The sequence below is a fragment of the Panthera onca genome (genome assembly GCF_046562875.1).
Source record: "Panthera onca isolate mPanOnc1 chromosome E1 unlocalized genomic scaffold, mPanOnc1 haplotype 2 h2.Chr16_ul_11, whole genome shotgun sequence".
In the NCBI taxonomy this organism is placed as follows: domain Eukaryota; kingdom Metazoa; phylum Chordata; class Mammalia; order Carnivora; family Felidae; genus Panthera; species Panthera onca.
In genome coordinates, this window is record NW_027675810.1 from 4,522 (window position 1) to 76,610 (window position 72,089).

The 72,089-nt window shown below is 43.0% G+C and overlaps 1 protein-coding gene and 1 pseudogene across 1 annotated transcript; one reads left to right on the top strand and one right to left on the bottom strand.

The window, feature by feature from the left end:
• Window positions 1-24,660: 24,660 nt before the first annotated feature.
• LOC144615327 (integrin beta-3-like) lies at window positions 24,661-48,461 on the bottom strand. The gene is made up of 10 exons (XM_081794732.1): window positions 48,303-48,461; window positions 48,154-48,249; window positions 47,639-47,728; window positions 46,796-46,935; window positions 44,905-45,329; window positions 38,746-38,968; window positions 37,481-37,581; window positions 34,943-35,062; window positions 29,107-29,273; window positions 24,661-27,773 (listed from the first exon to the last, which is right to left on the bottom strand). Exons 1-10 carry the CDS (start codon window positions 48,459-48,461, stop codon window positions 27,708-27,710), a joined length of 1,587 nt encoding a protein of 528 aa, XP_081650858.1. The 3' UTR covers window positions 24,661-27,707.
• Window positions 35,859-36,013, top strand: LOC144615338 (U2 spliceosomal RNA; annotated as a pseudogene).
• Window positions 48,462-72,089: the final 23,628 nt, after the last annotated feature.

A 72,089-nucleotide genomic window follows, 5' to 3' on the forward strand; every position in this document is an offset into this window, starting at 1 on the left:
TCTTCTGCAAGGGTGGAGGAATTTCAGCCTCCTCAGAGAAGTTTGGAAGTTGATCTGGTCCCCCTGGGAAACCCATAGGTAGGTTCTCCTCAGGATACAGGAGACCCATATTGGAATCAAATGACTGGTGATCTTCGGCCTGATCTAAACCTACAGTTTTAGTCTTACTTTTGAGATGAGGAGGCGGAGCTATGGTCTGATTCTGATCCCAACCTGGCACTGGAACCACCTCTGGGAGCCTTTGATGCTGGGTTAGCTGGTGATTCAGATCCTCATCTGGCCCTGGGGGTAGTTCTCCAAACGAATCCGTGTCCAGCAATGGAACCAAAGTCTCGGTCAACTCCTTAGGCGGGGCCAACATCTGGGCTGGAGCAGAGGACCCCAGGTAATTAAAGCCCCCCGGCTCAGCTGGGGGTGTAAGTGCCTGGGGCGATTCGGGCGGGGGATCAGAGGAGTGAGAAGACCAGGGCTCAGCCGCCTCCAGGGGGTCGGAAGTCAGCTGGGCAGGGTCCAGGGCCCACTCCGGAGGCTGAGCTGCCTGGACCAGCAGCCACAATGGTTGCCACATAAAGAGAAGCAGTGGGGCCAACAGGCGCAGCCGGGACATGACACGCGGAGGCTCCGGGGTGCAGCGACCCAGGCGAGTGGGGTACTGGCGCTGGGCCCTGAGCGGGAGCCAAACCATTATGGCAGCCCCATGATGCGCACGCGCAGTTAGCAACTGTGCGCCCTCCCCGCCCACGTCCCACCCTTTATTTATGATGTCTTTATTTACGCCACCTTTATTAGCTCCCTGGAGATGGGCTCCGCACCAGCAGAGCGGGCCCTTTTCCCAGAATCACTTGGGGCCCAGGCCTCCCTCCACCCTGCAAAGGCCACCACTCCCCCCCCACTCCCCCCCTCCCCCCTCCCCCCCCCCTCCCCGGCCCGGGGCTGCTCACAGCAAGGTAGTACTTGGACTCAGATCTGGGTGGCCCCGCACTCCCGCAGCTCTGAGGGGTGGAAGGGTGGGGGAGTGGAGCAGAGCTTCCAAGGAAGCCACAGGACCTGGCATCCTGGGAAATTAAAAAATGCTAGTCCAGCTCTAGCAATTTGAACTCTTGCTCTTCAAAGCTTAAATCCGAGAGACGTTCTTCCTCCCCCTGGCCATACTGCTTCCAAGAAAAGTAGCTGACCTGCAAAATAAGCACCAGTTAGGGCGATGGGGAGGAGAACACACTTCACAGTCAGATATTCTAAAATGTTGCCATTTCCTCTAAATTCTCAGTACCCATGGCTGATTATTAATTCACCACGCTGTTAGATGGGGGCCTACCACTGAATCTGCGATGGCCCCTAAATGTCTGTAGGAGGAGTTTGGGGGGAGTGCTAAGCAATTCATTCTGGGAAAGAGGGCCGGAAACCAATTCTAGCCCTTTATTTACACTGGGTGGGAAAACTTCCCCCATCTCATCTTGACTGGACATAGCCATTGATCTAGAAAAAGTAACAAGGCCACTTTTCAGAGGTCCACTCTGTGCGCCCACATGGAGAAGGCACTTAGGATGTTATAGTCAGCGTGTTAAACAATTTTCTTGAAATACTGCAACTAGCACTCAGTTTACTTCCTTCACAGCCCCTTTTCTAATGTATTTTTAGTCCTTGCTTATGGTCTGGCACAACCTCTAGCATGTAAAATGCAAGAGAGAGGGGATTTTTATCTTAATCCCAATGTCTAGCACACAGGAATAGTTTTTATATGGAACTGATTCCAAGACTGGCCTCATGCAGGAATGGATCTGTTGCTATAATCAGGTTTCTGAAATCTTTAGCATCAATGCTGAATCTTTTTCTCATCTTTTCACCTTTTTCAGGAAGCTAGACTTTTTTTTTTTAATTTTTTTTTTCCTGAGAGAGAGAAAGCGTGAGCGGAGGAGAGGGACAGAGGGAGAGACAGAGAGAATCCCAAGTAGGCTCCACGCTCAGCACAGAGCCCGACGTGGGGCTGACCCCACAAACTCTGGGATCGTGACCTGAGCCAAAATCAAGAGTCGGATGCTCAACCTATGGAGCCACCCAGGCACCCCAGGAAGCGAGACTTCTCAAAGCCTAAACTTGGAAACGTCTGAAGTTTCCTCGACTGGTTTGATTTAGATTCAATTAACATTATTATTTTGCACGAAAAATCTTCCAGTGCTTTTTCAGAAAGTAACCATCTTCTCTTTCTCCACTCTCTTCCCTTCAAAACAAACTTTGCAACTGTGGGGTGAGTGAAATATTCAGAAATCGAGGGGCGGCTGGGTGGCTCAGCTGGCTGAGTGCCTGATTTCGGCTCAGGTCATGATCTCGCAGTCTGTGAGTTCGAGCCCCGCGCCGGGCTCTGTGCTGACAGCTCCGAGCCTGGAGCCTGCTTCAGATTCTGCGTCTCCCTCTCTCTCTGCCCCTCCCCAGCTCACGCTCTTTCTCACTCTCAAAAATAAATAAACATTAAAAAAAAAAATCTAAAAAAAAAATTCACAAATCTAGCCCCAAATTAAGCTCTCAATGAGCTGAAACACATTTTTGCTTTTTTTTTTTTTTTTTTAACATTCTGTATGTGGCACATTACTATTTTCTTTTAGAAATTATTTTGGCGGGGCGCCTGGGTGGCTCAGTCGGTTGGGCGGCTGACTCCGGCTCAGGTCATGATCTCGTGGTCCGTGAGTTCGAGCCCCGCGTCGGGCTCTGTGCTGACAGCTCAGAGCCTGGAGCCTGTTTCAGATTCTGTGTCTCCCTCTCTCTCTGACCCTCCCCCGTTCATGCTCTGTCTCTCTCTGTCTCAAAAATAAATAAATGTAAAAAAAAAAATTTTTTTAGAAATTATTTCGGCAACTTAATCCCTAATTCAGGACATCCATGTGAGTGATTTACAGAAAAGTTCTTCAGCAAGATATTCACGCAAGATATATATGAGATGCCGACATCTGGGTGATACATCCTATTTGAATGGCATAATGGTTTCAAACGCTGTAGTATAATCACATTTAAGGCCATAGTTACTCTGTTCCCAAATCCTTGAGATTCTGTTTGAGGGGAGCTCTAAAAGGCTTGTGTCCTCTCCTATGTCCACAACTGTGGCAGTGCTCTGATGAAATTTGCTCTCCAAATTTCAAATAAGGGGTCAGAGCCAAGGGTCAGGACTTCAGGAAAAGCCCCAGAAATCCCCTGCAGTCAAAAGCAGTTTTTGAGTTTCACATTTCCCAAAGGATGATAGAGCTAATGCCAAAGTCTTCCAAATTCTGCTGGTTGCTTTACATTATGGCTACAGTGGCTATGTCACCCTTGAACTTTAATCTCCACATACTTGAATTAAATCCTGCAGCTCGTCTTCAGTACTGGCATCTGTGATCTCTTCACAGGGTCTGTATTCCACAGCTATTTTACCACTTTCTGAAATAAAGTGAATAAGGATTGGAAAAAAAAAAAAAAAAAAAAAAGAGGGCGCCTGGATGGCTCAGTCAGTTAAGCGTCTGACTTCAGCTTAGGTCATGATCTCATGGTTCATGAGTTCAAGCCCCATACTGGGGTCTCTGCTGTAAGCACTAGAGCCCACTTCAGATCCTCTGTCCCCCTCTCTCCGCCTCTCCCCTGCTTACTCTCTCAAAAATCAACATTTAAAAAATAAAGTTAACAAGATCAATTCAGAATTTTCCTTGTTCTAAAACTAGCTGTATACAATGATAGCACCCAATAACTAGACATTCTTTTTATTTATAAAAGCAGAAAATAAAAGCATTTCCCTAGAAGTTTTCTCATCTCACACTTCAGTTTTTAATCATAACTATGTGTGAAAAAATACACATGAAGTTAACAACTGTGTAGTTCAAAAACGCTATCATCTTAAGAGATAGGAACTAAGGAATAATGACACAGGAAGTTAAAACTATGGAAACAACAATGTTCAAAATCAGATGACTAGACAGTAAGGCATTAGGTAGAGGTCAGTGTGAGTTCTGGAATACAGACCATGGACTATAGCTGATACTTCATGTTAGAAACAAGGCAAGTGTCTACTCCCCGGAAACAAAATCCCACCAGATACGATGAACAATGCTTTGGAGGGAGAGGGAGGGGGAGGGGGAGGGGGAGGGGGAGGGGGAGGGAGAGAATGCGCTTGGACAGTTTATTGGCAGAAATGGCCCATGTCCCTTATAGACAATACAATTCCCCTTAAGGCAAAGTACAGCTACAACATTTTGATCGTGTACAAGGGATACCATAGCATGTTAGGGAGAGGTCAGCAACCCAAAGGTTTAGTTTGGTTCTTAAAGGTTGTTACTCAGAATTGACAGCTAATGGAGATTCTACCTGATGACCAGGGAAGTCAACTTTCACTGCAAGAGCTGTCCAGGCTGGAAGCCTGAGACCAATCCAGGGTCAACTCTTATGGGCAAATAAGGCCTCTGAAACTTAGCTAGGATTTCTCAGTCTCTAAGCCTGCAAGACTGTGAAGCGGCGAGGGCGGGGTGGGGGCGGCAATTGTTTGGGGACTCGTTACTAATTATAAAATTCCCTTGGAGCACAGCCTGTAACATTCACACCATCGTAGAACTCAATAGAGAACACAATCGATGCTATTCAATAGCCTGACCACTTTCAAGGTTCACAAAAATATAGCTGACCCTAATATAAGAATCATATTCATGGCACAAAAACAGACACATAGACCAATGGAATAGAATAGAAACCCCAGAACTAGACCCACAAACGTATGGCCAACTCATCTTTGACAAAGCAGGAAAGAACATCCAATGGAAAAAAGACAGTCTCTTTAACAAATGGTGCTGGGAGAACTGGACAGCAACATGCAGAAGGTTGAAACTAGACCACTTTCTCACACCATTCACAAAAATAAACTCAAAATGGATAAAGGACCTGAATGTGAGACAGGAAACCACCAAAACCCTAGAGGAGAAAGCAGGAAAAGACCTCTCTGACCTCAGCCGTAGCAATCTCTTACTCGACACATCCCCAAAGGCAAGGGAATTAAAAGCAAAAGCGAACTACTGGGGCCTTATGAAGATAAAAAGCTTCTGCACAGCAAAGGAAACAACCAACAAAACTAAAAGGCAACCAACGGAATGGGAAAAGATATGTGCAAATGACATATCGGACAAAGGGCTAGTATCCAAAATCTATAAAGAGCTCACCAAACTCCACACCCGAAAAACAAGTAACCCAGTGAAGAAATGGGCAGAAAACATGAATAGACACTTCTCTAAAGAAGACATCCGGATGGCCAACAGGCACATGAAAAGATGTTCAACGTCGCTCCTTATCAGGGAAATACAAATCAAAACCACACTCGGATATCACCTCATGCCAGTCAGAGTGGCCAAAATGAACAAATCAGGAGACTATAGATGCTGGAGAGGATGTGGAGAAACGGGAACCCTCTTGCACTGTTGGTGGGAATGCAAATTGGTGCAGCCGCTCTGGAAAGCAGTGTGGAGGTTCCTCAGAAAATTAAAAATAGACCTACCCTATGACCCAGCACTAGCACTGCTAGGAATTTACCCAAGGGATACAGGAGTACTGATGCATAGGGGCACTTGTACCCCAATGTTGATAGCAGCACTCTCAACAATAGCCAAATTATGGAAAGAGCCTAAATGTCCATCAACTGATGAATGGAGAAAGAAATTGTGGTTTATATACACAATGGAATACTACGTGGCAATGAGAAAGAATGAAATATGGCCCTTTGTAGCAACGTGGATGGAACTGGAGAGTGTGATGCTAAGTGAAATAAGCCATACAGAGAAAGACAGATACCATATGGTTTCACTCTTATGTGGATCCTGAGAGACTTAACAGAAACCCATCGGGGAGGGGAAGGAAAAAAAAAAAAAAAGAGGTTAGAGTGGGAGAGAGCCAAAGCATAAGAGACTGTTAAAAACTGAGAACAAACTGAGGGTTGATGGGGGGTGGGAGGGAGGGTAGGGTGGGTGATGGGTATTGAGGAGGGCACCTTTTGGGATGAGCACTGGGTGTTGTATGGAAACCAATTTGACAATAAATTTCATATTAATTTTTTTTTTAATTTTTAAAGTTGTATTTATTTATTTTTAAGATTTTAAGTTGATTTATTTATTTTGAGAGAGAGAGAGAATGAATGGAGGAAGGGCAGAGAGAGAGGGGGACAGAGGATCCAAAGTGGGCTCTGTGCTGACAGCAGAGAGTCTGATGTGGGGCTCGAACTCACAAACTGTGAGATCATGACCTTAGTTGAAGTCAGATGCCGTATGAACTGAGCCATCCAGGTGCCCCTTAATTTTTAAAAAAACTTTATTTAAATCCAAGTTAGTTAACATATAATGTAATAATGGTTTCAGGAGTGGAATTTAGTGATTCATCACTTACATATTACTCTCAGTGCTCATCCCAACAAGTGCCCTCCTTAATGCCCATCACCCATTTAGCCCATCCCCTGCCCACCTCCCTCCATCAACCCTCATTTTGTTTTCTGCCATTAAGAGTCTTTTATGCTTTGCTTCCCGCTCTCTTAAGAATCTTTTATGGGGGCACCTGGGTGGTGGTTAAGTGTCTGACTTCAGCTCAGGTCATGATCTCAAGGTCCATGGGTTCACCCATGTCCGGCTCTGTGCTGACAGCTCAGAGCCTGGAGTCTGCTTCAGATTCTGTGTCTCCCTCTCTTTCTGCCCCTCCCCTGCTCACATTCTGTCTTTCTCTCTCTCAAAAATAAATAAACAATAAAAACTTTTTTTTAAAAGAATCTTTTTATGATTTGCCTCCCTCTCTGTTTCTATCTTATTTTTTCCTTCCCTTCCCCTATGTTCACATGCTTTGTGTCTTAGATTCCACATATGAGTGAAATCCTATGATATTTATCTTTCTCTGACTTATTTTCCTTAGTATAATACACTGTATCTCCATCCACGTTGTTGCAAGTGGCAGAATATCATTCTTTTTGATTGCTGAATAGTATTCCATTGCATATATATTTTGCATTTTCTTTATCTATTCATCAGTCGCTGGACCTTTGGGCTCTTTCCATAATTTGGCTATTGTTGACAGTACTGCTAAAAACATTGGGGTGCACGTGCCCCTTTGAATCAGCATTTTTGTATCCTTTTGGTAAATACCTAGTAGTGCAGTTGTATCATAGGGTAGTTCTATTTTTAATTTTTTGAGCAAACTCTACACTGTTTTCCAAAGTGGCTGCACAAGTTTGCATTCCCACCGACAGCACAAAAGTGTTCCCCTTTCTCTGCAATGTCACTAACATCTGTTGTTTCCTGAATTGTTAATGTTAGCCATTCTGACAGGCGTGAGGTGGTATCTCAGTGTGATTTTGATTTGTATTTCTGTGATGATAAGTGATGTTGAGCATCTTTTCATGTGTCTGTTAGCCATCTTCATTGGAAGCCATGTCTTCATTGGGTAAGTATCTGTTCATGTCTTTTGCCCATTTCTTCACTGAGTTGATAAGTTGAGTTTGATAAGTTCTTTATAGATTTTTAGGAGCTGGTTCTTTTAAAAGATCAGCAAAATTGATAAACTAGCCAGACTCATCATCAAAAGAGAGAGAGAGAGAGAGAGAGAGAGAGAGAGAGAGAAAGGACTCAAACAAACAAAATCACCAGTGAAAGAAGAGAAATAACAAACACCACCACATAAATACAATTATAAGAGAATATTAGAAAAAACTATACACCGACAAATTAGACAACTGAAAAGAAATGGATAAATTCCTAGAAATATATAACCTACCAAAATGGAAGCAGGAGGAAATAGAAAATTTGAAGTGAATGATTACCAGCAAGGAGATTAAATCAGTAACTAAAAAACTCTCAACAAACAAGAGACCAGGATCAGATGGCTTCACAGGTGAATCTTATCAAACATTTAAAGAATAGTTAATGCCTATTCTACTCCAACTATTCCAAAAATAGAAGAAGGAAAAATTCCAAATTCATTTTATTAGGTGAGTATCACCTTGATACTAAAACCGGATAAAGACACCACTGCCAATATTTCTGATAAACATAGATGCAAAAATCTTGAACAAAATACTAGCAAACAGAACCCAACAATACTTTTAAAAAATCATTCACCATGATCAAGTGGGATTTATTCCTAGGATGTAAGGGTGGTTCAGTATTCGCAAATCAATCAACGTCATACATCACATCAACAAACGAAAGGATAAAAACCATATGATCATCTCACTAGATGCAGAAAAAGAATTTGATAAAGTACAACATCCATTCATGACACAAGCCCTCAACAAAGTAGTTTTAGAGGGAACACACCTCAACATAATAAAGGTCACATATGAAAAATCCATGGCTAACAAAGACAAGGATGTCCATTCTCACCACTTTTATTCAACATAGTACTGGAAGTCATAGCCACAGCAATTAGACAACATAAAGAAATAAAAGGCATCCAAATTGGTAAGGAAGAAGTAAAACTCACTATTTGCAAATGACATGATACTCTATATAGAAAACCCCGGAGCCTTGTAGTTTTTCATTGCTGAGGAGACCCCAGGAAAGACAGTGTGCAAGCTAATTTTGAGCTGCCTCTTTTTGTAGTCTTAAGAGAGCAGAGCACCTGTTGTCTGACTATTAGCCTCTATGTTTCTGTAGACAAGTCTTATCTATACTCCTCACCATGGCTCAGCTCCAGACACGCTTCTTCATGCTTGTCTGGATTTGTTCAAAATCTCCAGACACTCTTTTGAACAACTTTTTTTTTTTTTTTTTTTTTTTGGATGGGGGTGGCCAGGGTCTGCAGTCTTTCCATTACTAGCAGATATTGTTCTTGATTCAGAGATATCCACATAGCATTTGCCACAGGTGCTTATCTTTACTTCATCTGTTGATGTACAGAGATTCTTTTTTTTTTAAAGTTATTTATTTTGAGAGAGAGAAAGAGCAAGTGGGAAATGGGCAGAGAGAGAGGGAGAGAGAATCCCAGGCAGGCTCTGCACCATCAGCACGGAGCCTGAGATGGGGCTTGAACTCCTGAATCCTGAGATCATGACCTGAGCCAAAATCAAGGGTCAGACGCTTAGCCCGCTGAGCCAGCCAGGTGCCCAAGAGACTATGATACATAGTTACTTCTAAATTACAAGATTGTCATATAGTCTTCTTGTTGAAAAAGTCTTTGAACTAGAATAGGAATTATTCTTGTAATAAGAGCTTTGCAATACCAGTATATGGATGTTTGTTGTTACCCAAACAGTTGTATATTTTTCTAAATTTGTAGACTGAACATTGATTTCTTTTTGTATAAATCTAATAATTAAGTCATTGTTCTTAAGTTGAAGATGTAAGTGATTCAGATTTCAGATTTTTAAAAAGTAAAAATCCAAATAACTAGTGAGAGAATTCTTTCAGAAGTATTTTAGTTAATAAATGCAGGAAGAATGAAGAATTTTTACCATTTTGCAACTCCAAGTGAAATAATGGGTTTAAGTAGTGATTATCAATAGCTGCTAAAAACTATTAATTAGGTAAAAGGCTGACAGAGAATATTATGATGGATGGGATCAGAATGACATCATCAGAGTCCAGATGTAGATTTTCACATCATATAGAAAGAGATACAAAAAAAAAAAAAAAAAAAAAAAACAAAAAAACAAACAAAAACAAAAAACAAAAAAAAAAGAAAGAGATATAAGCTAATGCACTTCCTCATGTGATGCAATATGAAGCACATGATACTAGGTGTAAATATTCTTTCTGGGGAAAAAAAGCAAACCTGAAATCTAATCAAGTGTTTAGGTCTGCCTAGTGTACAGAATGTGTAGGTGGTAGAGGAACATTTAAAGAACTCCCTGGAGGGCTGCCTGTGTGGCTCAGTTGATTGAGTGTCTGACTTTGGATCAGGTCATGATCTCACAGTTCATGGGTTCAAGCCCCACATCAGGCTCTGTGCTCACAGCTTGGAGCCTGGAGCCTGGAGCCTGCTTCGGAGCCTGTGTCTCCCACTCTCTCTGCTCCTGCCCCACTTGTGCTGTCTCTCTCTCTCTCTCTCTCTCTCTCTCTCAACAATAAATAAAACACTTAAAAAAATTTGAGGAACACCCTGGAGATATAATCAATGAAATCTAGAATGTAAGAAATATTAGAACAGATGACCCAGTTTCTTTAATAAATGAATGGCAAGAAAAAAGGGAGGGGGAACTGTTAAAGTTTAAATAAAACATACTAATAAAAAAGAAAACCCTAAAGACTTCACCAAAAACTACTACAACTGATAAATGAATTCAGTAAAGTCACAGGATACAAATCAATATTCAGAAATCTGTTGTATTTCTATACACTAATGATTAAGTAGTAGAAAGAAAAATGAAGAAAACAATCCCATTTACAACTACACCAAAAATAACAAAATACCTAGGAATAAACCTAATCAAAGAGGTGAAAGACCTCTACTCTGAAAACTGTAAAACACTGATGAAAGAAATTGAAGAAAACACAAATGAATGAAAAGACATTCCATGCTCATGGATTGAGAGAACAAATATTCTTAAAATGTTTATACTACCCAAAGCAACCTGTACATTATTGTAATCCTTATCAAAATACCAACGCATTTTTTAACTAGAAAAAAACCCTAAAATTTATATGGAACCACAAGAGACCCCAAATAGCCAAAGCAATTTTGAAAAAGAAAAGCAAAGCTGGAGGTATCACAATTCTGGACTTCAGGTTATATTACAAAGCCGTAGTAATCAAAACAGTATGGTACTGGCACAAAAAGACACATAGATCAATGTAACAGAATAGAAAACCCAGAAATAGAAGGTTCCGGAAGATGGCGGCGTAGGAGGATGCTGGGCTCACCGCGCGTCCTGCTGATCACTTAGATTCCACCTACACCTGCCTAAAGAATCCAGAAAACCGCCAGAGGATTAGCAGAACGGAGTCTCCGGAGCCAAGCGCAGACGAGAGGCCCACGGAAGAGGGTAGGAAGGGCGGCAAGGCGGGGCGCGCTCCACGGACTGGCGGGAGGGAGCTGGGGTGGAGGGGCGGCTCGCCAGCCAAGCAGAGCCCCCGAGTCTGGCTGGCAAAAGCGGAGGGGCCGGACGGACTGTGTTCCGACAGCAAGCGCGACTTAGCGTCTGGGAGGTCAGAAGTTAACAGCTCTGCTCAGAAAGCGGGAAGGCTGGAGGACAAAGGGAGGGAGAGCTGCTGAGCCCCCGGACGGCAGAGCTCAGCTTGGCGGGGAACAAAGGCGCTCGCCAGCGCCATCTCCCCCGCCCATCCCCCAGCCAAAATCCCAAAGGGAACCAGTTCCTGCCAGGGAACTTGCTCGCGCAGCGCAAACACCCAACTCTGTGCTTCTGCGGAGCCAAACCTCCGGCAGCGGATCTGACTCCCTTCCGCTGCCACAGGGCCCCTCCTGAAGTGGATCACCTAAGGAGAAGCGAGCTAAGCCTGCCCCTCCAGCCCCCGTGCACCTTGCCTACCCACCCCAGCTAATATGCCAGATCCCCAGCAACACAAGCCTGGCAGTGTGCAAGTAGCCCAGATGGGCCACGCCACCCCACAGTGAATCACGCCCCTAGGAGAGGGGAAGAGAAGGCACACACCAGTCTGACTGTGGCCCCAGCGGTGGGCTGGGGGCAGACATCAGGGTGGACTGTGGCCCCGCCCACCAACTCCAGTTATACACCACAGCACAGGGGAAGTGCCCTGCAGGTCCTCACCACGCCAGGGACTCTCCAAAATGACCAAACGGAAGAATTCCCCTCAGAAGAATCTCCAGAAATAACAACAGCTAATGAACTGATCAAAAAGGATTTAAATAATATAACAGAAAGTGAATTTAGAATAACAGTCATAAAATTAATCGCTGGGCTTGAAAACAGTATACAGGACAGCAGAGAATCTCTTGCCACAGAGATCAAGGGACTAAGGAACAGTCACGAGGAGCTGAAAAACGCTTTAAACGAAATGCAAAACAAAATGGAAACCACGACGGCTCGGCTTGAAGAGGCAGAGGAGAGAATAGGTGAACTAGAAGATAAAGTTATGGAGAAAGAGGAAGCTGAAAGAAAGAGAGATAAAAAAATCCAGGAGTATGAGGGGAAAATTAGAGAACTAAGTGATACACTAAAAAGAAATAATATACGCATAATTGGTATCCCAGAGGAAGAAGAGAGAGGGAAAGGTGCTGAAGGGGTACTTGAACAAATTATAGCTGAGAACTTCCCTGAACTGGGGAAGGAAAAAGGCATTGAAATCCAAGAGGCACAGAGAACTCCCTTCAGACGTAACTTGAATCGATCTTCTGCACGACATATCATAGTGAAACTGGCAAAATACAAGGATAAAGAGAAAATTCTGAAAGCAGCAAGGGATAAACGTGCCCTCACATATAAAGGGAGACCTATAAGACTTGTGACTGATCTCTCCTTTGAAACTTGGCAGGCCAGAAAGGCTTGGCATGATATCTACAGTGTGCTAAACAGAAAAAATATGCAGCCGAGAATCCTTTATCCAGCAAGTCTGTCATTTAGAATAGAAGGAGAGATAAAGGTCTCCCAAACAAACAAAAACTGAAGGAATTTGTCACCACGAAACCAGCCCTACAAGAGATCCTAAGGGGGATCCTGTGAGACAAAGTACCAGAGACATCGCTACAAGCATAAAACATACAGACATCACAATGACTCTAAACCCGTATCTTTCTATAATAACACTGAATGTAAATGGATTAAATGCGCCAACTAAAAGACATAGGGTATCAGAATGGATAAAAAAACAAGACCCATCTATTTGCTGTCTACAAGAGACTCATTTTAGATCTGAGGACACCTTTAGATTGAGAGTGAGGGGATGGAGAACTATTTATCATGCTACTGGAAGCCAAAAGAAAGCTGGAGTAGCCATACTTATATCAGAAAAACTAGACTTTAAATTAAAGGCTGTAACAAGAGATGAAGAAGGGCATTATATAATAATCACAGGGTCTATCCATCAGGAAGAGCTAACTATTATAAATGTCTATGCGCCAAATACCGGAGCCCCCAGATATATAAAACAATGACTCATAAACATAAGCAACCTTATTGATAAGAATGTGGTCATTGCAGGGGACTTTAACACCCCACTTACAGAAATGGATAGATCATCTAGACACACGGTCAATAAAGAAACAAGGGCCCTGAATGATACATTGGATCCGATGGACTTGACAGATCTATTTAGAACTCTGCATCCCAAAGCAACAGAATATACTTTCTTCTCGAGTGCACATGGAACATTCTCCAAGATAGATCACACACTGAGTCACAAAACAGCCCTTCATAAGTATACAAGAATTGAAATCATACCATGCATACTTTCAGACCACAATGCTATGAAGCTTGAAATCAACCACAGGAAAAAGTCTGGAAAACCTCCAAAAGCATGGAGGTTAAAGAACACCCTACTAACGAATGAGTGGGTCAACCAGGCAATTAGAGAAGAAATTAAAAAATATATGGAAACAAACAAAAATGAAAATACAACAATCCAAACGCTTTGGGACGCAGCGAAGGCAGTCCTGAGAGGAAAATACATTGCAATCCAGACCTATCTCAAGAAACAAGAAAAATCCCAAATACAAAATCTAACAGCACACCTAAAGGAAATAGAAGCAGAACAGCAAAGGCAGCCTAAACCCAGCAGAAGAAGAGAAATCATAAAGATCAGAGCAGAAATAAACAATATAGAATCTAAAAAAACTGTAGAGCAGATCAACGAAACCAAGAGTTGGTTTTTTGAAAAAATAAACAAAATTGATAAACCTCTAGCCAGGCTTCTCAAAAAGAAAAGGGAGGTGACCCAAATAGATAAAATCATGAATGAAAATGGAATGATTACAACCAATCCCTCAGAGATACAAACAATTATCAGGGAATACTATGAAAAATTATATGCCAGCAAATTGGACAACCTGGAAGAAATGGACAAATTTCTAAACACCCACACTCTTCCAAAACTCAATCAGGAGGAAATAGAAAGCTTGAACAGACCCATAACCAGCGAAGAAATTGAATCGGTTATCAAAAATCTCCCAACAAATAAGAGTCCAGGACCAGATGGCTTCCCAGGGGAGTTCTACCAGACGTTTAAAGCAGAGATAATACCTATCCTTCTCAAGCTATTCCAAGAAATAGAAAGGGAAGGAAAACTTCCAGACTCATTCTATGAAGCCAGTATTACTTTGATTCCTAAACCAGACAGAGACCCAGTAAAAAAAGAGAACTACAGGCCAATATCCCTGATGAATATGGATGCAAAAATTCTTAATAAGATACTAGCAAATCGAATTCAACAGCATATAAAAAGAATTATTCACCATGATCAAGTGGGATTCATTCCTGGGATGCAGGGCTGGTTCAACATTCGCAAATCGATCAACGTGATACATCACATTAACAAAAAAAAGAGAAGAACCATATGATCCTGTCAATCGATGCAGAAAAGGCCTTTGACAAAATCCAGCACCCTTTCTTAATAAAAACCCTTGAGAAAATCGGGATAGAAGGAACATACTTAAAGATCATAAAGGCCATTTATGAAAAGCCCACAGCTAACATCATCCTCAACGGGGAAAAACTGAGAGCTTTTTCCCTGAGATCAGGAACACGACAGGGATGCCCACTGTCACCGCTCTTGTTTAACATAGTGCTGGAAGTTCTAGCATCAGCAATCAGACAACAAAAGGAAATCAAAGGCATCAAAATTGGCAAAGATGAAGTCAAGCTTTCGCTTTTTGCAGATGACATGATATTATACATGGAAAATCCGACAGACTCCACCAAAAGTCTGCTAGAACTGATACATGAATTCAGCAAAGTTGCAGGATACAAAATCAATGTGCAGAAATCAGTTGCATTCTTATACACTAACAATGAAGCAACAGAAAGACAAATGAAGAAACTGATCCCATTCACAATTGCACCAAGAAGCATAAAATACCTAGGAATAAATCTAACCAAAGATGTAAAAGATCTGTATGCTGAAAACTATAGAAAGCTTATGCAGGTAATTGAAGAAGATATAAAGAAATGGAAAGACATTCCCTGCTCATGGATTGGAAGAATAAATATTGTCAAAATGTCAATACTACCCAAAGCTATCTACACATTCAATGCAATCCCAATCAAAATTGCACCAGCATTCTTCTGGAAACTAGAACAAGCAATCCTAACATTCATATGGAACCACAAAAGGCCCCGAATAGCCAAAGTAATTTTGAAGAAGAAGACCAAAGCAGGAGGCATCACAATCCCAGACTTTAGCCTCTACTACAAAGCTGTCATCATCAAGTCAGCATGGTATTGGCATAAAAACAGACACATAGACCAATGGAATAGAATAGAAACCCCAGAACTAGACCCACAAACGTATGGCCAACTCATCTTTGACAAAGCAGGAAAGAACATCCAATGGAAAAAAGACAGTCTCTTTAACAAATGGTGCTGGGAGAACTGGACAGCAACATGCAGAAGGTTGAAACTAGACCACTTTCTCACACCATTCACAAAAATAAACTCAAAATGGATAAAGGACCTGAATGTGAGACAGGAAACCATCAAAACCTTAGAGGAGAAAGCAGGAAAAGACCTCTCTGACCTCAGCCGTAGCAATCTCTTACTCGGCACATCCCCAAAGGCAAGGGAATTAAAAGCAAAAGTGAATTACTGGGACCTTATGAAGATAAAAAGCTTCTGCACAGCAAAGGAAACAACCAACAAAACTAAAAGGCAACCAACGGAATGGGAAAAGATATTTGCAAATGACACAACGGACAAAGGGCTAGTATCCAAAATCTATAAAGAGCTCATCAAACTCCACACCCGAAAAACAAATAACCCAGTGAAGAAATGGGCAGAAAACATGAATAGACACTTCTCTAAAGAAGACATCCGGATGGCCAACAGGCACATGAAAAGATGTTCAACGTCGCTCCTTATCAGGGAAATACAAATCAAAACCACACTCAGATATCACCTCACGCCAGTCAGAGTGGCCAAAATGAAGAAATCAGGAGACTATAGATGCTGGAGAGGATGTGGAGAAACAGGAACCCTCTTGCACTGTTGGTGGGAATGCAAATTGGTGCAGCCGCTCTGGAAAGCAGTGTGGAGGTTCCTCAGAAAATTAAAAATAGACCTACCCTATGACCCAGCAATAGCACTGCTAGGCATTTATCCAAGGGATACAGGAGTACTGATGCATAGGGGCACCTGTACCCCAATGTTTATAGCGGCACTCTCAACAATAGCCAAATTATGGAAAGAGCCTAAATGTCCATCAACTGATGAATGGAGAAAGAAATTGTGGTTTATATACACAATGGAATACTACGTGGCAATGAGAAAAAATGAAATATGGCCTTTTGTAGCAACATGGATGGAACTGGAGAGTGTGATGCTAAGTGAAATAAGCCATACAGAGAAAGACAGATACCATATGGTTTCACTCTTCTGTGGATCCTGAGAAAGGTAACAGAAACCCATGGGGGAGGGGAAGGAAAAAAAAAAAAAAAAAAGAGGCTAGAGTGGGAGAGAGCCAAAGCATAAGAGACTGTTAAAAACTGAGAACAAACTGAGGGTTGATGGGGGGTGGGAGGGAGGGCAGGGTGGGTGATGGGTATTGAGGAGGGCACCTTTTGGGATGAGCACTGGGTGTTGTATGGAAACCAATTTGACTGTAAATTTCATATATTAAAAAAAAAAAAAAAAAAAAAAAAAACAAAAAACTATATGCACCCCTATGTTTACTGCAGCATTATCTACAATAGCCGAATTTTGGAAGCAGCTCAAGTGTTAGCAGCCCATCTATCCATTGATAGATGAATGGATAAAGAGGTGGTATACATATACACACACACACAAGCACACACACTGGAATATTACTCAGCCATAAAAAAGAATGAATAATCTTGCCATTTGCAACAGCACGGATGGAGCTAGACAGTATAATGCTAAGTGAAATGTGTCAGAAAAGACAAATACCACAAGATTTCACTCATATGTTATGAAACAAAGGGAAAAAAAGGGACAAACCAAGAAACACTCTTAACTATAGAAAATAAACTAATGGTTACAAGAGGGGAGGTGGGTGGAGAATGGGTCAAATAGCTGAAGGGATTAAGAGTACACTTATGATGAGCACTAAGTAATGTATACAATTGCTGAATATTGTACACCTAAAACTAACACTTTATGTTAACTATATTGAAATTTAAATAAACAAACTTTAAAAGCCGTAAATGAAGTCGGGGAGGAGTGCTTATTGTTACATGAAATCATAGAATCCACAACAGAGCTAGGATGATTTCAGAAATCTTTCTGGTCAGGGGTGCCTGAGTGGCTCAGTGGGTTAAGCTTCTGACTTCAGCTCAGCTCATGATCTTACGGGGCGGGGGGTTTCGAGCCCCACATCGGGCTCTGTGCTGACAATTCAGAGTCTGGGGGCTGCTGCAGATTCTGTGTCTTCCTCTCTCTCTGCCCCTGCCGCACTTGTACTCTCTCTCTCAAAAATAAACATTTAAAAAAAAAGAAATCTTTCTGGTCCAATACCTTAGTTATATATAAGGAAGCTGATACACAGAAAGATTGTGATTTGCTCACACAACGTACACAAAATAGTAGCAAAATTCAGGTCCCTGACTCCCAAATCCAGGGATACTTTCACTAAATTTACACTGCTGCTTAGTAAACCCAGAGGCACAGCTAGGCAGAAATATGGAGAATCTAACTTTATTTTGTTTTTAGCGCTCTGATGTTTGCACTGCGCTTTCACAACTGCACTTTCTCACTTGCTGAGTTACCACCACCTCCACATCTGCTTCCCTCCCATCACCCACCACTTCTGCAAAGTACTTTCTACTCTTTCCATTTGGGTTCCCTTCCAAACCGCCCCTCACTTCCTCCCTCACTTCCCTTGCAGCGATGACCGCAAACGTCCATTAACAGCAACTGCAGACACCTCTTCACCGCACCTGTTGCCCTTAACGTTCACACATGACCGGCACCACCCCCAACTACCACCTTTAACAATACTGACTGAACTTCCACTTCATGGAAGAACCTGTGCTGTGGAACATTCCAACAGGCCCTGCTCGTTTAGCCTTCTGGCGAAGAAAGTGAGTAGACCTGTGAACACGTTAAACCACTCACCAGATGAAAACAAGTGCTCTACTAGAGGTCTGAGGGTTTGCTCAAGAAGCAGGGAAGCGTCCCAGCCACCATGACCTCCACCCTTCTAGAACCACCACCATTTCCGAGGCACCACGGGATCCAGCCGCGTCTGCCCCTTTAGTGCCCGGCCCGCCCAGTCACATCGCTGCCCCTTCTGGAACCTTCGTCCATCTCCGTAATTGTTCTACTTTGTCCCTCGCACCGGGTGGCACGCTCCTCGGCAAGTCTTGCCTCTCCACCTGTGTCCCCCCGGGGGGGGGGGGGGGGTGTCCCACCGTGAACCCCCTCGGGCTCCCAAGGGTGTCCCCGTCCTCCCGCCTCACGGGCCGAGGCCCTAGCCCAACGGGATCCGAAGGTCCTAGCTGCAGGCCGCTCAGCCCCCCCGCGTGGCCCGGCGCTCTCGCTGCGCCGCCTTCCCGGGCTCCCACGCGACGAAGCCCCGCCCCCAGGTCACCTGACCGAGGCCGACGCTCCGCCCACTGAGAGGCCCGCGCTGGAAGAGCGCGGGACCCAGGGCACGGCCACCGCCACCGCCTCCGCCACCGCGCAGGGGCTCCGGGGCAGCCGGGAGCGGCTGAGCTCGCCGCCGCCTCCGCGCCGACTGGACGGCGCTGCGGCCCCGCGGCTCCACCCCACCTCACAAGGGCCTGTGACCTCACCCGGCCCCGCTCGGCGGCCCAGACGCGAGCTCCTCCCCGCGCGCTGTCCTCCCGGCACCTGGATTTCGCCGTCCATCCCGCACTCCCTACCCTTCCTGCAGCTGTCTTCGTTCCCTGGTGCAGTGTCCCGCCCCAGTCTGACATCTTTTCAGGATTATCCTGTATCCATCCTTTGAATACTTCCCGCCCTGCCTTCGAAAACATTCCATCCTTCTTGGTTTCTACCGCTCCGTACCGGACAACAGCGCAGAGCTCTTTGTCCCGACACTTTGCTGAAATCTGTTCCAGGCTGCCCTTCAGAGGACTAACGCTCTCTTTGGGAAGAGATGCTTTGTGTTTCTTCGAAGATCAATTTCTTGTGTGTGTGCGTGCTGCAGATGAAATGTTACTGGTAAAAGACAACAAAGCGATTTTTCACGGCTTGCCCCAAATATTATGTCGCTAAAACGTTGTACGAATCCAAGACAGTGAAATTAATCATTTTTAAGGTTTTTGCTACACTAGAGTCGTAATGTTCTGTCAAGCGGAGAGCGTTTTGCAAATATTTTCCCTCTAAAGCTCATGATTTGAGGTGTAAAGGTAAATTTTCAAAAAGGTAAAATTCACATTGATTGAGCCAACCTGAGCTCTCCGTTGTTAACATTGTGGTGAGCAGCGTGGGCTTTAGAGCTGGATCTATGCAAATTCAATTATTGAGTCAATTATCCTAATTATTTACTGTATGCAGTGGGGCAAACTAAGCTCTCTAAGCCTCAGTTTTCTCATTCGTTCAGAATTGTGATAATTCAAAAATGTTTATGCAGTGCTCAAAAAATGTTAAAACATTTAATTACTTCAGAGATACTTGTGCCCATTTATATCTCAAATCCTGTTGTGTAGGCATTCTTTAGTATTCTTTAGTATTTTTAGTATTCTTTAGTATTTTAACATGTATGTGTTTTATCTCCCTAAACAGTCTGTAAGTAATGAGTGCTGAGACCATGTCTTTTATTTTTGTAAACACCCCACCCTCCATTCCCTACTTCCCCACCTACCCACACACACTGTTTACAGTCCACCTCTATTAATGAGCTGAGCCCATTTTCCATCTATTCATAAGACATCAACTTCTAACGTGTAAGGATTATAATGGTTTCAGTCTGTCTGATCACCAGATTGTGGACGCTTCACAATCTTGAGCACTTGTAGTTTGTTAGTACTGAGTCTATTGATGAGTTAGTTACTGTATTAGTCAGTTTCAGAGACGCTCACCAAATAGCACCAAGAGTATAGTAGTTAGGATTAGATTCTTTCACCTAACAGAAAATCCCTAAATAACAGTGGCCTAAGCAAGATAGAATTTTATTTCTCACATTCAAGAGGTTCAGAGATGGTCACTCAAGGGTGAATATTGCTAACCATAGTTGCAAGGACACAGTCTTCTATTTTACTGCTCCGGTGGCATTTTTTCCAGTGGTGGCTTAAGGGAGATATCACAGGCAAAAGACTCTCAAAAGATTTTAAGGTTATGCTTCTTGGATCCTCTCATTCAAATAATATGGCTTCTAAGAAGCTTAAGGCTTTTGTCCTTCTGCAGAAGCCCGAGGTAGCAAAAGATTTAGCTCAAAGATATTTATGGGTAGGGCTTTTATTTTATGGGACTGAAACCCAATTAAGATTTGCAGGAGATTCATAATTTTTTTAAAAGAGTATTGTAATTGTCAGAAACACTGCCAGCTTGGGCTGAAGGAGTCAGAGCATGAAAAGGAAAGAGGTCTTTGGACCCTCAAGCTCTATAAGCAGGAAGCAGGCTGAGAAAACTATTTCCATGTAAATATATGCTACCTTTAATGGAATAAAGATGGCTTAAAGGGTAAAACCAAAAGCCTAGAAGATAGAATGAAAATCCATGGAGAATTATTCCCAGGCCTTTCATATGGAACTGCCAGCCTATACCCAAGTGACTTTCAGAACTGCTATGGACTGGGGGCTTCTGCAAACCTGTTTTCTGCCCCTTGAAACTGGAATGTCTATAACAGTTACCCTATCTGTCCTGCCATTTTAATTGGTTGTTGCAGGAAGAGAGCATTATAGCTTTTTCCTTTAGTTCACAGGACTTCAGATTAAGAGGCACTATACTCAAGTAGCCAAATGTAAGGAACTATATCCAAGAAGACTCCTCTGCCCCAGGACCTATTTAGAGGACAAGACTCTGGACTTTGAGTGAATGCTATAATGAGATAAGACCCGGGGTCCTTGGGAAGGGGGAGCACTTGTTGCAAGTGAGGGAACTAGGAATAAGGAGTGACCAGAGGGTGGACTGTGGCAGTTTTGAACTATGTCCACAAGTTCTTTGGTGTATTAGTTTCTTGTTACTGTAACAACTTACCACAAACTTCAACAACAATGTATTACATTTCTGGAGGTCAGAAGTCCAAAATTGGCCTTACAAAGGCTGCATTTCTGGAGGCTCTAAAGGAAAATCTACTCCTTCCCTTTTCCCGCTTCTAGAGGCTTCTGCATCCCTTGACTCGTGGCAACCTCACACTGACCTGTTTCCATCATTACATTTCCTATTCTCACTCTGACCCCCTTATGATTGTATTAAGGCTATCCACATAATCCATGAAATTTCCCTGTTTCTGCCCTTAATTACATCAGCAAAATTCTTCATTCCATGCCAGGTAACATATCCGCTGGTTCTGGGGATTAGAACATGGGTGCCTTTGGGAGAGGGGGATGGGCAGGGGCAACAATTTTATCTACCAGGGCGCTCATACCTTCAAGAAGTGGCATCTAGGTTCATGAGTTCTAGCCCCGCGTCAGGCTCTGTGCTGACAGCTCAGAGCCTGGAGCCTGCTTCAGATTCTGTGTCTCCCTCTCTCTCTTTCTGCCCCTTCCCCACTCATACTCTGTCTCTGTCTCTCTCTCTCTCAAAGCGTAAACATTTAAAACAATTTAAAAAAAAAAAGTGGCATCTGGTCCACGCTTCTTGCATGTGGACTAGTTGTAGCGGGCTGCTTAACAACGAATAGAGTATGGTGGAAATGCTGACGTGACACGTACAAAACTACGTCACAAGAGATATTGCAGCTTCCTCCTGGCTCTCTCTTGGCTTCCGCACTTTGGGAGAAGCCAGCTAACATGCCGCAAAAACTGCAAGATCGCGTTTGTGGTTTTAAGCTGCTAAATCGTGGGGTAATTTATTATGCAGCAATAGATAACTACCACAATCCCTCAGGTCCCATCCTGTTCCGTGAGGTCTGCTTAAGTTCTAGCTATTGTCTCTACAGTCGGCCTACCTGAAGAAGGAAGGGGAGAGGGGAGGCATGCTCCCTTCTTAAATGGCACGCGATGGAAGTGGTATGAACCTCTTCCATTCACATCTGTCTACAAGATGGACAGGGCAGCCTAGGAGAAGCTTGGAGACATAGTATCTATTCCAGGCAGCCATGTGTCCAACGGGAAATTAGGAGTTCTGACTATGTGAGAAGAGGAAAACACATATGGGGGCACAATTAGCAACCTCTGTCACAATGGGGGATTATAAGGGTCAGGAGAAGCAAAGTTGAGCATAGATCCATTAACATTTTTCCTAACCAATCTCTTCATTGGCCACCGAATGATATTTACACACCCAGCACTGTGATCTCTCCAAAGAAATCATGCCAATTGTATGAGTCACAGGAAAACCCAACTAATAGAAAAAAAAAAAAAAACCCACAATGAATTGCGAAATTTTTTTTTTCTTACAAAGCTCTTTTCAGGGACACTGATAAAGAATTTACTGTGGAGATTTTGCCTGAAGGCTGTTAAATCTCCTAAATGTTGCTTTCTAAATGCTTCTATTCTGTGAGCATTCTCCCGTGTATTGTCAGAAAATACACAGCTGATGGAAAATGTCTTCTCTGTGCAAAAGTTTAGAGAGACAGCACTATGGCAGCAATCGCAAGGAACACAATCATGTTAACTGACCTATAATTTTCTTTTCACATGCTAACTATTCTTGGATAGTCTCATTAAGTGGATTTTTAAAAAAATTTTTTAAGTTTATTTTTGTGAAAGAGACAGAGCAAGTGGGGGAGGGGCAGAGAGAGGGAGAGAGAGAGAATCCCAAGCAGGCTCTGCACCATCAGCACAGAGCCCAATGTGGGGCTCAAACTCACAAACTGTGAGATCATGACCTAAGCCAAAACCGAGTCGGACACTTAACCGACTGGGCCATCCAGGCGCCCCTTAAAATTTAACAATATAGATAACCCCAATCACAAGCATTTAAAACTGCCTGTGTGCTTTAGTCAAACTACAAACTATCAGAAATAGATATTTCAAGAAATATGTTACAAAACCAAATAGAAATTATTTTTCAACAAGCATTAAATGGTTTTCTTGCACAGCATATGTTACTGTTTCCTTACATCAGTGTGAAAAATGAAAATTATAGTTGCACTATAATTCCAAGGCAACTTGCTTGTAATTGATCCCGGTGGTCATTACATGGCTGTCACTATAGAGTTCAGACTACACAGGCCAAGAGTTAGGGGATTACAAATATGATTTGATATATAGCTTTTCATTTCATTTTCACATAAAGTCCTCCATTTTACCCAGATATGTAGTCATCAGTTACCATGAAGTAAATAAAACACAGTGTACCTACAAAATTTCACCATAAAAGGTCTCAGTGTGTGTTCACATAATCCTTTTATGACGTCATGCACCGTCATGTTTTTTAAAAATGCACGTTATTTAAGGAATGGAAGACCCAAAGGCAAAGATGATGAGTGTGCCATAAAGTACTTCAACCCCACACTGTCAATGCTCAATACATTTTAAATAGCAAAAAGTGAAGTTGCAAATTCTAGAGTCTTACCCTATAAAGTGATAATGCTAATAATTTCGATATTCATCCCATCTCCTGTGAATTAAAGGTTTTCTTAGATGCCTGCCAAGTATCCTGTTAGTTGGGTTTCTTTCCCTGTGATTTTGATCTAGTACTTCTTTTAGTTTTTCATGGGAATTTGTGGCTGTGAGGGAACCAGAAGCCTCTGATCACTTAATTTGGAAAATGGATCAAAAGTGCATTTTCATTTTGTGTGGGTAGATATTTGGTTCTCTTAATATACCCGCCAAGCTGTATTCATAATCTTTTAGTAACTGAGATGATTTAACTGCAAACTTAGTAAGCCAGAAGGACAGGTAAGTGACTTCTTAAGTCAGTGGTTCTCAAACTTGAGTAAGCAGCAGAATCACAGGGAGGGCTTTGCTGAAACAGAACACCGGGCCCGGCCCCATCTCAGATTTTCTGAGTTAGTAGCCCTGGGGCGTGGCCTGTGCATTTTTATTCCTAACAACTTCCCAGGTGATATGGAGGCTGCTGGTCCTCAAACCACATTTTGAGACCCAATTCCTTAAATAAAAGTTGGGCATTTTTCCCCCTAAAGCTGGGCATTTAAATGATCCTGTCAATAATCTGCCATCAAGCCTTTATTGTACTGATTTATGCCTCCTGCAAACAAAACCTAGGCCAAACTGACAGTCTGTTCTATTGAGATTGCACAAGTTCCTAAAAAATCCCCAATTAAAAGACAAAAAACTCCAACTCTTAGAACAGCAATAACCTACTCAGTTTGAAAACATTATGAAAGTCTAAAGAAACGCTCTGGGTTCTGGAGTAAACTTCAGTCCCCGTGGTGGTCATCATTTGGTTACATTTGGAAACAGGCTTGTTCTAAAATAATCATTTTTGAGGCGATGACATTTACTCTTTTCACCCAAAGAAAACAGAAATAACAACACAGGAAGAACTGGGCAGCCTTAGGTCAATTCTTTTTGGAAAGCACATTTAATTTACTGTTGCACAATTCAAACAGAGGGGGTGGTTAGGAAGTCAGGAAGGCACTTAAGTCATTTCAACCAGGAATACCTAACAAAGAGAGGGATCTTGAAATCATGGATGGTCTAGGAATATCTGAGAGAGAAAGAAGGGATTCGTTATGTGACAACTTGTCAGGAGCATCCCAAGCTTCCCATTACTATCCACACACCCTGAGACTGAACATACATTCTCTCCAGATGAGCTGAGCACAAATAAATAACTTCTTTGGGCTGTGCTGATACCAAAATACTATTTAGATGTTCACCCTACGTGATGCCCAAACTGACTGCCATTTGCTGTCTTGCGAACGCAGCTACAGGTTCTCCCCGCATACAAAGAGTATTGGTCTTTTTTTTTTTTTAATCTTTATTTATTTTTGAGAGAGCGTGAACAGAGAAGGAACAGAGAGAGAGGGAGACACAGAATCCGAAGCAGGCTCCAGGCTCTGAGCTGTCAGCACAGAGACTGATGTGGGGCTGGAACTCACGAAATGTGAGTTCATGACCTCAGCCAAAGTCAAACACCTAACTGAACCACCCGGCGCCTTTTTAAAGCCTAGGAGTCTCTTTCCAGAAGCTCAAAGAGTCCTACTGATTTTTTCATCCTTTAAATATATGTTCTTCCTCCTTTGATATAGTGTCTTCATATAAACCATCTTATCTAAAGAAAAGGTCCAACTACTGCTTTAATGGACTCTTGTCTCAGTAGCCAAAGGGTATAGTTAGGTTCTAAACTTCTGGGATTCATTATCGACCCTCCCCTCCCCCATTTACCCCTCTACTGTACTACCATCCCTTTCAGTAAAGAGTAATCCATGGGTGAGACAAGGCTCAGTCATTTGCCCTACTCCTAATTCCAAGGCTTATTCTCAGTGTTAACACACGAATACAGAATACACATTTCAGCTACTTCTTAATGGATTCCTCTCCCTTATATGTGGATGCAAACGTGTGCAAAGTGAGCTAAGGAATAATAAACTAAGTGGAGCTTAAGTGCTACATTAGGAAATGTGACTGCTAACAAACATTGGAGAAGGGGCTCTAAGAGAGGACAGAATGAGGCTTTTTCATTGAGAAAGGTGATGTGGAATGACATCTGCTCTTGCAAAAGCTGGTCTCTCAGATCTCCCAACTTAACAAAAAAAGTAGTATCAACATCTCATGGAATCTTGACTGTATGTCTGATGCCACAGTAAATCCCAGCATCTCAGATTATCAATATTGAAAGACACCTTCCAGACTGGCTGGTCCAAACTATCATTTTTCAAACTAGAAAACTGAGCCCCGAAGGGAAGGAAGAGAGGCTTGCCTTAATTAAGGGTAAAACTTCCTCAGCTGCAACAATGAGGCCAGGACTTACATTTTCTGATCGTCAGACCACTGTCTATAGCTCTTTCCTTTTTCTTGATGAATGGGGGGTGAGGGTGGTTGTTAATGTTTAGACCAATGTGAACACCAAGGAAGCAACTGCTAGGAGAAAAGAACCACTTGTACCCCTCCTGCTCAGAATGGCCCAGCATGCCCGTGGGGCCATCCCCACAGGCTCCCAGGATGAGAGAGCCCCTACAGATCCAGCAAATGGGCAGCAACTCCCTATGAATGATGCCAAGTGGGAGGGTCTGTATCCATCCCAAGTCTATGTGGGGTTGTTTGTTTGTTTTTAAATATGCTCCTTCCTCCTCAAATAAAACTACAAAATATAATGCAAATGTGTTTCTGTACATGTTCCTTTAGATTAAGCAAGCCTCATCATGGTTTCAGGTGACCCAATGAGAAAAATAAAATAAAATTGCACTTGTGGCCTCTCAGATTAAAGACTGAGTTAAAATGAGGTTGCCCAGCCCGTAGGAGAATAGGCCACACACGCTGATACAACTGGCCCATCATTCTAAATGTGGCACATATGCCCAGCAGACTCAGAGACCCATGGGAATGATTCCTTCACAAGACAGCCAAGAGGTAGATAAGTGCAATCAGCCCCATGGATGGATGTAGCACACAGAAGCACCAGATTGGGTGTAGGGGCGGGGGGGTGCCTTGGACAAGGGGCAGAGGGCCTGAAGGGTGGGGCCAGATCTCTGGCTCTCATCACAGCACTCTCCCTGGGAGGAAAAGCGTCCGGTCATGAAAGAAATTCCCAGTATGTAGCAAATGTCTACAGCAGTGAGAGTGTAGACGTAGCAGGTAAAGAGGTGATGCTGGTCTAAGGGTAACACGCGTCCTCCAATCGAACTTCTAGGGTGGGGTGCCAAGGAGACAAATGTGAAGGGTGATGATTATGAACTGGGGGACTCTGGCACATTCATCCAGGCCATGCATGACCCCTGAGTGGCCTTCCCATCCTCACTCCCAACAGAATTGCTGGCAAGGGCTCCCCTTGTGAGAGAACCATACTGGATTGAGGGGACAGCAAAAGACATAGGCAACTCCGATGGCTGCTCTTGCTTCTGATTTCTCCGTCAGCCTGAGGGAAGGCAAAGGAGATCAAAGTCCAGATGACACGACAAGGCTGCGGAGCCCAGCATTTGCTATCAGAGCTGCTGAGCGTCGGACCCAAGAACCGTCAACTCAAGGCAGAGTCAAGGCCCCTTCCTCTGGAACGAGAGGCTCAGCCCTGCCCTTCTCTTCGGGAGAAATGGCCGGAAAAGGAAAGCTGGCTTCTCAGTGAGGTAATGAACAGTACCTGCTCAGCTACGTGGGTCACCCTAAGGTTAAGCAGGAAGGATCCCTGAAGGAGGCATTCTGCGGACAAAGGCTGAGGAGCTCCACGTGTCTGGACACACCTCAAGTTTTAAATTACACACTCCCCCACATGCAGCACACTCACGCGCACACACGCACAGAGACCCACACCTCCACATACTGACATTCTTGTAACCCACCCCACTCCCAGCCCCCGATCCTGCCCCACGGATTTCGTTCCCTGTAAACATGACAGCAGATGTGTCCACAATTCTGGGACAGCCTGACAGTGAACTGAGGATGACTGCTTGTCATTAAGTGCCCCGGTAGGTGATGTTGGTGAAGGTGGATGTGGCCTCTTTATACAGTGGGTTGTTGGCCTGCGGAGAGAACAGAAATGTGTCTTACAGTGAATTCCTCAATTGTTCCCTGCCCTCAATGATTACATTTCGCCTGAAGAGTTTACCCAAGACACCTTTCTCCGGGCTACACCATCCATGAATCGCTTAGTGCTCATTGTAACCCCATATTCGCTCCTGAGATGGGAGTGGGTAGGAAATAAGAGGAGAGAGAAAGTGGAATGCCATTGTGCTGCTGTTTCGAAGGGGTTGAATTCAACCCATTACTTTTTGGTGATCCCCAAACACCTCAGTACCACTTGTAGCCAGTATCTATTTCCTGCTTCTCTCCTGAACTCTCTCTTTTGCCCTTCTCCAATTTTTTTTTTCTTTTGTTGTGACTATGCTGGCGGATGCGGGCAGAGACGAGAAATGTAGCAGGTGGTAGCTGAAACAGAGAGGATAGCTTTCACTCAAAATAATTTTAATTTGTTCTCATCTCATCCTTCCAAGCGCTACCCACTGTCATGTTAGCAGGAAAAAATAAGACCCTCACTGGGTTGCCCAAATTATTTTCTAACAAAAAGTGATAAATCCCATAAGATCTGGCCGTCTTTAGGAGTCCCATTTCAAGAAATACAACACATTCTCATGTGCCGCTGAGATTCCAGATTTCTACACTGTACGAACAGAAACATCTCAAGTTTCTTGGGACCCTTGAGTACCAAGGCCTGAGGTGACCATCAAATGAGAACAAACTTTCAGCCTCCCGCTAGACATTCATGGACTCAAACAGCCATTTTGGAAGGTCCAGAAAAAAAAGTCAGAATGTGGAAGATGAGCCAAAGGAGAACAGAGCAAAATTAAGTATATAGAAAGTTCTCAATAGATGCTTGATTGAATGCAATCAGAATAAATTGCAGAGAGGATATGTTTTAAGAGGCTGGCCCAAAGAGTCATTTCTATCATAACTTGATTCTCTCCCACAATTGGGCAAGCTGTTGAACGTCTCTGTGCTCAGTTTTCTTATCTACAAACTGGCAATAATAACGTTCCCCACCCCCCATCATTTGTCCTGTCTTCCTCAATTAGAGAATATGTTTCCTTTTGATTATGTCAGTGTCCAGAGCAGAGCTGGGCCCTACCTGTACTCAGTCAGTTCTCACCTATGGGACCTATGGTCACTGTGTGGCAGTGAGAGACTCAGGTGGTTTTCAGGAATAATAAAGACAACAGGACCATCTCCCAATTTCCACAACAGAGACTAACTGGGAAATTATGGTGCTGGCTGAACCTGGCTCCCCTAAGTACCTACTATTTCCAGTTGAGGCTCTCAAACCAATGACTTAAGAAAATGCCCAGCCCCGACTCTTACTGTGTCCCATTTTGCTCTGGCTCGCTCTTCCTCAAATTTAGCAAACTCCTTCCGGTCATGGATGGTGATGAGGAGCTTCCAGATGAGCAGAGTAGCAAGGCCGATGAGCAAAATGGCCCCCATCACTGAGAGTAGGACCACCAGGATGTCAGGACCCTTGGGACACTCTGTCAGGAGAGAGCACAGAGCAGGGACGTTGTAAAGGCAACCTGACCAAGTAAGAAATTACTAGAAATCTCTCTGAGGGAAACAGGGCTTACAAAATAAATCAAAATTTTTAAAGGGGGGGGGGAGCACCAATATTTAAGACAGCAATAATCTGTCCTGAGTAGTTTAAATTAGAGGTCATAAGCAGGTCACCCCCGGTAGAATCTAACCTACTCAAGTGTTTATTAAAAAGTTGATTTTATGTTAACTCTACTGGATTTAAAACAAAAGCTTGATTAAATTTTTATTTTGTTGGCAGCATGGAATAAGCAGGAGATTATCCCCCTAAAACTTCAGATTCTTCTTCTTCCCTTTAAAAACATGAATAAATAGAGGCGCCTGGGTGGCTCAGTCGGTTGAGCGTCTGACTTCGGCTCAGGTCATGATCTCACACTTTGTGGGTTCGAGCCCCGCATCAGGCTCTGTGCTGACTGCTTGCTCAGAGCCTGGAGCCTGCTTCAGATTCTGTGTCTCCTTCTCTCTCTGCCCCTCCCCTGCTCACGCTTTGTCTCACTCTGTTTCTCAAAAATAAATAAAAGTAAAAAAAAATTTTTTAAACATAAATAAAAAGGTCTGGAAACACTGCACCCACAGGGCAGCTCTGGTTAGATGTGAGTAGCTGCTGTCCCCTTTAGATGGGACACATTTTCTAGTTTGCCAGACTTGTCACCACCCTCTTTTCTCCACTAAACAGAGGCAACATGTTAACTTGTCATGGAGGCTGTGCTACTGTGGGTTCTGGAGCTAGACCGCCAGGGTTCGAATCCTGGCTGACAACTTACTTTGCTATGTGACCTTTGATAAACTATTTAACCTTTCTGGGTGTCTGTTTCCTATCTCTCCATGTTTAAAATGGAGAAAGTAATAGCACTGAATTCCAAAACTTATGAAGCATAGTTAAGTTAAATATATACTTTTAAAAATTGTTTTTAACGTTTATTTATTTTTGAGAGAGACAGAGCATGTATGGGGGAGGGGCAGAGAGACAGGGAGACACAGAATCCGAAGCAGGCTCCGGACTCCGAGCTGCCAGCACAGAGCCCAACGCGGGGCTCGATCTCACGAACTGTGAGATCATGACCTGAGCTGAAGTCGAACACCCACTGCGCCACCCAGGCACCCCAACTTATTTATTTTTTTAAGGATTATTTCTTTTTTAGAGAGAGAGAGAGAGAGAGTGCGCATGAGTGGGGGAGGAGCAGAGAGAGAGGGAGACACAGAATTTGAAGCAGGATCCAGGCTCTGAGCTGTCAGCACAGAGCCCAATAGGGGCTTGAACCCACGAACTGCAAGGTCGTGAGCTGAGCTGAAGTAGGACGCCTAACCAACTGAGCCACCCAGGCATCGGGCTCCATGCTGATCATGAAGCCTGCTTGGGACTCTCTCTCCCTCTCTCTCTGCCCCTCTCCCCAACTCGTGCATGCTCTCTCTCTCTCTCTCTCTCTCTCTCCCTCCCACAAAATAAATATTTAAAAAAAAAGAAACCTGTAAAAATAAACAAATAAGTTAAATATATTTAAAGAACTCAGAACACTGCCTAGCACAGACTCAGTGCTCAATAACTATCAGCTACCATTATTACTCGTGTTCTTGTTACACCTGTTTTCACTAATTTATTTACCTAGCTCCTTAGGCATTTGTATTTGTTTCTCTGGTTTGGATATGTACATCTCTGAGGGCTGGGAACCTAATGTCCTTGTTAGCACAGAGACCAGGAAGCCTGCCAACCCAGACAATATTTTGGGTTCCTTCCCAAAATATTTCGTCATCTTTAATCCTAACCCTATTGAAAGCCGACTTCCTGTTCAACCCTAGTCAACAACCAACACAGACAGAGGTGCATCACCCCTCTGAAGACCAAGCTGACTGTGCTCTGCAGAGCTCTGCTTCCCATAAACCACAGGTGTCTGATGGGTGACCTCACTCCAGTAACTTCTCAGGTGTTATGTAATTAGGTGTTTGAATATACGGGTATTGATGGGTCTGGAGAGGTGGTCATGCCTACTTTCCACACTGTCTCCCACCTTCTTCTCTAAACATACACCCTATGCTCACCACACATGACCCAAAAACAACCACCGATGCAGACCCAAGCTGGCTATTTCCCAAGCTACCAAATTATAACCTGTCTATAATTAAAGGAGCATCTGGAGAGAGGCTGTGAGGTTCCAGTGTCTGAGTTCCCAGGAGTGAAGGGCACCAGCTCTTCCGGGAACAACAATTATGAATTCTTGGGAAGAGAGGGCTGACCCTCAAACCTCAGAGTGAAATCTCTTCAATTCTGCATGTCAGTATGGGCAGGACAAGTAGAATGTCAAGAGGTCTTCAGGCAAAAACATCTATTAAGCATTTGTCCTGAAAGGAGTAGATGGCAGGATTCCCGGAAGAAGATGATGAGATCAGCTAGTCTCTAGAGAGCTCTCTCAGCCACGGTGATGAGGACCCATCGTGGAGACCCAAGGTCAGGAAAGACTGGGCAGGGCTGGCAGGTTTGACAAAAGCACAGGAAATCCAGTTAAACTTGAATTTCAGATAAACAATAATTTTTCAGCCTAAGTAGGTACTAAATGTTGAATGGGACATATTGTATTCGACGAGGCAACTCTATCTGGGAGTGATAAGGACCCAGCTCAGCGGAGCCCACTCCACATAGTAGGCTGAACACCACCCAGTCAAGGCCAAGCCCTTTGGCAGTGCTGTCTCTACTGCCTTGCAGTGGCCCAGCCCTTCAGGGAGACCATCCGCAAAGGCATGAGTTGGGGAAGAGAATGAGAATAATCCCCTCCTATGCTCTGGGACCTCAGATGACACATTCTGCACAAAGCCAGAACCCCTGAAAATAGTTGGGGGCGGTAGGTGAGAAGAGAGGTCAAATTCAGAATTCCAGGGCAACAAGATAGGGAATATGGGTCTGGGGTCCCATCTCCTCATGTGGAGGATGGAATCTACATCAGAAAAGCTACTCCACCCCCCACCCTGGGGGGTTATTTGTACCAGCTCAGGTTATCACCATCTTTCTGCCCCATAATTCCAAGTAGTGGATTCCATCTAAGAATATCAAGCCAAAAGATTTTGGTGTTACAGCAGAAGCACCTGCAAGGATTGTTATAGCAGAGATGAAGTAACGTTAAACCCCAAAGCAAGAACGTACTGCCCTTCAAAAATGAGAAAGCACAAAGGTGCAAATAGGGCGGGTGTGGAAAAATCCATGAAACGTGTTAACACAGGTGGGCGGGAAAGTGTGAGGGGTCATGGCCAAATAATCCACATGTGCTCCCCCACAGATACATACCCAGACTCTGCCCTCTCCCCTTCCCATGTCAGCTTTCCCTTGAGTCGCTAAATAAAATTAAGGTCATACCCTTTCCTTTACCTTCCTTCTCCCTTCTGAAGGGTGAGAGCCCTGGGAAAGGCAGGTGAACAATATCACGGTAGGGGGCGCCATGCTCTCCGGTACCCATGCAGCCAGCAACACCCTGGCTGACCCGGATGTAGTAGAGCTTCTTTCCACTGTCACCCGCTTCCTTCTCCAAGCAGCCAAAGTTCTCCGAGCAGGTTATCAACATGTATGCAAGCCTGCCTGTCAACTCGAATAATCAGTCCTAGTAACTCATTCAAAACCCGTTTACTAAGTATCTTCTCTGTAGATGACTGAGCCAAGTATGGAGATATAACGATAGATAAGACAGATGGTTCGTGTGTTCGTGGGGCACGTGATCTACTGAGGGAGATGGGTGATTAAAGAAGCAAGTTAATGGTGGAATGAAGGCCCATCTAAGGGAAACACAGCTGCTCTGGGACTCAAACAGGAGCACCCAACCGAATCAGAAGAAAGGATGATGGAGGAGGTCTGAGAAGGCTCACTAGGGGAAGTGATGTGTCCAAAGCAGAGGCACTCAAATATTGGGGCGTCTCACAACTGCCAGGAGCACTATTCAAGAACACAGAGGCTGGGGACACCTGGGTGGCTCAGTCGGTTAAGTGTCTGACTTTGGCTCAGGTCATGATCTCACAGTTCATGGGTTCGAGCCCTGCGTTGGGCTCAGAGCCTGGAGCCTGCTTCGGATTCTGTGTCTCCCTCTCCCTCTGCCCCTCCCATCTTTCTCTCGACTCGTGCTCCATCTTTCTCTCAAAAAATGAATGAACATTTAAAAATGTAATAAAAAATCAAATAAAAAGAACATAGAGGCTCATGGAAGCAGCATGGGGCTCAGGACTCTCGATTTTTTAGCAAGGGGAACATAGAAAAGTTGGAGACCCACTTTCCTAAAGCAGGGGCCAGCAAGCTATTGTCTGGGAGCCAAATGTGGCTTGCCACCTGTCTTTCTAAATATACTTAGGCTTGTGCATTAAATATAGACTATGGCTGCCTTCCTGTTACAATGGCAGAGTAGTCATGGCAGAGACCACAAGGCCCACAAAGCCTAAAATATTTATTTTGAGACAGAGAAAGCACGAGTGGGTGAGGGGCAGAGAGAGAGAGAGAGAGAGAGAGAGAGAGAGAGAGAGAGAATCCCAAGCAGGCTCCACACTGTCAGTGCGGAGCACAATGTGGGGCTCAAACCGATGAACCATGAGATCATGACCTGAGCTGAAATCAGGAGTCACACACCTAACCAACTGAGCCGCCCAGGTGCCGCCAAAGCCTAAAATATTTAACCCCTGGCCCTGAACAGAAAGTGTTTGCTGGACCCTGGTCTGAAGGAGGATTTGAAGAAATTTCTACAGCTGTAGGAATCAACTGACGAGCAACCAACTGACTTAGTCTCTGCCTTCAGACATTGTTCCTTCACTCATAGAAGCTCCTGTCTACCCCCCGCCTTGGCACAGCCCTTGTCCCTCAGCAGTATCACTATCAATTTACATGTCCCTCTCCCCCTGGCCTGTGAGTGCCACATCTGCTTGATTTATTGTTATATTCCCAGCACCTAGTCTACTGGCTGATATACAATAAGTACTCGAAAATATTTTCTAGTGATTCATCGCTTCGTCTGTTGTGTAAGAGAAAGGAAGGAGACGGGGGTGGTAAGGGGAAGAGAGCTAATCTACTACACTGGATGGCGACAAACCTGTGGTTGGTCTGTGTATGACGGATGAGCTCCTCCTGCTTCCAGAAGGCTGTGAGAGCAAGCACTATCTTTTCAGTGCTCAGAACACCTTGGCTTGGTGCCTCAAAGCCAGTACTGTGTCTCATGGTGACCCTGGTAAGGTCAACACCTCAAAGCATCAGGCCTTCCTCTGAAGCAGCGAACAGGTTGCCCTTGGCAACCACCTGACCTTAAGTGGAGCGGATGCTGAAGAGTCCCAGACTTTAAATTCCTCACTTCTTAATACTGTCACCTCAAAAAAATGCCAGGATGTATTTTGTCCCTTCGTGGGATCCATATCTACCTTCTTCCTTTCCTTACTCACCTTCTTTTTCTGCCTCCTCAATTAGCAAGTCACTTTCTCACAAAGATTGGTATTTAAATATCTCCCACCCCCAGATGACAGGCCCTAACTTACCACTTGTAAGGTAGTCTTAACTTGGCTGTTCTGTGTAAGAGGCGTAATGGGTGGAAATTGCTGCCTAACGTGGCTCTCCCTCTCCCTATAGGTGCAGTGTCAGGGGCCCTGGCGGTTCACGTACCTGGCTCCTCTACCACATAGAGAATGGACTTTCCACTGGAGTCTTCATAGTACTGGAATCTGACAACACAGTCATCTTCATTCTTGTACGTGCAGTTCACTGCATCCTTGCCAGTATCCTCTGAGGAAGGGGAAAATATGGGAGAGTGAAAAACAAGGCAATTCCTGGAAGACGGGGCCATCCCCAAACCCCAGTCATGGGACTTCTGAGAAAGTATGCAACAGGAAACCCTATGCCTGACATTAGGCAAGATGCCTAGACTTGAGATGGCTGTTGTGCCTGGCAATTGCCTCTAGATGACCCTCGCTGCTGAATTTTGTCCCTCCCAGACCCTTTTTGGTTCGTATTCCTTCCCTTGGAAGGGACATGACAGAACACATGACACAGTGTGATTCAAAGCCTGGCTCTACCACCTGTCAGCTGCGTAATATTGGGGAAGTTACTTGACCTCATTGGCTCTTTCTTCATCTATGAAAGGAAAAGGATAACCCACCTCACAACACTGGTAGAGAACTAAATGATGTCAAGTGAACAGTACCTAATAGAGAAGGGTGTTCCCTTCCCTCTCTTTCCTTTCCCTCCTGGCTCAACTATTCTCAATAGTTTGTTGGCAAAGCCCTTACATTTCTTCCGTTTCTGCGTCTGATCCAGTGTTCCTCTCCAGAGCCAGCCTCTCTTCTCTGACTCCCATCACTTTTTTGTAGGCTTCACCCCTTCTAATTCTGAAGCCTCTTATTCTGACAGGGAAACTATAGGTGCCCCTCTATCATTTGCACCACGTCCTATAGTGATGCAACCAGACAGGTAAAACTGACACACGATGATGTTAAGCAAATGCACCAAGATCACAACACAAGTACGTGATGGAACAGAACTAAAACAGGAGTCTCAGAGCACACCAGACTTGAACTCAATGATTGTTTCTCGGCCTTTTGGCTAAGATCAAGTGTAGTATCAGACTTGAACTCAATGAGCCGCCCGAAAACTAGTGGTATAAGAGTACAGTGGAAAGAGTAAGGATTTCCAGATTCATTCTAAGCTTAACTTGTTCGGGCAAGTTATGTAGCTTTCCTGAGATTCAGTTTCCTCATCTGCAAAATGAAGATAACAACAGTACCACAGTTCTACTCTACTAGGTGGCTGAGAAAAAGACAAGATCATGTGTATGAAAAGATACTTGCCTAACTTTTATAAGTTACACAATTCCATACAAACAAGCATTTATCTTTATGATTATCATGGCACGGGGGTGGGGGTAAGAGAAATACTTTCAACTAACCTGAGATTCCCCTCTGGTCTAGGTAATAAAAACATCTCACATCTCTCTCAGCAGTCTTGCCCGCCTGAGCTAATCACAGCATACCGATTCTCCTCAGGAGGAAAAGCCGTCTCTTCAAACTCAATCCCCAAATCATGCCCCTCACCCCCCCCCCCCACCAGCCCCACTTCTGATATTAGCCAAAGGATCCAGAGAGCTGACCCTTTTCTGTAACACCCCAAGCCAGAAGCCGACTGACTGGCTGTGTCTCACTGTGGCTCTCACTGAAAACATGTTTCCTGCCTTCGTGAGAGACAGCTATCTCAGGAGAGATTGCCATCTCCCTAGACCAACCAATGCCTAGCTGACCCAGATAACATCAGATGTGCTGACAGCAACAAAGATTATCCCCTTTTTGGTCAAGGTGAAATTCAAACTACAGGGGCGCCTGGGTGGCGCAGTCGGTTAAGCGTCCGACTTCAGCCAGGTCACGATCTCACGGTCCGTGAGTTCGAGCCCTGCGTCAGGCTCTGGGCTGATGGCTCAGAGCCTGGAGCCTGTTTCCGATTCTGTGTCTCCCTCTCTCTCTGTCCCTCCCCCGTTCATGCTCTGTCTCTCTCTGTCCCAAAAATAAATAAACGTTGAAAAAAAAAAAAAAATTAAAAAAAAAAAAAAAAAAAAAAAAAGAAATTCAAACTACAATGACTGCAGGCAAGAGTTTTGCTCACCACTGTATTTTTATCTGTCTTATTCTAGGAAGGGCTCCAGAGAGCCAAAAAAGGCTACAGCATTATGATTTTAGCTAAAATCCATAAGGGTGAAGGTTTCCCTCCAAACCAGCAGAGCAGTATGCCTGGGCATTGCTGAACACTCTCAGTTAAGTAAACTCAGTAAATGGTTACTAGCCTCCTAAACTGACATCACCTAGCCTAGGTTTCTTCATCCGTAAAATGGGATGCATTGTCTTCCTCTCCCTGGGGAGGTCAAGTTAGGGTTGATTTCTACATACTTTAAAAGTTATCTGTAGGGTCTTGCTGAGTCTGTGGGTGCCGGGAAGCAGCAGAATGGGGAGGGACTGTGGAACAAATTAGCAGAGGGCACAAGAGGACTCAGGGAAGCTGGCCTTTATTAAGTGCCTAGTGTGCATCAGGTCTGTACAACATGCCTTTGAGGCAGGGATTACTCTTCCATTTTACTGATGAGACATAGACACGTTTTGGGATCAACTGAAAACTTCAGCAGCCGCATATGTGCACAATTCTAAGACATGCTGAGCTTACTGAGCTCCTTCACAGGCTCAATCTCATCACGACAGTAACGGCTGCAGGTATTTTCTTTATGTAGGTCTCCTCGGTCAAATTTCTTACACTCCACACACTTCCTAAAAGAGAGACGACACAGAGATTAAGACAAGGGAGGAGAGGGACGCCTGGGTGGCTCAGTCAGTTAAGCATCCGACTTCGGCTCAGGTCATGATCTCGCCGTCTTCGAGTTCGAGCCCTGTGAGTTTGAGCCCTGCGTCAGGCTCTGCGCTGACAGCTCAGAGTCTGGAGTCTGTTTGAGATTCTATGTGTCCCTCTCTCTGCCCCTCCCCAATTGCACTCTGTCTCTCTCTCTCTCTCTCAAAAATAAAGAAACAAAAAAGACGAGAGAGGAGCAAACCTACGTGTGTGTCAGTCCAGCTCTGACATCCACACACCAGAAAGCTGCCCCACCTTGGAAAACAAACACCGAAACAAAAACCCCTGTAAGACAATTCTGGGGGACCCAGAGGGTCGGGTCTGGAGTTCAGGGGTGGGAGTTCCTCCTCACCCAGAGGCAGAGCCTGGCAGGCAGAAGGCCCCAGTCCCCTCATTAAACTTCTTCATGTCCCATCCGAGAGTGTGACAGGAGGTAAGGCGTGTGCCACTTCGAGGAGCCTTAAAGGCAGAACCGGTCATGTAATCTGGGGACCCAGCACAAAAGAAGATGTCAGGCCCCTTGTTCAAAAATCCCTAAGCATTACAAGACAGTGCCAGCAGAGCGGTAAACCAAGCATGGGGCCCTTCTAAGCACAGGGCTCTGTACAAATGCACAGGTTGCATGCCTATGAGCCCAGCCCTGCTGAAAGTGGCAAGAGAAATGGCAGGAGCTTCCCCTGACCCCAGATGAGTGGAGTTTGTACTAGCGAACATCTCCTGTTTCACAGAATCCTTCATAACTCCAGCCCAACTCTCCCACACGATCGGAACATGAGAACGTTCCCCAGAAGTTCCCTGGTTTAGCCTTCCTCCCAACTCAGGGATTCAGGATGCCATCCCAGGAGAGGGGTTTCTCCAACTGGAGTCCAGCGGGTGCTACTTTGGCCCCTGCATGGTTGGCTCTCCCTCCCTCTTTGCCCAAACTTTTCCGTGGGAAGAGGAAAACTAGCCTCTTAGCTGCAGCGGACGCCTCCTCCTGAAGCTTTGGTGAGTAAGAACCTGGAGGGTTGGGGATTCTAGCCTGGGGGACCCCCTCCCTCCTTCTAGCACCCGACTGGCTCCAACTCACTTCTCTGCCCACTCACTTCTTAAAGGTGCAGGCGTCAGGGCAGGTGGGGCACTTCTCACAGGTGTCCCCGTAGGAGCCGGGCTGGATGCACTTGCAGCTGCCGCACTTACACTCGCCCCGGCCGCTGCACAGCAGCCCGTTGCTGGACATGCAGGTGTCGGTGCGCGTGGTACAGTTGCAGTAGAAGCCGGTCCAGTCGGAGTCACACAGACAGTCCCCACAGCTGCACTGGCCGTGACCTGAAAGCACACAGCCCGAGGGGGCGGGCAGCAGGTGAGGGGCCCCAACCCGTGGCTCAGCCTGCTCTCCAGCTTTACCCTCATCCACCCTCCTCCCACGGCCACTCATTAACACCCCACGGAAGCGTCACCACCTTCTATCCTTCTAGCCTCATGCTGCTAGCTCTGCCTTGACGCCCTTTCGTCCTGTGATCGCTACCAAACTCCCACTTACCTTTCGAAGCTCAACTCAAAAGTTCCTTCCCCTCCATAACTTTTTCTGACCTCCCCGGAGCAAATTGTCTACTACGTGTTCTCCCAGCACTTACATATGCCTCTATTTTAACCCTCATGACCAGCCCATTTGCTTGCCTATCTGTTTCTCTTTCTAGATTTTGAGCTCCACAGTGAGAGAGGACATATCAATTTGTCCGTCGGCAGGGATTAGCGTAACGTCTGAAATACAGTAGGCATGCAATTAATGTTTCTTTATCCATTTATGCAACAAATATTTATTGAGCTCACACTGGGCACTGGAGATTCGGCAGTAAATGAGACAGGAAAGGTCCCTATTACCGTGGAGCTTGTGTCCTAGTTAAGTTCCTGGGTAGGGTGCCTGGTGGCTCAGTTGGTTAAGCATCTGACTCTTGATTTCAGCTCAGGTCATGATCTCACGGTTTGGTTAGTGAGGTTAAGCCCTGCATCAGGCTCTGGGCTGACAGCCTGGAGCCTGCTTGGGATTCTCTCTCTCCCTCTCTCTCTCTCTCACACACAAAATAAGTAAATAAACATTAAAAAAGAAAAAAAAATCCTGGGAACCACACACACATTCACCAGCATGTGCCCTGTGTTGTATCATCACAGTACTGCAGAGAGCCATCAGCCCTAGTAGGAAAGACCTACTCACTTTACTGCATGAATGTAGGAATGGGAAAGAGAGATTGGGGTAGGGGGTAGATTGGTTAAATGCAGGTGTTAACTCTCAGTGCTACATCCCCCTAATCACTTAACAAGGCTTGAAAACTTGGCTCTCCCAAACTCAGAAGAAAGGGTGACTCATTCTCAAGGATTCCGAATCAGGAAGAAGTGGATGAATAATAAAAATCTGACTGTTAATCAGAGGAAAGGCAGGGAGCCAAGGGGAAGTAACCTCAACGGGTCTCAAAATCATGTCACTGTGTGAGCGGATGGGCCCCAAGATGGTGGAGGAGAGCGAGGTGCATAGGCTCAAACAGACACTAGCTGGCATCTTCTGCTCCCCAGGGACCCCAGTGGGTCTGACTAGAGGCCCTTGGTCAATGAGTCTCTCTGCCAGTGATCCTAGCACCATCCTCTATTCAAGACTCAGACACACCTTTGCTGCCTTGGAAAGAGATGTCTGCTTCTTTCTGGATGGCAAACATAAGGTCAGCTGCCCCAGCTCCAAATATCTGGAGAGTAGAGCCCGCTCCACCCGGAGGCAAAGGGAATGGTCTTGTGTAACCTTTGTCCACCAGTCATTGGCCCAGGTCTGAGGGCAAGACAGCTCCTGTCAGCTGAAGATAATTCCAAGGAAGGGGCAGCTGTGAGCCATTATCAGCAGCCCTAACAGCAGCTGGAGGGGCCCCACAGTGTCTACTACAAGCAGCTTTCAGTGATGGCTCCCGAACAGGGAAAGGCAGACGCCACAGAGGTCTGGCAGCACCCGGAGGCCTCCGCCTCCTCAGAAACCCTTGTCCCATAGTGTTTCCTTTGTGAGGCCAAACAAAGTAACCTTTGAGAAGATGGTCTGCCAGGCCAGCCACGGAGCGAGGCTGGAAGTAGAGTGGCGGGCCGGAGCCGGCAGGCCGAGCCCGAGCCCTGGCAGGGTCAGCCCTCAGAAGGAAGCTACAGTGCGGTAATGTCACAGGACTGGCATCCCTCCAGCAAAAGGGTGGCTGAGCCTGGGTTCACAGCAAAGTCAGAGGAGGAGGGTGAGAAATGAAGAGAGAGTGTAAGAAAGAGGAGGGAAATAGAAAAGAAGGCAGCAGGGGAGGGGTGGAGATGAGGGAGGGGGAGGGGTAAGGGAGGAGCAAGTATTTTAGGTCAGAGGGAATGACCTCTCCCTATAGAGCGTGACTCCCAGGCCGATGTCAGCCCCACTCCTCCCTGCCTTATGAGCCGACCCTTTGTCTGACATCCTACTTCCTCCATGAAGCCACCCAGGCCTCCTCTGTTCACACTGGGTCTCTCTCCAGGAGACTCCTATAACATTCCCCAGGGACAACTCACTTCTTTTCTTTAATTTTTTAAAAATGTTTTATTTATTTTTGAGAGACAGAGTGAGAGTGGGTGGAGGGGCAGAGAGAGGGGAAGACACAGAATCGGAAGCAGGCTCCAGGCTCTGAGCTGTCAACACAGAGCCCAACGCGGGGCTCAAACTCACAAACCACGAGATCATGACCTGAGCCGAAGTTGGACGCTTAACCAACTGAGCCACCGAGGCGCCCCAAGGACGCCTCACTTCTAAGATCTGGCACGTTCTGCCTCATGTTGTGAATTATCCTCAGGTAAGTTAATTAAGGGCAAAACTGTCTTATTCATGCCTCCCTATCCCACAACACTACAGCACAGAACCTGGCTCAGGGGTGTCTGATCAATCTATGCTCATGGATGTCCCTCGGGGAGAAGGATGAGTCCCTCGGGGAGTCCCTCGGGGAGAAGGATGCACTCCCTGATGTTTCCGAAGGAAGTGCTGATAACAGATGACCACAAAAGACCATGCCTCCAGCGGGGAGGGGGAAGGCCAGAGGCTGGGGAAATGGCTAAGTCATAGCATGCCCCCCTCGTGAGCCACTGCTTGCAGCAAAGAACAGACCAGGCCAGCAGCCCAGGGAAGAGACAATGGTGAACTGGTCTACAAACTGAGTGGTCAGGAATCACGCATGCCCCCTGTTCACCCGTGTGGACTGAGCGCCTGGCACAGAACAGGTGCTCAATAAGTGTGTGTCCCTGAGCATCCGTCACTGGGGAGTGTGACGGCAGCACCACAGGATCCAGACCTGCAGCCAGTAGGCACACAACACCCGGGCTGGCAGTGGGGGAGGGAGGCCTCTGAGCTGCTGCCTGGGGTTCCCTCCTGAATTGGGTGGAGCGCATTGCTGACGAGCTGTGCTTGCACCAGTGAGAGGCAGGAAGCAGGCTGCTGAACCCGATGGCTTTGTTTCGCAGCATCGGTGGGGCCAGCAGCTGAAGGAAACACACTCTGCCCGCGGTCCCTCCCACCCTGCCTCATACCAGACCAGGAACCAGGAGGCTTGGAGGACAAGTGGCCCTCCCTCTGTCCCTGGTGCCCCCAAGGGGCTATCTGTAGGCCTCACGTAGGACAACCCTCTTCCCCTCAGCCCCACCCTACTCCCCGTGGTCTCCCACATCAAACTTACCATTCCTTTTGGTACTCTGAATATGATGTAAGTACTATTCACTAGTAAAATGAGCTGAAATGCCTCCCTCGCCCTCTAATTCAAACTGCTGTTGGGGGGTCCGTGCCTGATCTCTTTCTCCCCTAATCTCCCTGCTACCATTTTTTTCCAATCTCTGTCAAATTTTGCTGACATGAATAAAGGAAACAATGTTGTAGATAATAAAAAGAAGTCTTTTTTATGTGACTTGGGCATGTTTTAGAATGACATAGATTTATGGGGCACCTGGGTGGCTCAGTCAGTTAAGCCTCCGACTTCAGCTCAGGTCATGATCTTAAGGTTTGTGAGTTCGAGCCCCATGTCGGGCTCTGTGCTGACAGCTTAGAACCTGGAGCCCACTTCGGATTCTGTGTCTCCCTCTCTCTCTCTCTCTCTGCCCCTCCCTCACTCATGCTCTGTCTCTGTCTCTCTCTCTCTCTCTCTCTCTCTCTCTCAAGAATAAATAAACATTAAAAAAAATTTTTTAAGTTTTTTTAGAATCAAATTGTTTTTTTAACATTTCTTATTGAGAGACAGAGACAGAGCATGGGCACAGGAGGAGCAAAGAGAGAGGGAGACACAGAATCTGAAGCAGGCTCCAGGCTCTGAGCAGTCAGCACAGAGCCTGACGCAGGGCTGAAACTCACAAACTGCAAGATCATGACCCGAGCTGAAGTAGGATGCTTAACCAACTGAGCCACCAGGTGCCCCCTTTTTAATTTTTTTTTAAAAGAATGACATAGATTTACCTTTCTAATCAAGTTTTCATATACATATATATACATATATATATATATATATATATATATAAATTTTAAAGTTTATTTATTTGAGAGAGAGAGCGAGCTCAAGCAGGAGAGGGGCAGAGAGAAAGGGAGAGAGAATCCTAAGCAAGCTCCACAGTGTCAGGGAGGAGCCCATCGTGGGGCTTAAACTCACAAACCCTGAGATTGTGACCTGAGCCGAAATCAAGAGTCAGTTAACCATCTGAACCACACTGGCAGCCCTTTCTAATCAAGCTTTCTTAAAGGCAGATGTTAAAGTGAACATCTGGTTGGATTAGTTCGGCTCCTTTAAGCCCCATTGCAAAGGAAGCCAATCTCCGCCATAGATTTGATCACCAAAGAAGCCAATTATAATCTGTGTTAATTAACCACACAATACACCCATAAACCAATCCTAAACAACTTGCAAATGTCTTTGATCTCTCTGTCACAAGAGGAGACATGTGCTCAGAGACCATAATCCAGCGAAAACCTATCCCCAGTGCCCCAGGAACTACTCAGGCTGCCTAGTTGCCTCTGCAAGTATTGTCAGCACATACAGACGACATTCACATTAGTTCCACTTGGTCTAGCTGGGGAAGTAGCCTAGGAGCAGTCTTTAGGGCAAGGAAAGACCAGGTTGAGATTTTCCGTGGGCCTCAAGACTTTACTGAATTTTGTAATGAGAAGGACAAAAAGTATCCTGCAGGTAGAAGGAGCCAAAATCGTAACCCCCAGTTTGCAGGCTGGGCCTCTCAATGGCAATCCTTTCCCATGTCTGTGCTGTCCAGCATGCCACGAGCCACGTGGAGCTCCTGAGCAACAGAGGAAATGAATTTTTCATTTTTCATTTATTTTTTAAATTTTTTTAAGTTCATTTGAGAGAGAGGAAAAAAAAAAAAAACCTCCAATGGGGGAGGGGCAGAGAGAGAGAGAGAATCCCAAGCGGGCTCTATGCAGTCAACACCCTGGCAGTGCAGTCAGAGCTTTAACCTACTGAGCCACCCAAGCGCCCCTCATTTTTCATTTAACTTAAATTTATTTAAATTTTATTTAAGTTATAATTCAATGTGACTAATTTACAAATAAATAGCCACACGGGGCTACTATATCTGACAGCACAGATCTAGAATCCAAAACGTTATAGTGCCAATAGCGATAACAAAATAGTGCCAGCATGTAAAAAGAGCTTATGATTTTCCACTCATTGTTCCGAGTGTATTGGCTGTTAAACGTGCTCCATTGCCTTGCTTTTTTACTATTTTCCAAGTCTTGTCATGAAAAGACAAATTCATGTAAAATAATTACTACCAACTTTACTACGCATTCTGATACCATGCAGTTTCCGAATCTGTAACTACTAAAAATCTAATTACCAGCAGCCAGAGATTTTTTTTTTTAACCTAAAAAGGGAGTTGTTCCGCATCCTTGAAATGATCAAGAGCCAGTGATTTAAAGTATTAGCAGGATGGCAGGTGGAAGAAAAGAAAATAACGGTCTTCACCTTCAGGCTCCCCCACTCGTTCCCATGCTCCAGGAGAGCAGAGGCTCCCTTCCGCTGTGTACCCCAGGAGCAAGGACGCGGGGAGCAGAGCGGAATTACAGAGAACCTCCTTCCTGTCTTCTGCCGTTGGAGTGGAAGGACCATCCACTCGGCTCTGCCTGCTGGGCCTTCCTGTGCCCACCTAAGCCCTGGCCTAAGTTTCCAGAGGCTGTGGATGTGCGAGCGAGCGTGCGCGGGTACAGGGGCGGGAGGGTGTGCAGTTTCACTCACCTGAGCACATCTCCCCCTTATAGCGGACGCAGGAGAAGTCATCACACTCGCAGTACTTGCCCGTGATCTTGCCAAAGTCACTGCTGTGGCAGACGCACTGGCCACACAGGCACTCGCCCCGCTGGCTGCAGGCGGGCTGGCCCTCCCGGGGGCTGCACTCTTCCTGCTGCGAGGGGCGGTAGTCCTCTTCGGAGCACTCGCACTGGGACCCCAGCCACCCGGGCCCGCAGCGGCACACCCCACACTCAAAGGTCCCGTTGCCATTGTTGCAGCGGCGGCTGTAAGGCTCAGCATGGGCCTGGCACGCACAGTCACAGTCGAAGGTGACCTGAACGGTGAGGCTGTCTTTGAAGCCTACAGGCTTGATGGTGAAGGACTTCTCCCTCTCCTGCGGGCAGCCTCGCACCTTGGCCTCAATGCTGAAGCTCACCTGGGTGGAAAGGAAGACCGCATTCAAACACAGGCGCACCCTGTTATCACTCCAGCCCTGGAGGGAAAGAAGCCCCGCCCTGCCCCGCCCTGCCCCGCCCTGCCCTGCCCGGGAATATCCAAACTGGGTGTCTCATCCCCCAGCAACCTGGAGTTCCTCAGCCTCCAAATGACCAAGGTCTGCAAAGCAAAAAGAAAAGCCTGGGGACAGTTGTCCAGTTGTATCTGGTTGGGTGCACAGACATAATTTACAGTCAGGAGAGAGGTTGGTTTTGGTTTTTTTTATATATATATCTATTTTTTGGGAGACTGCAAGTGGGGGAAGGGCAGAGAGAAGGACAGAGGATCTGAAGCAGGCTCTGCGCTGACAGACTGACAGCAGTGAGCCTGAGGTGGGGCTCGAACTCACGAACTACAAGATTATGACCTGAGCTGAAGTTGGATGCTCAACCAACTGAGCCACCCAGGTGCCCCTGGATATGTGTGTGTGTGTGTGTGTGTGTGTGTGTGTGTGTGTGTGTGTGTGTGTGTTTTAATTCCACCTGTGAAATAAGCCAGCTCAAGCAGAACAGAACCTGTGATCTTATAAAAATTCTTCTCTGGCCAATGAAGCCAGCTGGACTGATTATACACAAGGTCAGTCAGCCAGACACACAAAGCACTATATGGCACCACACGATGCCACACAGTGACCAAAGGCTCAGGATCTACTGTTTAATTTCCATATAGTACATCATCACTTGTGCAGTCAAACACCTTTCCGGCCAATATTTCTTAGACAGGATCTGTGCACATGTTCTAGAATATAGATAGGTGTACGGACAGATGGATGGACCTAGATACAGAAATGATAGAGATACAGGTGATACCGGTGATAGAGATATAGCTATCCCCCTTTCTGCTTCCCTCCCTCTTCACCAACCCCTCCCCCCATCGGCAGAAGCAGAAGAGAACCAGTAAGGAAAGAAAGCCATAGAGGCCACAGAGGGACCTGAGAGGCAAAATGAACATTTGCGTTCTGGAAGTCTATGACAGTGGGTATTTGGTATTTTTGCCTGTTCCATTTGCTGTTGAATCTCCAGCAGCGAATGATGCCTGGCACAAAGTTGGCGCTCAGCAACTATCGGTAGATGTGACTGCCATTTCACATTGTAGAGGAAAGACAGGTATTACCTTAGGGGAGGCTGGAGACTGGGCCAAAGGTAAGAAATATTTTCATTTGCAATCAGCTGTGCATAAACAAACAGAGGTAAGCTAAACGCAAGTTTTTTAAAGATCTCCACGTAGCGGAGAAGTTTAGACAACAGGAGTCAGAGGAAAAGGTTGGCAGCTCCGTTATATCCAACTTGTAATGACCTTCGGGAAGAAGGTGCAGGGGAGGAATGGAAGGGTGCCCACAGACGCTCAGGGGCAAAGGCCAGGGCCAGAGCTGAAGCTTCAGCCCCTGCCCAGCCCAGCCCACCTCACCGTGTCTCCAATCTTGAGTCCGACACAAGACTTGAGCCCAGGGATGACCTCGTTGTTGAGACAGGTGGCGTTGAAGGATAGAGACAGCTCCTCGGGGAGGTCCCGCACTTCCAGCTCTACTTTAGAGCGGATTTTCTGAGCAGAAAGGGGGCAAAAGAAGGTTAAGGAGATGAGCCGAGAGGAAGTAGACAGGAACCAATTCCACCCCAAGTAAAATACCAGGTGGCCATGGACTCACCGCGGCAGTGCTGGGTGCTGGGGTTTGCTTAGAAGCTGCCAGAGGAGAGCATCCTTAGGAGCCTATTTCTTACAATATTTCCTGCCCAAGGTCTGCTCCTCTCTCTCTCTCTGTGCCCCCTGGTGTCTAGTTGAATCTGGGTAAAATCTAAACCAGCCACACCCTCCTGCAAGCCTCAGAGACATGCAAAAAGGGAGGGCTAGCACTGGTCACCTTGGATAGTAGCTTTTTTTACCTAATTTTTAACCAACCTCATCTTCCCCTTGGCTCAGCTCCCTCTTCTCTCTATTGTTGGAGCCCTATCCCTCACCCTGTCCTTCCTCATCACCACCCCCAACCTCTCTTTCCTTTCCACCTTCTCTAAGCTCTTCCACCCACTGCTCCTGACACTCCCTGGCAATTCTTTCTGAGCCATTTCCCTCTCAGAAGGCTGCATTCCTCCCAGTGCTGGCCATCAGCCAGCCTCTAGAAGAATAAGAGGAAGGCAGTGAAGGCTGCATCGTGGACTCACATCCAGGACTCCAAAATCTGCGTTCCCTCCTGGGGAATGCCGAGTGAGGTGGGTTCTTAGCAGACCCAACCCCAGTGCGAGACACTTACCCCATAAGCATCAACAATGAGCTGAAGGACGTTGCTGGAATTGGCAGACAGAACCCCCACTGTCGTCCCTGGGATGAGCTCGCTATAGTTCTAGAAGGTAAGACAGAGAGATGTGCAAGGCTGACTAAATGAAGAGGGTGATCTCAAAAGCCCTCCCCAAATCAGAATGAGGGTCTTGAAACGAAGATTGAGGGAAGGATGGGATATTTTACTTGTCACTTCCAGGAACAAACCTAGCAGTTTTGCAGCCCTGAGAAAAATTATAAAGAACTTCTCACACCCCTCTCCCCCAATAAATTACTCCCCTCCAGCACCACAAACACCAACACACCCATCCCGTGAGGTTCAAGGTTGGAGGAGAGAGACCATAAAAAGGAGCCATTTGCCCCTGGGAATAGGCTGGAGGAGGGGCTTTCCTGGTTGGGAAGCATGGCCCGTGCTAGTGTGCCTGGGTTCCCAGAGACGGCTCCACCCAATACAGACCCCACTCCCGAAATCCCTGAAGGCACAGTCACCTGGTAGAGACTGACTACATTTTCCGTTACAGCAAAGATCAAATTGATGTTTTTCTGGGATAGCTTCTCGGTCATCAGCCCCAGAGAGGGATACTCCTGTAAAATGGGAGGATGTGGAAGTCAGTTAAGAATTCACCTGAATTCTACACCTTAGAACTTGGCTGATTTGGGCTGTGGCCCAGACGGTGGTGGTGCTGAAACCTTTTCACGCCATGATCAGTGTGAGGCAATGGACTAAGTGGCAACGCAAACCCAGTTGTGAACTCCAGGGACAGATGAAGAGGCAAAGGCTGGTCAAAGCCAAGCATCTCAGGGCACCTGGCTGGCTCAGTTGGTTGAGTGTCTGACTCTTGATTTTGGCTTAGGTCATGATCTCACAGTTCATGAGACTGATCCCCGCATCAGGCTCTGCACTGACAGCGTGGAGCCTACTTGGGATTCTCGCTCCCTCCCTCCCTCTCTGCCCCTCCCTGCACACTGCGTGTGCTCTCTCTTTCTCTCAAAATAAATAAATAAACATTAAAGAGAACCCAGGCAGCTCAGTTGGTTGACGGGGTCATGATCTCACGGTTTGTGAGTTGAAGGCCCTCATCAGGCTTGCTGCTGTCTGCACAGAGCCCACTTCTGATCCTCTGTCTCCGTCTTTCTGCCCCTACCCCACCCATGCATGCGCACGTGCGCGCTCTCTCTCCCTCTCTCTCTCAAAAATAAATAAAACGTTTAAAATAAATAAGCATAGGGGTGCCTGGGTGGCTCAGTCGGTTGAGCATCCGACTTCGGCTCAGGTCATGATCTCACGGTCCGTGAGTTCGAGCCCCGCATCGGGCTCTGTGCTGACGGCTCAGAGCCTGGAGCCTGCTTCCGATTCTGTCTCTCTCTCTCTCTCTGCTCCTCCCCCGCTCACACTGTCTCTCTCTCCTTCAAAAATAAATAAACATTAAAAAAAATTTTTTTTTGGGGCGCCTGGGTGGCGCAGTCGGTTAAGCGTCCGACTTCAGCCAGGTCACGATCTCGCGGTCCGTGAGTTCGAGCCCCGCGTCAGGCTCTGGGCTGATGGCTCGGAGCCTGGAGCCTGTTTCCGATTCTGTGTCTCCCTCTCTCTCTGTCCCTCCCCCGTTCATGCTCTGTCTCTCTCTGTCCCAAAAATAAATAAAAAAAAACGTTGAAAAAAAAAAATTAAAAAAAAGGAATTGAAGATGTAAAGCTGAGGGCTATCACTCTTGCCAGCCTCAATTTTCTTAATGAATTAAAAAAAATCTGGTTGAAAAAAATGATGTTCAATGAATGCTTAGGGAATTCTGGTACTGGAGGCAAACATTATGTAGTTCTAAACAATAGTAGGTTGACTTTTGATGAATGAACTTCCAATTTAGTTTTTTCTATTTATTAAGTTCTCTGAATCACTGCTAATCATTTATATTTTTTCCCATGTAAACATGAAATTTGATATTTCTCTTCCTGAAAATTTCGAATATGACAAGAAAGTGTGGTGCTTTACTTCCAAGATAGAACATCAGATTCAACTGCTAAAATAAAGATTGAGGTCCAAAAAAGCATACATTTGCAATCAGTACATATGACAGATGGCAGCATTCAAATTCATATCTTGGAAACAGTATAAAATGAAGATCTCATATTCATTTGTATTCTTATTATGTTTCTCACTCACCTTTAAGGGACTTCACACCATCTAGCAACCTGTTTTTAAAGACCTTGTTATCATCTATAAAAAAGAACACAATTAAGGTCATAGAGAAATGATGTGGCTATTCACTAAAACTCTAGTAAAACTGAGATTTTCATGATTTGCCCTAGAAACTTCCCTCATTAAAATAAAGTTTGAGAGAAAATTAGGGAAAGTTTATAATATGGTAAGTCTATCTAAAATTTAGCATACAAGGCACTCTATAACATGCACAGCTTTTTTGGAAAATATCACCTCTGACCTTTTATCCCCTTCCGGTCTAACACCACTTCTTTCCCTTGGTTGCTTCCCACAACTGCCTATAGGTATCTAAAAAGGTAAGGGTAGCCTCAGAAATGTAGTCCCCTTGATGGCATGAGTCAGCATCATGGGGATGATTATTCCAAAACAGAGAGTTAAACTGCATAGATGGAAATTTCCCTCTACAATAAGTGAACATTTAAATTATTTTGTTTGGCATTTGCTTGTTTATTTACTGTTGCATCTTAGCAAATGGGGATAGTTTGAGTTTCTAAAAAAAAAAAAAAAAAGCTTAAGAGGGGACAAAACAAACACGGGGTAAAAAAGAAAGGCAAACCAAGAAACAGACTCCTAACTATAGGGAACAAACTGATGGTCACCAGAGGGGAAGATGGTGAGGGAAGGGTGACACGGGTGATGGGGATGAAGGAGGGCACTTGAGATGAGCACAGGGTGATGTGTGGATGTGTTGAATCACCAAATTGTACACCTGAAACTAGTATTACACTGTATGTTAACTAACTGGAATTTAAATTAAAAAATCTTTAAAAGCTTCAAAGAACACTTTAAGGTCACATCAGTATATAAATGCCTACCATTGAAAGGCAGATTTTTCAGCAGCTTCAAACGTTCCTTATCTGTGAACTCTATTCCCATGTTTTTCAGAATAGCTTTCACATCTTTGACATCAACCTCCCCTCCTTAAAAAAATAGACATCATTACATATACGAATTTAAAGGATCATCTAATGACTCCAAACAGGGAAAATTAATCTATGGCTATATAGATTGAATCGGTACAGAATAAAGAGCATAGGCCAATGAGACCTCTCCAAATATACTGACGATGACTTTCACAGAAAAAGAATTTGATCTCTAAGTGCTAATAAAAGAAGTCACAGTCACAATGACAATGGCAAGGCAACTCTGAACCCTGTGAGATTTACATTATGTATCTGCTATTCAATTGGAATATTATAAATTACTTATTCAAATAAATGTATAAAATAAGGTAAGATCTGTTAGTCTCATTTTTTGTCAGTTATCTGTAGTCTTTATCAAAATTTTACTTCATATATTATTTCACTAGTACAGAGTTTGGCCATTCTAAAAAAGAGAAGAACAAAATATACAAATAAAAAATATACCAGAAAACAAATGAGTTGCTAGTAATTTAATGAACCAAGAAATAAATGCCATAACTAATATGGCAATTGAGGAATAATGATGAAATGTAATTATTATAAATACTAAATGTTTTAGATTCATAATTTCTCTCTTACCTGTAGTAGCTTTTACTCCATCCATCACCTCTTTCAGACCAACCATTCCATTAGCTACAAGAAAAGGCACAATGAAAATAATGTCAGAAGCCCAGAAGACAAATTTAAGACATATATTTTAAGGAAACAATTCCATTAAAAATTCCTTACATCTTCATTTTACCTGAGACCATTTAGAAAATGCCTGGATCTCAGGGAGTTAAGATGATCTCCATCAATACAAAGGTCTCTTGTATACTAGAAACTGGGTCAGGAAAAGTGTGCTCTTCCTAGTATTTTGGATGCCATTATAAGCCATAGCTGAAGATACTATTGGAGTTGGCCAGGTATTCTGGTAACTTTACTTCATGTACCCACAAACAGCTGAGGAAGGGACCACTAATCCAGCTTGGTATGTTCTAAGATTGCTTCCTGCAGGAGATGTGTGTGAACTACATTAATGTATCAGAGCAGTTGATACGAAATATGGAAGGATGGAAGAGCCTTCACATGGAGGAGAAGTTGAGAAAAATGTCCAGGGACATCATGCTATGTGGGTAAAACTACAAGCAGCTCAACATGGCTGGAACAGTAGAAAAATGAGAGAAGATATGTCCACACAGGCAGATGGAGCTTGAAGGTCTCATGCACTATGATAAAAATCTTTGAACACGTTTTCGAATGAAGATTTCATTAGACAGGAGGATAGATAGAAGAATGGCTTGTTGACTTCTCTATAAATAGATTTTCAGATCCCTATTATTTTGCTTTCTTATTGTTTAGACTATTAGAGTCCTGACAGCACCCTCTGCAGTTTTTGGTATATTTACGGAGAGGTGATGCTGTTTTAGGTTAATTGTAATGAAGATCCAAGATTTATTCTGACTTTAAAATTGGGCTCTCCTCCAAGTGTCCATCAATAGATGAATGGATAAAGACGTAGAACATATGTGTGTGTGTGTGTGTGTGTGTGTGTGTGTGTGTGTGTGTGTATGATGGAGTATTATTCAGCCTTAAAAAAGAATGGAATCTTGCCATTTGCAACAACATGGATGGAGCTAAAGAGTATAATGCTAAGAGAAATGTTAAAGACAAATACTATATGATTTCACTCACATGTGAAATTTAAGAAACAAAATGAGTAAACAAAGAAAAAAAAAAGAAGAGAGAGACAAACCAAGAAGTAGACTCTTAACTATAGAGAACAAACTGGTAGTTACCAGAGGGGAGGTGGGTGGGGGAATGGGTGAAACAGGTGATGGGGACTAAAGAGTATACTTATCACATATATATAGAATTGTTAATATATTATATACCTGAAATAATATAATTTTCTATGTTAACTATATTGGAATTAAAATTAAAGACTTCAGTAAAAAAAATAAAATTGGGCTCTCCTCCAAGCTTTCTAACATGTATCTGTCAATTAAATCTATTTTCAAACATATCAGATATAAAGGAAAAATTAAAAAACGGCCTGAGGTCATCTGTAGTGTTCACCATCAACTTGTAGATTTTTTGACAGCTTTGCAAGTTCCTCTTCCGTGAGCTCAAGTCCCAATTTTTTAAGGGTGTTGTCCAGGTTATTTACATGAACCTTTCCCCCTTAGGAAAGATAGAAGGTAGGAACATGAAAAAAAGGTGTATTATGCCAAAATTCTGCATGCATATCAACTTTCTATTTATTTATTTATTATGTTTGTTTGTTTAAGGTGAAGTGATTTTTTCGTGCATAGAGAAGGGGTGTACAGAGTTGAAAAAAAATGCAAGTTCCATATGGAACTTCCTACAAGATAAAATATACGCTGTTATCAGTTAAAATGTGGGTAGACTGCAAGAATCATAAATAAGGAATGATACCAAAGTGAGGAGCCAGGATTCATAATTGGAATAAAATTGTCAAGTTGGGGAATGTCAGACAGTATGACTTTTAATTAGGTCTTACTCACCATTGAGAGATTTCACACCCTTTAGCAACCTGTTGTGATATACCTTTCCAGCAGCTGTAAGAAAAGCCATAATTCATGCAATGGGGAAATTAACATGAAATCGCAAAAATGGTGTGAAATAAATAATAATTTAAATAAACAATTTCAAAAATAACATTTTAAGAAGAGTTGTCTCTAATTTTTAGTTTATTTCATCTAATATAATGAAGTTTGGAAACAGAAACCTCTCTCCTTGTGACAAACCTCTTTATTCCAGTACCTGAGGAAGTCTCCTTGCTCAAACATGAGTATAGCTTCCCTTTGCTTTTAAATTTCTGCTTCCCATCTTTATTTTTTTTTCATGGATCTCCAATCTTTCTTTTTTTTTCTCTTCTCATGATATGAACAAATTAGTAGCTTGATAGGTAACAATATGTTTATCTGTTAATGTCAACTCTTGTCTAAAGGGTTATTTAACTTCCAGTATAAATTCTAAGCGACAGTGACAGGTTGCTATATACTTATAACTCAATTTAATATTTTTTCTTTTATACTTTTGGGGAAAAATAAATAGAAACAAAGTTGAAAATATTTGCACAGACCTAAAGACCAACAAAAGACCTCCATGACACCTCTATCAATCTCACCATCAATTGGCAGTGTTTTCAGTAGCTTCTCTTTTTCCTGATCTGTGAGCTCAATCCCCAGGCTTCCCAGGAAAATTTTCAGGTTATTAGAATCAACCTTCTCATCTTTTAAGAGAGGGAACAATAGACATATAAGCTTTCGGAACTCTGGTATTATATCAAGTTGTAAAATATGTACTATGAAGTTTAATGATATCCTAATTTCAAGATGAGGTGTTAGGCGAAGATATTCTCAATTGCAGAACCCTTGAGCATATCTTATGGTAATAAAGCATATCTTTATGAGCGTATCTTATGGTATCTTATGGTAATAAAATACCACATTTATTATAAATTGAAGACCATTTTTCCTAAAGCTGGAAAAAAACAACTTTCAGAATAAAATCTGATGAGTGAATTAAGATAACGCAGATTCTTATATAAATTATTCTTCAAAAACATTTGCTTTGGTAAGAATTATTGATGATATCAGGAATACATTATCTTGATCATTTCTAAGCTTCACCATGCCATTTTCTATACATTTCTAGATATTTTTCATTTAAACATTTGTGACCCGAAGCATATTACTTGCACAAGTAACAGAAAACTTAGGATTTAAAATTGACATATAGTCTTGTATCCTAGTGTAGAAACTTTCCTAATGTCAATCCATGATTCATATATTTAAAAATAAAACATCAGAATTTATAAGATACCAGAAATACCACTGAAAAAAACTATTATAAAGGACTGAAACCCTAGATTTACATCAACTTCTCATTTACCTGTAAAAGTTTGCAGTTCCTTCATCGGTGTTTTAGGAGAAGTCCTCCTATCAACTGTAGAAGAAAATTAAAGTCATAATGAGATATAAAAGACTCATGAAATATTGTGAAAGACAATGTCGGAGTAAATATAATAAATCCTAACTTACTATGTGCCAGGCATTATCTTAAGTACTTTATATATGCTTACTTAAGAACTATTTACTGAAGAATATCTTTCTAGGCTATTAATTTATTCAGTTTTCATTGGCTTCATTAATACTAGAAAGAAAAGCCTAAACATAACAACATGCCATTTCAAAAATATTAATTTTACTTATAGTTCTATACTATTTCAAAGCTATATGCATTAGTAATGGGAAGAAATTCAGAAGTACTGTCATCTAAGTGGCCTGCATTTTTCTTTTTAAAATGTGGAAGACTGTCTTCTAGTGACCATAATATGGGTAAAGAACATAAAAGACATTCATACAAAGGGCAATGTTTTCACGGTGACTTGGTAGCTGGCTGCTTATATGCTCTTTACATGCTTTGCCCATATTTATAGCTTCTTACTATCAGTGTAGATTACCATTCCTAAGGGCCCTTTCCCCGCAACCTATATTGTCCAAGCTCTCCCAACATGGAACTATGGTATCTGGAAACTTGCTCACCATCACCAGGGAGATTTTGAGTCAGAGCCTCAAGTTCCTTATCTGAGAGCTTGATTCCCATATTATCCAGTATTGCGTTCAAGTCGTTGACATTGACTTTCCCATCTAAGGAAAGAGAGTCCATGAAGAAAATTATGTAACTTCAAAAAAGAGGTTCATAAACCTTTTAGAGACACATGCCCTGTTGTGAATTTCATGAGCTATATGCTAGTGTTCACAAAGATTACATATCATTTCAGGGGGGGTCATATATTCTCTAAAGCCTATTCACAGACCCCCCTTAGTAGTAAGGTTAATAATCCTTGTTCTAAAATGTGGAGAAAAAAAAACCACAGCAATTTTAGAACAAGAGACTAAGGACCTTATTATGCCTATAGAGAAAGTCAACTATGACATTAGAACGAAGGTCACTTCTCGTGAGATTTGTCTTGGGGATCAGACTACAAAATACAAAGTTTTAAATATCATTGAATAAATGCTAAGTGAATTCTAGTTCTGGAGGCAAACATTTTTTACTTCTAAACAATAGGTTTTGATGACTGAATTCCCAGTTTAGTATTTATCTGCAGCTGATTAAATTCCCTGAATCAGTACTAATTCTTGTCTGTCACATTTTGCTATGCAAACTTGAAATCTGGTATTTTTTCTCTTGAAAAGTTTGGAAGAATCTTGAGAAAGTAGAAGGCTTTCTTCCTAGATATAAAGTAAAAGATCAGCAGCTACCGTGAAGCTTGATCTTCAGTGGGAGCATAAATTTGCAATCAGTATATACGATCAGTATAGCAGCAACCACTAATACCTTGGAAACAGTATAAAAGCAAGGATCCCATATTGGTCTACACTCTCATTATGCCGCTCACGTACCTTTTAGAGACATCACAACTTCTAGCAACCTGTTTTGAAAGATCTTGTCATCATCTGTAAGAAAAGGCAGAATTTAAGTCACAGAGAAATGTGGAAAATCACAGAGAAATTAGGAAAAATGACTTTTCGAGAGTTTTCTCTTATTTTAATAAAATTTGAGAGAAAATTGGGTGAAATTTAGCACATCATGCACACCTCTGTTCTTCTTCCCAATCCTGCCTTTATTCACTTCCAATTATTAATCCTTTCTTCTTTCACAAATCCCAGTTTAACCTTTGTTTTTTCCTTTTTTGTTTTTCCCTATTGATAAAAAGACTCATCATAATGGAAATGCTGCTTCCTAATCTAAAAGTAAAACCACCTAGGGATTCATTTCAGGTATAAGTGGACTTTCTAAAAAAACATTTTTTTTTTTTTTGAAATGGATTTTCTATATCCTAGAACTTAGGAAATGGAGGTAATTTTAGAGCTTCTCGCAGACGCAGAAATCTAAAACTTCTTTTTGGGGACAGCTGGGTGGCGCAGTTAATTAAGCATCCAACTCTTGGTTTTGGCTCAGGTCATATCTCACGGGTTGTGAGATCAAGCTCCGAGTCCAGCTCCGTGCTGACAGTGCGGAGCCTGCTTGGGATTCTCTCGCTCTCCCTCTCTCTCTGCTCCTCCCCAACTCACACATGCTCTCACCTTCTCAATATGAATAAATAAACTTAAAAAAAACCACTCTTTGAATACATCAATATTTAAAATGCTTACCCTTAAAAGGAAGAGTTTTCACCAGCTCCAAGCATTCTTTACCTTTGAGCTCGATCCCCATGTTTCCCAGAACAGCTTTAACGCTACTGACATCAACATTTTCTCCTTAACAAAAAGATCAAAACAATGACATACATGGAATTTAAGTACAATCAAATTATTGCAAATAATTAAACTAAATTATGATGCTAAAACAATAGGATTATGAGCTGGGGAAAGTAATGATCACTGAGCTCTGCCCAAATACATGGAGATAATGTCATTTATGGAAACATAATTGCCTTTTTTAAAAATAAGTTTATTTATTTTTGAGACAGAGAGAGACAGAGCATAAATGGGGGAGGGGCAGAGAGAGAGGGAGACACAGAATCAGAAGCAGGCTCCAGGCTCTGAGCCATCAGCCCAGAGCCCGACGCAGGGCTCGAACTCACGGACCATGAGATCGTGACCTGAGCTGAAGTCAGACGCTTAACCGATTGAGCCACCCAGGTGCCCCAGCTTTCTAAAGGCTAATAAGAGATGGCACTCTCACTCTTAAATACTGAGAACAATACTGAGGGGTGATCGGGGGTAGGGGAGAGGGGAAAGTGGGTGATGGGCATCAAGGAGGGCACCTGTTGGGATGAGCACTGGGTGTTGTATGGAAACCAATTTGACAATAAATTATACTTAATAAAAAAACAAGAGAGAGAGAGATGGCACTCTCAACGGCGGTCATGAGAATGTATCCACAGGAGTTCCAACTATGGAGAACATAATTAACCAAGGGCCCCACCTTCTGCTTTGAAATTAACCTGTGTTTTTTTGCACTAATGCCATATGTATCATTGGCACTGGCCAATCACAAGTGCAGCCAAGATACTAGGGGAGCCCTGTTCCTGGAAGATACAGAATGGTGATTCTAACCAGAGGATTCTTGAAAGCACTTTTGCCAGGCCCTCCTCAGACTGCATGACAATCTAGGATGCTTCCGCCCAAACATTTCTTCCTCTTTCCTTCACCTGGTGCCAGATTTGCCCTGCAGTCTGACAGCCTCCCAGCCTTTCAGGCATCCTCCTTATTTTCTCTTACGCAGGCATTTCCCCTAATAATGTCCTGGCATGTTTAACCCTGCCCCGGCTTTTGCTTCTTGGGAGGCTTGGACTAACATACTCAAAATGACAATGACACAAAGTGGGTATTATAGATCTCTTTTGCCAATTTTCAAGCTGCAGATGGCTTATCTTCATAATTCTATTGACATGAAGAATGTATCACCTCTCCTTTAAGTAATTACCAGGGTCTTTTCCAAAGATTCATTTCACCCTTTATTGTACGTTTTGGCTGTCTTAAAATAAGGAAAATGAAGCGTATTCGTGAAGAATACATCAGAAAATTCTCCAATTTCTGGGCTACTGGCTATGAAAACCTTAAACAAATAGGAGGTAAAAATGATAGAATTAGCCTAGCAATTAAGGCATGAAGAAAAACAGTACTGTAAAAATTAGGATCCTATGTTTACATTAACTTCTCAATCACCTGTGACAGCTTTCACGCCATCCATCACTTTATTCAGATCAACTTTTCCATTAGCTATGAAGAGAAGGGACAATTGAGACATGTAATCAATGTCATGAGCTCCAAAAAACATATACAAAGGATATATGTTGATGGAAAATTCCACATAAATTCCATTAATATCATAATTTTATACATACTTATATTAAATCTGTGAATTTCAAGGATTTAAGCTGATCTATTTTTCCAGTGTTTCTGGATCATTGGTATTTATCAGCTCTCTGGTAGCACTTCAGGTACTGCTGTGAGCCATGAGTGCCATAGCTCATATAGGAACCACTAATTCAAACTAGACTGTTAAATGTATACATCATAGAGTATGTAGTGCCTGGACAAGTTAAAATATCAGATTTTAACTAAAGGAAAGGGGAATGCATAGAAAGAGTCTTCTACATGGAAGAGGGGCTGAGAAATATAAAGTAAAACCACACCTGGGTACAACATATACAACATATACATATGCAGTGCATGGAGAACTATAGTCGGTTCAGCACTGCAGAAGAATAAAGTATGGATTTGGGAAAGGAAAGTTCATACAAGAGAGGTAGGTTGGACTCAGATTATTAAGGGATTTGTAAGTAATTTTAAGAAGCTTAGCCTTTATCTACTAGGTTATATAGAATCATTGAGTGGTTATAAGTTCAGGAATGATATGGACCAATTTGCATTTTATTTTAATTTTCTTTAACTTTAAATTATAATTAATTTTATTATTACAAAATTACATTTATATTGAAATATATAGAGAGTGATGTCATCAAGACGGTGACATAAGTTTTTCCTGACTTCAGTCCCCCTCACAAAAAGACCATCTTGCAAGTATCCACAGACAAGACACCATTGTGAAAATCCCAGGATATGGTTGTGAGGCTGATGAATCTCCCTGAACCACAGAGACTGAGAAGGACCACATTAGAAGGGTAAGACAATCAGCTATGCTCTGGCTGCACTGCCCCTCTCCCAGGCTAGTATAGTGCTGCACTGAGAGGGCTTCCCAGAGCTATGGTTTCTCTGGTGGGAAAAAGAGAGCCCAAGGTAGACATCCAGCTCCTCCAGAGTTGGGGGTTGCTTCCTGGAAGGCCCACTTGGGTCCTGTCCCATAGGTATTGGGGGGGGAGGTATCCGTGGGTCTTAACCATTTGAGATCAGAATGAGATGGAGAAGGGAAACATTAACCAGCACTTGGATCTTGGCAGATTGTTTCTCCTAGCAGCAGTGCCTGAGTAGATATCTGACACAGTGGTTTTGCCCATCTGCAGAGCCAAGATGGTGGTCCCTCTGGCCAGGGAACCATTCTGCTTGAGTTGGGTCCCCAGCCAATAAGCCTTTCTGGCCTTGGAGCCTCTTCTATCACCCCATCCAGATGAGGAAGCAAATTCATGGCTCCTGCCTATTGCTGAGTATAGATAGTCCTCTGTCCTGCCTGACCAGAAAACCTATTGAGAGCATCCCAGAGACTGTGTAGATTACCCTACAGCCCCTCTTACAGCAGTGCCTGAGTGAAGAGCCCACTCATTGGCTCTGCCTCTCTGCAGAACTGAGCTAGTGGCACTATCTGGCCAGGGATATTGATGGATACTCCTGCCTGACTCAGGTACCCAGCCAATAAGCCTTATCAGCAAAGGAGCCTATGATACAGAGACTGGGCTGGGAAGGAAATTCAAAGCCCTGACCAGGGATGAATATAGCTTCCAGCCTTATCTGACCAAGAAGCCTAACCAGAACACCTGGGAAGTTGCATAGTCCATCCTACAGATCTGGTTATAATGGTGCCTGAGCAGAGACCCCAAAACTGACAACCTAGAAGAAATGGATAAATTATTCCTAGAAACATACAACCTACTGAGATTGAATCATGAAGAAACAGAAAATCTGAAGAGACCAAAAACAAGTAAGGATATTGAGTCAATAATCAAAATCTTCTTCCCCAAAAGTCCAGGACAAATGGTTTTATTGCTGAATTTTTACCATTTAATGAAGAATTAATACCAATCCTTCTCAAATTCTTCCCAAAAAATTTAAGAGAAGGGAACACTGCCAAACTCATTTACAAGGTAGCATTTACCCTGATACCAAAGCCAGACAAAGATACTACAAAAAAATTAAAACTATAGGCCAATGTCCCTGACGAATATAAATGCAAAAATTCTCAACAAAATTCTAGCAAACAAATTCAATAGCACATTAAAAGGATAATATAGCATGATTAAGTGGGATTCATCCCTAGGATGCAAAGGTATTTCAACATGTGCAAATCAATAAATGTGACATACTGCATTAATAGAATGAAAGATAAAAATCACATGATCATCTCAATTGATGCAGAAAAAGCATATGACAAAATTCAACATCCATTCGTGATAAAAGCTGTCACTAATTTAGGTATAGAAGGAAAGAATCTCAACATAATAAAGGCCATGTATGACAATACTCAATACTTAACATCATACTCTAACAGTGAAAGGTTGAAAGCTTTTCCTCTATAATCAGAAATAAGACAAGTGCTCACTCTTACCACTCCTATTCAGTATAGTACTAGAAGTGTTAGCTAGAACAATTAGGCAAGAAAAGAAATAAAAGTCACCAGAATCAGAAAGAAAGAAAGAAAGAAAGAAAGAAAGAAAGAAAGAAAGAAGTAAAAGTGTGTCTATTTGCAGATGACATTATTTTAAGTATAGAAAATCCTAAAGACTCAACCAAAAAAAAAAAAAAATAACAACTTGTTAAATTTAATGAATGAATTCAGTAAAGATGCAGGATACAAAATCAACATACAAACATCAATGGTGTTTCTATATACTAACAATGAATTATCAGAAAAAGAAATGAAGAAAATAATCTCACTTACAACAGCATCACAAACTATAAAGTACTTAGGAGTAAATTTGGAAGAGACACAAATAGAAAGATATCCTGTGTTCATAGATTAGAAGAATTATTAACATTAAAATGTCCACACTAAGGCAATGCCATCTATAGATTCAATGTAATTCTTAAGATTCCAATGGCATTTTTTACACATACATAAAACATAATCCTAAAATTCATTTGGAACCACAAAAGCTAAACCAATCCTCAAAAGAAGGGTAAAGCTGGAGGATCACAATTTTTTACCTCAAACCATATTATAAAGCTATAGTAATCAAAACAGTATGGCACTGGCATAAAACCACACACTTGGACCAATGAAAGAGAATCAAGGGCTTAGATACAAACTCATACATATATGGCCAACTTCTATTTGACACAGAAGCCAACAATATTCAAGCAAGCCTAGAATACTCAATGGAGAAAAGAGTGTCTTCATTAAATGGTGTTAGGAAAATTGGATATTTATATGACAAAGAGTGAGATTAGACCACTGTCTTAAACTTTTCACAAAAATCAACTCAAAATGAATTAAAGAATTAAATGTAAGGCCTGAAATCATACATAAAATTCCCAAGGGAAACGGAGAAAAAAGCTCTTTGATGTTGCTCTTGGGAATGATTTTTTGGATGTGACTCCTATAAAGCACAAGCAACAACATAAAAAATAAACAAATAAGTAGGGCTACATCAAACTGAAAAGCTTCTCTGCATGGCAAAATAACCATAAGAGACCCTTAAATACAGAGAACAAACTGAGGTTGATGAGGTTTGGAAGGGAGGTAAATGGGTGACAGGCACTGAGGAGGGCACTTTTCAGGATGAGCACTAGGTGTCATATGTAAGAGATGAATCTCTGGGTTCTACTCTTGAAGCTAAGACTACACTGTATGTTAACTAACTTGAGAATAATAATAATAAAAAAAGAATCAACAAAATGAAAAGACAGCCTATGTAATGGAAGAAAATATTTACAAACCATATATCTTATAAGAGGTTCATATCCAAACTATATAAGGAACTCATATACCTCAATAACAAAGAAACCAAATAACACAATTTAAAAATGGGTGAAATATCTGAAAAGACATTTTTCCAAAGAAGATATTCAAATGGCCAACAGGTCCATTAAAAGGTGGCTCATCCTCACTAATCATCAGGGAAATGTAAATCAAAACCACAATGAGGTATCACCCCACACCTGTTAGAATGGCTATCATCAAAAAGACAAGAGATAGAAAGTACTGGTAAGGATGTGGGGGAAAGGGAAGCCTCGTGCACTGCTGGTGAAGGTGTAAATTGGTGCAGCCAACGTGAAGAGTATGAAGGTTCCTCAAAAAATTAAAAATGGAACTACATATGATCCAGAAATTATGACTTGGGTATATATCCAAAGTAAACAAAATCTATGTCTTGAAGAGATAACTGCATCTTCACATCCATTATAGCATAATTTATAATAGCAAAGACATGGAAAAAACCTAAGCATCCATTGATGGAGGAATACATAAAGAAAATGTGGGGTATATATACAATGGGATATGAGGGTATATATGGGGTATGTATACAATGGGAATGAGTTTTGGAAGCGTGTGGGTGTTTAGGAATTTGTCCATTTCTTCCAGGTTGTCCAGTTTGCTGGCATATAATTTTTCATAGTATTCCCTGATAATTGCTTGTATCTCTGAGGGATTGGTTGTAATAATTCCATTTTCATTCATGATTTTATCTATTTGGGTCCTCTCCCTTTTCTTTTTGAGAAGCCTGGCTAGAGGTTTATCAATTTTGTTTATTTTTTCAAAAAACCAACTCTTGGTTTCGTTGATCTGCTCTACAGTTTTTTTAGATTCTATATTGTTTATTTCTGCTCTTTTCTTTTTTTTTTTTAATTTTTTTTAACGTTTATTTATTTTTGAGACAGAGAGAGACAGAGCATGAACGGGGGAGGGGCAGAGAGAGAGGGAGACACAGAATTGGAAACAGGCTCCAGGCTCTGAGCCATCTGCCCAGAGCCTGACGCGGGGCTCGAACTCACGGACCGCAAGATCGTGACCTGAGCCGAAGTCGGACGCTTAACCGACTGTCTGCTCTGATCTTAATTATTTCTCTTCTTCTGCTGGGTTTAGGCTGTCTTTGCTGTTCTGCTTCTATTTCCTTTAGGTGTGCTGTTAGATTTTGTATTTGGGATTTTTCTTGTTTCTTGAGATAGGCCTGGATTGCAATGTATTTTCCTCTCAGGACTGCCTTCGCTGCATCCCAAAGCGTTTGGATTGTTGTATTTTCATTTTCGTTTGTTTCCATATATTTTTTAATTTCTTCTCTAATTGCCTGGTTGACCCATGCAATCTTTAGTAGGGTGTTCTTTAACCTGCATGCTTTTGGAGGTTTTCCAGACTTTTTCCTGTGGCTGATTTCAAGCTTCATAGCATTGTGGTCTGAAAGTATGCATGGTATGATTTCAATTCTTGTATACTTATGAAGGGCTGTTTTGTGACCCAGTATGTGATCTATCTTGGAGAATGTTCCATGTGCACTCGAGAAGAAAGTATATTCTGTTGCTTTGGGATGCAGAGTTCTAAATATATCTGTCAAGTCCATCTGATCCAATGTGTCATTCAGGACCCTTGTTTCTTTATTGACTGTGTGTCTAGAAGATCTATCCATTTCTGTGAGTGGAGTGTTAAAGTCCCCTGCAATGACCACATTCTTATCAATAAGGTTGCTTATGTTTGTGAGTAATTGTTTTATATATTTGGGGGCTCCTGTATGCGGCGCATAGACATTTATAATTGTTAGCTCTTCCTGATGGATAGACCCTGTAATTATTATATCATGCCCTTCTTCATCTCTTGTTACAGCCTTTAATTTACAGTCTAGTTTGTCTGATATAAGTATGGCTACTCCAGCTTTCTTTTGGCTTCCAGTAGCATGATAAATAGTTCTCCATCCCCTCACTCTCAATCTGAAGGTGTCCTCAGGTCTAAAATGAGTCTCTTGTAGACAGCAAATAGATGGGTCTTGTTTTTTTATCCATTCTGATACCCTATGTCTTTTGGTTGGCACATTTAGTCCATTTACATTCAGTGTTATTATAGAAAGATACGGGTTTAGAGTCATTGTGATGTCTGTAGGTTTCATGCTTGTAGCGATGTCTCTGGTACTTTGTCTCACAGGATCCCCCTTAGGATCTCTTGTAGGGCTGGTTTAGTGGTGACAAATTCCTTCAGTTTTTGTTTGTTTGGGAAGACCTTTATCTCTCCTTCTATTCTAAATGACAGACTTGCTGGATAAAGGATTCTCGGCTGCATATTTTTTCCTGTTCATCACATTGAAGATCTCCTGCCATTCCTTTCTGGCCTGCCAAGTTTCAGAAGAGAGATCGATCATGAGTCTTATAGGTCTCCCTCTATATGTTAGAGCATGTTTATCCCTCGCTGCTTTCAGAATTTTCTCTTTATCCTTGTATTTTGCCAGTTTCACTATGATATGTCGTGCAGAAGATCGATTCAAGTTACGTCTGAAGGGAGTTCTCTGTGCCTCTTGGATTTCTATGCCTTTTTCCTTCCCCAGATCAGGGAAGTTCTCAGCTATGATTTCTTCAAGTACACCTTCAGTACCTTTCCCTCTCTCTTCCTCCTCTGGAATACCAATTATGTGTAGATTATTTCTCTTTAGTGCATCACTTAGTTCTCTAATTTTCCCCTCATATTCCTGGATTTTTTTTTATCTTTTTCTCAGTTTCTTCTTTTTCCATAATTTTATCTTCTAGTTCACCTATTCTCTCCTCTGCCTCTTCAGTCTGAAGCGTGGTCATTTCCATTTTATTTTGCAGCTCATTTATCGCATTTTTTAGCTCCTCCTGACTATTCCTTAGTCCCTTGATCTCTGTAGCAATAGATTCTCTGCTGTCCTCTATAGTGTTTTCAAGCCCAGCGATTAATTTTATGACTATTATTGTAAATTCACTTTCTGTTATATTGTTTAAATCCTTTTTGATCAGTTCGTTAGCTGTTGTTATTTCCTGGGGATACTTTTGAGGGGAATTCTTCCATTTGGTCATTTTGGATAGTTCCTAGAGTGGTGCGGAACTGCAGGGCACTTCCCCTGTGCTGTCTTGAATAACTCGCGTTGGCAGGCGGGCCGCAGTCAGACCTGATGTCTGCCCCCAGCCCACCGCTGGGGCCACAGTCAGACTGGTGTGTGCCTTCTCTTTCGCTCTCCTAGGGGCAGGATTCACTGTGGGGTGGCGTGGCCCGTCTGGGCTACTTGCACACTGCCTGGCTTGTGGTGCTGGGGATCTGGCGTATTAGCTGGGGTAGATAGGCAAGGTGCATGGGGGCGGGAGGGGCAGGCTTAGCTCGCTTCTCCTTCTGTGATCCGCTTTGGGAGGGGCCCTGCGGCAGCTGGAGGGAGTCAGGTGCGCCGCCGGAGGTGTGGGTCCGCAGAAGCACAGCGTTGGGTGTTTGCGTGGTGCAAGCAAGTTCCCTGGCAGGAACTGGTTCCCTTTGGGATTTTGGCTGGGGGGTGGGCGAGGGAGATGGCGCTGGCGAGTGCCTTTCTTCCCCGCCAAACTGAGCTCTGTCGTCCTGGGGCTCAGCAACTCTCCCTCCCATTGTCCTCCAGCCCTCCCATTCTCCGAGCAGAGCTGTTAGCTTATAACCTTCCAGATGTCACGTCCCGCTTGCTGTCGGAACACACTCCGTCCAGCCCTTCTGCTTCTGCCAGCCAGACTCGGGGGGCTCCGCGTGGCCGGCGGGCTGCCCCTCCGCCCCGACTCCCTCCCGCCAGTCCGTAGCACGCACCGCCTCTCCGCCCTTCCTACCCTCTTCTGTGGGCCTCTCGTCTGCGCTTGGCTTCGGAGACTCCGTTCTGCTAGTCTTCTGGCAGTTTTCTGGGTTATTTAGGCAGGTGTAGGTGGAATCTAAGTGATCAGCAGGACGCGGTGAGCCCAGCATCCTCCTACACCGCCATCTTCCCCTCCGTCCTAACTCTATTATTCACTGATTTAATACAGAATATTTTTCCCCAACATAGAAGAGGTGTCATATATTAATGTCAAATTTAAAAAAAAAGAATTTGCTACCAAGACACAGAATTGAAATTATTTACTCTTATTTATTATTTTGAAAGAGAAAGAGAGACAGAGAGAGAGAGAGAGAATGAGTGAGGGAGGGGCAGAGATAAAGAGAGGGACAGAAATCCCAAGCAGGCTCCATGTTTTCAGGGCAGAGCCCCATGTGGTGCTTGATCTCATGAACCTCAGACCATGACCCGAGGCAAAATCAAAAGTCGTCTGCTTAACCAACTGAGCCACCCAGGCACCCCAGAATTTAAATTTTATTACTAACATGCAGAGATTTAAAAGTCTAACTCTAAGAAATTAGATAAAAAACGATCTATTAAATGAAGGATAAAATGGTAGAATAAGCAAAGAAATAAAAGTCTTTGAAATATAATTTTGAGTATATTCTTAGATTTATATTAACTTCTCACCTGTAAGAGTTTTCACTCCATCCATCAATTTATCAAGATCAACCTTCCCATTATCTATAAAAAAAAAGGTAAAGATAAAAATAATAAAATGATGCAGACTCAGAAAAACAGAGTATGAAAACCTTATATTGTGAAAGTCCACTTCTCTTCGTTGTGCTCTATGTCAATCCTCAACTTATAAATCCAGTTCTTCAGAAATCCTGTGATAGAAGACGTGCCCTATTCCCTGTCAGACATGAGCCAACTATCGTCCATTGGCCAAATCCAGCCCACTGCCACGTATCTTTTTATTTTTTCACCACCTATTTTTATATGGCCCATGAGCTAAGAATCATTTTTACATTTTCAAATGATTGTAAAACCCAAAAGGATATTATTTGTGACACATAAAACTTACACAAATTTAAAATTTTAGTGTCCATAAATAAAATTTTATTGGAACACAGCCACACTGATTTGTTTACACATTGTTTACAGCTGCTTTTGTACTACACCAACATAATGGAGAAGTATGACATCATCCACAAAGCCTGAAGTATTTATTATTTGCCCTTTATAGAAACATTGCTGACCCTGCCCTAGAAGATAGAGTCCACTCAGAGGCAATTTATACTCCTGAATTGTTTAGATTCACCCTACTTTATAAACCTGGAAGAAACTATTATTGATGTTGGCCATGTTCTATGACCCTCCTCAATTATGGTATATCCATAAATCCTACCTATCATTGTATAATAAAAGGAAAAATGAAGTAATCTTTCATATATTCCCAATATAATTTTTTAAAAAAGTCTTTTCAATTACTATGATAATCATGGAATGGCTAGTGACATATGACTGGTGTATTTTTGAAGCAATTGTTAAAAAACTTCATTCATCTCATTATAGGCAAATTTCCCTTTTTTTTTTTTTTCTTATTTTCCACTACTTTTATTTACTTAGTCATCATACATTAGTTACTGACAAGTGGTCAAGAAGTTCCTAAGAAGAGGTATGGTATTTAACAGGATCACAAAGATTGCCACTGAAACTGCTAGGTTGGCTCGTCACATTTCCACAGATTTTGATGGTAATGAGACAATGAGCCCAAATGGATTAAGATAGTTTATTACTTATACCCAAGAAGTAAGATCAGCATGGTGTTGGATCTCTGACACTTTAGTCCCAGAGTACAACACGGAACCAGCTGGACAGTGGACTGGTGGGACATACGATGAGTTGTTCTGCTGCTGGGGAGCTCACTCAAATGGTACGCAGCAAGTTTTATAGACTTATACAGAAATCTGCAGCTGTATCCTAAGGGAGAGAGGCGGAAAGTTGTGTTCAACTGAAACTAGGGAGATGAATGAGAAATGACCTGTGACTGTCTCCTGTAGATAGGGAAACAGATGGAGACACTGCTTGGTGGCAGCTCTTCACAAGGCTGTCTACTTCTCCTTATTCCAGGAGGAAGTGTGACGCTTTCAAGAAAGACTTTGGTAAGATTGTGGTCAAGATATATTTATGTGGCCTAGGTGGAGATGTGCAAAGTTGTTAGAGAAGAACCATTTCCCTCAAATTACATATCTAATATTTGAAATATGCTAGGTCTTAAGGGTACAAAGATAATTAAAGTACACTTTCTACTTTCAAGGACTTCAGAGTTTAGAAAAACTGGTATGCTGAGTAAATAAAATTCAGAGATAGTGTACTTTTATGGAAGACTCTGATCAAATTGCCTGAAATTTTCCCATATACACCACATAGTAATTTTCCTTTTCCATAAATAACAAGTTAAATTAGGAGATTATTATCTATTATTGTTGAGTCAAGTATTTTATTTATTTATATATATATTTTAATAGAATTTACTATCAAATTGGCTTACATACAACACTCAATACTCATCCCAACAAGTGCCCTCCTCAATGCCCATCACCCTCTTTCCCCTCTCCCCCACCCTCCATCAACCCTCAGTTTGTTCTCTGTATTTAAGTATCTGTTGTGGTTTGCCTCCCTCCCTCTCTGTTTGTAACTATTTCTTTTTTTTCCCCTTCCCATCTCCCATGGTCTTCTGTTAAGTTTCTCAAGATCCACATGAGTAAAAACATGTATCTGTCTTTCTCTGACTTACTTATTTCACTTAGCATAATACCTTCTGGTTCCATCCACGTTGCTGCAAATGGCATAATTTTATTCTTTCTCATTGCCAAGTAGTATTCCATTGTATATATAAACCATATTTGCTCTATCCATTCATCAGTTGATGGACATTTTGGCTCTTTCCATAATTTGGCTATTGTTGAAAGTGCTGCTATAAATATTGGGGTACATGAGCCCCTATGCATCAGCACTCCTGTATCCCTTGGGTAAATTCCTAGCAGTGCTATTGCTGGGTCAGAGGATAGTTCTATTTTTAGTTTTCTGAGGAACCTCCACACTGTTTTCCAGAGCGGCTCTACCAGTTTGCATTCCCACCAACAGTGCAAGAGGGTTCCCATTTCTTCACATCCTGGCCAGCATCTATAATCACCTGATTTGTTCATTTTAGCCACTCTGACCACTCTGATCACTTGGTGTGACGTGGTATCTCAGCGTGAGTGTGGCTTTGATTTGTATTTCCCTGATGATGAGTGATGTTGAGCATCGTTTCATGTGTCCATTGGCCATCTGGATGTCTTCTTTGGAAAAGTGTCTATTCATGTCTTCTGCCCATTTCTTCACTGGATTATTTGTTTTTCAGGTGTGGAGTTTGCAAGTTCTTTATAGATTTTGGATACTAGCCCTTTATCCGATGTGTCATTTGCAAATATCTTCTCCCGTTCCGTTCCATCGGTTGCCTTTTAGTTTTGTTGATTGTTTCCTTTGTAGTGCAGAAGCTTTTTAACTTGATGAGGTCCCAATAGTTCATTTTTGCTTTTAATTTCCTTGCCTTTGGAGAGGTGTCGAGCAAGAAATTGCTGTGGCTGAGGTCAAAGAGGTTGTTGCCTTTAAGCAAAGTATTTTAAATATACATATGTCCTATTGTAAAAGATAGATTACAAACTGTAAGAAGAATATGAAAATCATCTAGGCCTGGAAATCGGCTAACTTGCTTTTTTTTCCTTATAATTTAGAATATTTATTTTATATCATTGAATGATGTTTAGAGTTAAACCGATTTTTAAAATATCACTCTTATGCAGGGGCGCCTGGGTGGCTCAGTTGGTTGAGCATCCGACTTCGGCTCAGGTCATGATCTCGCAGTCTGTGAGGTCAAGCCCCCCACCTCGGGCTCTATGCTGACAGCTCAGAGCCTGGAGCCTGCTTCCGATTCTGTGTCTCCCTCTCTCTCTGCCCCTTCCCTCCTTGTAGTCTCTCTCTCTCTCTCAAAAATAAATAAGAAACATTAAAAAAAATTAAAAATTAAAAAAAATTAAAATGTCATGCTTATGTAAACATAAAAATATGCGAGATAAACTTGCAATTACTATAATTTCATATTTAGAATCTAATTCTTTTAAATTGCCATTCAGCTCTTCAACTCAGAATCACTGGTGTCTGCTTTTGTCTCCAAAATATTGTCCAGTGTGCTATCAACAGCACTGGTGACACAGCATTTCTTAGATGAGGGCTCCACTAGAGTTTTTTATTTAAAGCTAACAAGAAATTAAAAATGTTTTTTGAGAGTAGTTGACACATAAGGCTACATTGGTTTTAGGTGTACAACGCAGTCATCTGATAGGTTTTTACACGTGATGCCATAGCACCACAGGTCTAGCTACCATCTGTCACCATACAACACTATTACAATACAATTGACTATATTCCTTATACAGTGTCTTTTATTGCATGACTTATTCATTCCATTACTGGAAGCCTGCATCTCCTACTCCTCTGCATCCATTTTGCTAATACTCACATCCCCACCCCTCCGGCAATCAGTTTGTTCTCTGTATTTACAGGTCTGATTGTTTTTTTGTTCGTTTATTGACTTTTTTTTTAGATTCTACGTGTGAGTGAATTGATATATTTGTCTTTCTCTGACTTACTTCACTTAGCATAATACCCTCTAGGTCCATCCGTGTTGTCCCAAATGGCAAGATTTCATCTTTCTTGATGAATATGGCTGAGTAATATTCCAGTGTGTGTGTCTTCTTTGTCCATTCATCTATTGATAGGCACTTAGGATGCTTCCATATTGTGGCTATTATAAATAATGCTGCAATAAACATAGAGTGCATCTATCTTTTTGAATCAGTATTTTTGTTTACTTTGGGTAAATACTCAGTAGTGGAATTATTGGATTATATGGTATTTCTAGTTTTAATTTCTTGAGGAACCTCCATACTGTTTTCCATAGTAGCTGTACCAATTTACATTCCCATCAGTAGTGCACAAGAGTTCTTTTCCTCTACATCCTCACCAACAATTGTTATCCTCACCAACACTTATTATTCTCATTGTTTTGACTTTAGCCAGTCTGACAGGTCTGAGTTGATATCTCATTGTGGTTTTTATTTGCACTTCTCTGATAGTGATACTGAGCATCTTTTCATGTGTCTTTTGGCCATCTGTATGACTTCTTTGGAAAAGTATCTATTCAGATCCTATGCTCATTTTAAAAATCAGATTTTTTTTTTTGGTGTTGAGTTGTATAAGTTCTTCATATATTTTGGATATTAACCCCTTATTGGATATATCATTTGCAAATATTTTCTGCCATTCAGTAGGTTGCCTTTTTGTTTTGTTGATAGTTTCCACCACTGTGCAAAAAAGGCTTTTATTTTGAGGTAGTCCCAATAGTTTACTTTTGCTTTTGTTTCCCTTGTGTTAGAAGACATATCTAGAAAAATGTTGCTACAGCTGATATCAAAGAAATTACTGCTTGTGTTCTCTTCTAGGACTTTTATGGTTTCAGGTCTCACATTTAGGTTTTTAATACATTTTGAATTTATTTTTGTGTGTGGTATTAAAGAGTGGTCCAGTTTCATTATTTTATATGTAGCTGTCTAGTTTTCCGGACAAATGGTCCAACAATACCATTTGTTGAAGAAACTGTCTATTCTCTATTGTATATTCTTGCCTCTTTTGTCATAGATTAATTGACCATGTCATCACGGGTTTATTTCTGGGCTCTCTATTCTGTTCCTTTGATCCATGTGTCTATTTTTATGCCAGCATCATACTGTTTTGATTAGTATGGCTTTGAAGTAGATCTTGAAATATGGAATTGTGATAT

Coding starts and splice junctions, on each gene's coding strand:
- LOC144615327 (XM_081794732.1), bottom strand. CDS start 48,461: ATGCTTGGCTTTGACCAGCCTTTGCCTCTTCATCTGTCCCTGGAGTTC. Junction 35,063..37,480: donor TGAGCCTGTGAAGGAGCTCA/GTAAGCTCAGCA, acceptor CCCCTTCCTCAG/AGGATACTGGCAAGGATGCA. Junction 27,774..29,106: donor CCAGAGCAAAATGGGACACA/GTAAGAGTCGGG, acceptor TTCTCTCCGCAG/GCCAACAACCCACTGTATAA.